Source organism: Hippichthys cyanospilos, chromosome 13 (assembly GCF_059441005.1).
Source record: "Hippichthys cyanospilos isolate Australia breed blue-spotted pipefish chromosome 13, RoL_Hcya_1.0, whole genome shotgun sequence".
In the NCBI taxonomy this organism is placed as follows: Eukaryota; Metazoa; Chordata; class Actinopteri; order Syngnathiformes; family Syngnathidae; genus Hippichthys; species Hippichthys cyanospilos.
The window spans coordinates 2,531,224-2,603,312 of NC_142381.1; the positions used below are offsets into that span (position 1 = coordinate 2,531,224).

Here is a 72,089-nt window from a genome sequence, read left to right on the forward strand (position 1 = left end):
TGTCCAACATCATGTATTTTATTTCAATCGATTTGTTCTTAGTTTGAAAAGGAAACTGTCGTTAGGTTTGCTGATACATACAGAAATTCTGTAGAAAATCTCAGACCCTCAAAAGTGTCTTTGTGTACTCATGACCCCATTTGAGCACCCTAACCTTACGGACAATAAATGGTCCCCGATGTAAAATATTTGAGGCAAATACCTAACTACCTATAGACCTACCCCCCCCCCCCCCCCCCATCCCACCCCACACACACACGTGCACGCACAAAAAACAAAACCTATAGTAAGCTTCAATTCCCAAGCAGCTGGCCTTCCACCATCCAATCTGATTCGAGTAAGCATGTAAATCATTTCTTCACAGGAAGGCCCGATATTTGAAAAGGTTCCTGCGGTGCTGCAATTATGTGGGGCTCCATGTCACGTTTGTCAAGATAATCGCCGTGAAAGCGCCGCGCCATCAAATCTCCGCCTCAAAGAAAATCTCTTGACTTGGGGTGAAAGGAAGCCTCGAAAGTCCCGGCTGGATTCGGCGATCGCGTGTCGCCAACGGTGCGCGGAGGTGCCGGCGGTTCCCCGAGGCACGCATTAAGTCCGAGTCCACATCAGATTGCGATATCGAATCCCCGGTTGACTGCGAAGCGCCCAGAGGAAGCATAAATCAGAAGCCGCACTCAGACTCGGGCCTGGAGCTATGTTTAGAAAATGCGGTGACACCCGCTTTGAAGCCAAAAACCCGTCTCCTTATGAGCTCTGACAGAACCTCCACACACAGGTCCATTTGGCTTGCGTGGACTGAGAGAGAAATAAAAAACATCATTCCGGTGAGCCCCTGGGTCGTGCAGTTTCCGAGTCCGTAAATTTCGAACGGGTTATAAGACGTAACAACAAAAACTTAACATTGCAGAAGATACGCCGCAGTGGACTATAAGCCGCGGGGTTCAAAGCACGAGAAAAAAGTAGCAGGCTTCAGTGTTTTTTGCTGCGATGCTAGGCAGAGAGACTTCCACTCTGGGGGAGAGTAGCTCATGTCTTCGTTGCCAGTCTTTAATCCGACATGGAATCCGCAGGAGACCCTGTGGTGCCGCCGCCTTACATGTTCCACTTTGTTTTCCGGCTTGGTGAGAAAAATCCCCAAGAACACTTAATACGGAATTTTAAGGCCTCGCTATCATCCAAAGAATATATGTTGGAGTTCTTTTGAGCATCCTTCTCTAATCTTTACGAAAAGTAAAAAGAAGTAAGTTATTTTCCGGGCATGTATTATGGCCCCTGTTGGGGACATGGTCTGAGACTTTTTTTCTAAGATTCTAAGACGAGGTGAAATTTTTTGTGGAATCCGATTTTTTCGCGAGGTCGTTAGCATTTCCAAATAAATGTGACCTGAACGTGACGCCAAACTGCGCAAAACTGCGGAAGGGTGAGGGAGAGACACAGAGACAAAATACACCTTGTCTGAGTTGTCTTCACTTCGTCCGCTATTGTTTTGGTTTTTCCAACCTGCTTGCGCCTATTTGAGAGTTGTCGCATGTTTGTTACGTCCGACTCAGGCATGCAAGTCAAAAGATCGGATATGTATCGGATTTAGTACCGCACGGCCAAGCGATCTGGGTCGCGCTTGAAAAATGCGATCTGTGTCGTTCGCAATGAAATCGTCGCATGAGTGCAAAATGATCGGACTCGTATCGGATTTAGATCCGATCCGCGTCGTTCATAAAGCCATCAAAAGATCAGATACAGGTCGGAGAGTGGCAAAAAAAATCGGAATTCCGACTACAGTGTGAACCAGCCTCGGTGAGTCCTGTCTCCTTCTATTGGTCATCGCCTTTGTTTGTTTCTTGGATGGTCCGATCCTGTTAAGTACCTTGTACTTGTTCAGGAAACGGAACCTTGTAACGCTTGTTTGTCAACTGGTCGTGAAAGAGTAAGGGCCCCCAAAGAAGCAACAACCAAAAAAAGCCGTCCTGACGTCCACTTAAGTTACAAAAATCGCGCGCGTTAGCGTAACAACGTGCAGGCCAACCTATTGCATGTATTAACAATGGAAACGCAAATACGGTTTCAAGCGAATGTGCCCGCAGCGCTCATAAGTGGCCATAAATCCACTTTTATCACTCCCGTGTTCCCAGGGATGAATGTCGCCTTCCGCGGAGCCCGATACGGTATTGGGTATCCCTTCTCCATCGCAACGTTGCTCGGACGCTATCTACGCCATCAGGACGGCACGATCGCGTTTCAGCTTTTGTTTTCCAGCCTTTTCTGATTGGCGCGCCGCACTCGGCCGACGCAGGAAGCGCGCCGTCAGCACTTTCACACGCTCGTAATAACCCGGCAACGTGACGTGCATCTCAAGGACATGCTACAGAGATTTTTACAATCAAGGATCAGGTGCGCCGTGGTTGCCGCTTTTGGAATAAATGGTTCTTTGTGTCCTACATCTGTAACAGACAGCCGGAGGCGGAAAAGTCGGTAAAAACTCAATACCGAAGAAGAAAGAGAGCGAGTCGTGCGAAAATTGACTCCAAGCGAAGTAGAAGTACTGATTCAACTCTTCTATTTATGTGTTTGATTGTTTGTCCCACAGTAAAACTAATATATAAAAATGAAGGATGAGACGAGAAACAAATCCCACGAGACGGGATATTTGGAAAATTTTCAACAGTTTGCAAATTTCGTAAAAACCTGCAAATTCCGAGCAAAAATTTTCCGGATTTCAACATGTTTTGTTTTCACTGAACAGACCGGAACTAAATTAGCAATCTAGTATGCAAATGCTAATTTTTCCATCCTATTTTTTCACCTGGAAAACCAAAATATTGTCATAGATGATTTAAAAAAAAGAGTCTTTTGGTATTTATAAAATAACTTTTAGTGAAATATCAACCAACATTTTCACAGAACATAAAATTTGGTCAGCCGGCTCGGTGCAGCAGTGGTTAGCACGACCCGAGTTCGAATCCAGCTGGCTCTGGCTTTCCTGTGCTGAGTTTGCATGTTCTCCCCGAGCCTGCGTGGGTTCTCTCCGGGCACTCCAAAACCACGCATGGCAGAGCATCACCAAGCCTATACACTCCATGGCCAGAAACAGCCCAAAGAAAACAGATATTGTGTTGCGCGGGTACAAGAAATCTTGTGAGGATCCAATATTGCGAGACCTTGTCGTACGAGATCTCGTCCCATTCCCAATAAAAAGTTTTTGACGCTGGATGTCAGAAAAGAACCAACAGTCTTTGACAACTATGAGTCACGCAAGTTTCATCAAATCGAGCCTTTCCACTCCCACTCATCACAAAGAACATATAGCTCAAACTATTCAGCCCCTCTAATAAAATACCGACCTTGGCGGAGTACGAATGCGTGTTCTCGCCCGCCAACGTGATTTCTCTGTCAAGTCCAGTTCAGGGCCGGCGTGGAGGAAAGCCTTTAGGCCGGCAGCCAAAACGGTCGGTGGCCACTCAATGGAATGACTCACGAGAAAGCCGCGCTGTGTTGTCGGCGTGTTTCGGGATAATTAAAGGCAAGGCTTTGAGGGGGAATGTTTAGGCCAGAACATGATCACATAGCTGGGGAACAACGGCCTCCGCGATGAGCCCGCGATTACCGTTTGATCTCCCGGAGGCCTCATCATCATGCGTCAGACGGAGCGCTCGCTAATGCCACCCACCTGCATCGCAACCTGCCGCCTCGGTCCACCGACTGTAACGTCCATCTCGCCACAGGTTTGGCGGCGCCCTTTATGGTCCCTTTGACCGCATATGAAGCTGTGATAGTCGAGGGATGCCCTGGTGGGACCAGACGCAGGAATCCAAAAGCTTTGGACCGCGCGTGTCCCGGTTAAAGATCAACATTTCCAAGTACTTCTTCTTGTGGGAAAGTGAGAATCGGGTTCATTTGCTTTGGCAGCAGCAATCCGAGCTAACAGATGTGGAATCAAACAGTGGGTTCCAAATATTAACTTAACTTTCATGTTTCAAGTCTTTAGGATTCTGGTGTGACACTTAGGCATCAATCAATCACCTTGGATGTAGACTAGACTCCTTTGGTATGAAGTTTATGAGGTAACCCGTGGAATTCAAACGATCGTCGTCTTGATGAGACTCAAGTATTTTAATTTGGGTCACTAATCCCGATGAGCAGACTCAGCTGAAACCCTTGACTAAGTTGATGGACTCACAAGAACGTTCCGTTAAATTGGATGACTAGCTTGAGTTAGTAGAAACTCGTAAAGCCCAGACACGAACGATTTTGTATATTTGAAAGATTGACTCAAAAAAATGGACTCCCCGTAAACTGCTGACTCACATGATTCCTTTAACTTTGGAGACTGACTTGAGTTGGTAGAAACTCGTAAACCTTTAGGACACAAATGATTTTTTGGAAGAACGAGTCAAGAAAGTGGGACTCCCCGCTAACTCTGCGGACTTGAAAGATTCACTTCAACTTGAACAGTTTCACCCCTTGAAATTGGGAGACTCATACGTGTTAGACAGAAACAGACCAGACACAGACTAGAAACACGAAAGACTCTGATAGCAGTTTTGATTGGCTGACTTTGAAACGATGCCTTGTTAGCTGTCACAGCTATTTTCCCAAGCCCGTTGAGCGTCGGAGGCTGCAGGTGGTGGAGGTGTTAAGACCGGGCCTGTACCTGTGACTCACTGACCACAGGTGTCAATCAAATTGCAGGAATGCGATAAACAAGGTCTGTGCGCTCCCACTCTTCTAAGGACTCGCGCGTCACGATTATCTCAAGACACACTGGGCCTTTATGAGCCCTAACGGCACCCCGAGGGCTTCTCGTCCACCTGAGCTTCATCCAAAGCCTTTTTCTTTCGTTCCTTTGAAAATTGGTTTTGGAACCGCAGCGCTACAGGTTTCGTTGTGCTATGAAAAAAGGCAGACGGACCAAAAGCAGAAATAGACTCAAACTAGGACACCATTTTTTAGGAATAACTCTACGGCTGAACAAAACACTGAAAATAATTAAAAGGTAATAAAACCCAGTTTTCAAACGCACATCTAAACATCAAGCCTCCTTACTCAGACTTTAATATTCTTCCGAGTGCGTTTATGCATCTAATTGTGGCCTTGAAAAGAGAACTAAATCATCCGGCTGGCTGTTCCCAGTCGAGGGATGATTGAAACCCGTGTTGAAACGCGACGCCCGTTTCCTCCTTGATCCACATTTGATTTACTCTGTCGGAGTGAGGCTGATCCCGCCGCGTTCAAAACGTTCCGCTTCCTCCCCTGTCTGATAATGAACTGTGACTTTAAGGCACATTAATCCTATTTGTCTTTTTGCCAGGATCCACACCGCCGGCTGTTAAATCTCAACGCCGGCCTCAAAGCTTAGCGGAACTCCATTTGTCTTCACACTTGCACTTCATTTTATAAGCATTGGGGCTCGTACTTGGATTTCTTACTAGATTGCGGCGATGAGCGCTAACTTTCCGTCAAATAATCAAATGTTACTCATAAAGTTTCACTAATTTCATCATCATTTTGTTATCGGTATTATTTGATGTCTGAAGGAGAAGTCATGAAGTATTTGCTGAAATGTTATTTATTAGCTTAGTAGCATAAAGCTCAGTCAAAATTGTAACGTTTTGGGTTTCTATTGACTTTCCATTCGATATTTTATCGTAAACTTCAGTCAGATTTTAATGCTTAGTTGTGCTTTCAGGAAACTAGTTTCAGCACCTCGACTGCAAAAACTATTGACAGTAGCAAGCTAGCCCTACGTTAGCATCAGATAGCTACTTGAATCCACGTCAAAGAGAAAAGTGTAACAAGGAATGAATGTCAAATGTTTAGAGAATCTCTACATAAAAATAACCTTGGCTTATTTTGGTCTAACTTGCGTACTTGTGTTTTGGAACTAAATTAACTTGAATGCTAAAGCTAACTTATGAAGCTTGTTTACTGCCAAAACTGTAAAAATGCTTTGAGGAGAGTGAAAGTTAAAGCTAGAGTTCATTCGAGAATAGAAAACAAAACCAAAACTGCACTTTCTGTGGGAAACAATGAGTTTGCAACTTTGCCCTTTTATTGGGAAAAAATTCGATTTTTTTTTCCACTTGATCTGATTGACATGAAGCAAAAAAAAGGGAAGCGAAAGCACAGATTCGAACTAGTTTGAAGCAAAATAGGAAAAAAGAACTGCTTCCCTAAATATGACGCCCGGAAGTCAATGAACTCCAGTTGCGCGGATCATCGAAAACTGTAAATATAGATGCGTTCACTTGCATCCAATCAGAGCCCACGAACACCTCCTGTCTGCAGTGCTATTAAGGAAAAAATAGATTTACTGCGAAAGCAGAACCACATAAACGTTTTAGGTTTGGGTTAGGTGAGGACGTTTTACGGATTTATCACGGTAAACTGATGTGAATTAGATAAAGGAAAAATCCATAGTTTTGAAACAAGAGAACTTTAATTGACTGAAACTAGCATGGAAAGGAATGTAAGTAAATTTATTAAAAAGTCGCTTTTGGATGGTGATTCATGTCTCTTGTTGAATTGAGTAAAGACTTGTTTTTTTTGTTAAAGCATTTATTAGCATTTATTATGTCTACTGTTTAAGTGTCTTTTCACAAAATCTGGATCATTTTTTACTATCGGCAAGACTACAAAATTTTAAAACTATTACGATTCACGACATTCTTTTTGATTCCCTTTTTAAACCAATATGCAAATGTCCCCTTTCCGACCTGAAAATACAGATAAAAATGGATTCCATGGAACTCGATGATTGTGCCTTTTTAAAAAAGAACTTAACGATGCAAGGGCTCACCACTGGAGGTAATGTACTAACGTAATCGACAAATTAAGGCGGGGTTTACCTGACAGCACTCCCATGCTAATGTATTATTGTGTTTATCAATACACATATTTAGATTTGTCAACTGTGTATGCTTAATGTCTTTATGTATTCATCATTTATTTGAATAGATATTTTGTAATGGATTTGTTTTGGGATTAGAAGTAATAATGGTTGATTTTGTTGTTGTAGTAAAATGACAGTATTTTCCTTCCAATGAATTCAGTGAACTTTCAAGAAAGAAAAAAGTCATCCAGGTGTGTCACTGTGAGTCTTAGTTTGCTGTGTGCCGTCCTACTGGCTGGTAACGTTGGACAATTCATCTACTGTACGTCACGCTCAAAATGAGCAAGCAGGGGTTTTTTTGATTGCCGCCGATTTCAACATTTTGAATGCATTTTTACAGATGAGATATTGCCCGGTTTTTCAATGGAGAACCAGGCGAAAAAACCAGACCACCATGTCCACAACGACATCTTTCCCACGATCAGAGACCACGTAGAAAGAAACCGGTTTGAGGTCATGTTAAATAACCTAACGGTGGAAAGAACGCAGCTTGAGGTCATGTTGAATAACCTAACAAACGACAAAGACCAGTTGCAGACCAACTACGATTCTCTGGTGGCAGAGAGAGATCAACTCCTCGCCGGCAAAATGACTTTAACCGCCGAAAGAGACGAGCTGAGGACCGACATCCAGAGTGTGAAGCAGCAGCGTGATGTTTTGCAGGCCAATTACAGCCTCCTAAATAAGGAGAATGATGTGCTACAAAGCTTGAATAGCGCACTGGGGACAGACAAAGACCAGTTACGGGCTAGTTACGAATCCCTCGTTAAGGAGAAAGACCAGTTACAAAGCAACTACAGTACCCTCGTTAAAGCGCAAGAACGCCTTCAAACCAGTAAAAATACCGCGGCTGCTGAAAGGGATGAGTACAAGACCCTCTTCGTCAAAATGCAAAAGGAGAAAGACCAGTTACAGAGCAATTACTCTTCACTGAGGATCGAGAAAGACCAGTTACAGGCTAGTTACGAATCCCTCATTAAGGAGAAAGACCAGTTACAAAGCAACTACAGTACCCTCGTTAAAGTGCAAGAACGCCTTCAAACCAGTAAAAATACCGTGGCTGCTGAAAGGGATGAGTACAAGACCCTCTTCGTCAAAATGCAAAAGGAGAAAGACCAGTTACAGAGCGATTACTCTTCACTGAGGATGGAGAAAGACCAGTTACGAACGAGTTACGCGTCTCTTGTTGAAGAGAGAGATAAGGTACAGCACAGCTACGCTTCCCTCATTAAAGAGAACGAAGGCCTTCAAACCAGTCAAACCGCTATGATCGCTGAGCTCAAGTCCCGCTTTGACCATCTGAAAGTGGAGAAAGACCAGTTACAGAACAATTACTCCTCACTGAGAAGCGAGAAAGACCAGCTACAGGCGAGTTACCAATCTCTTGCTAAAGACAAAGACAAGCTACAGACCAGGTACGATTCCCTTGCGAAGGTTAAAGAGCTTCTGCAAACCAGTAAAACCGATACAGCTGCAGAAAGAGATGACTTCAAGTCCCGCCTGGACAATGTGATTAAAGAGAAAGACCAGTTGCAACGGCATTACTCCTCACTGAGAAGCGAGAAAGACCAGCTCGAGGCAAGTTACCAATCTCTTGCTAAAGAGAAAGACAAGCTACAGAACAGATACGATTCCCTTGCGAAAGTTAAAGAGCTTCTGCAAACCAGTAAAACCGATACAGCTAGGGAAAGAGATGACTTCAAGTCCCGCTTGGACAATGTGCAAAAAGAGAAAGACCAATTGCAACGCGATTACACTTCGCTGCGGAGGGACAAGGATCTGTTACAGAACGGTTACGACTCCCTGGTTAAAGAGAAGGAAGGCCTTCAGACCTCCCAAACCACCTTGTCTGCCGAAAGAGATGAGCTGAAGTCCCGATTGGACGACGTGAAGAACGAGAAAGATCAGTTGCAACGCGATTTCGCTTCAGCGAGAAGACAGAAAGACCAGTTACGGGCCAGTTACGAATCCCTCGTGAAACAAAAGGAGCAGTTACAGAAGAGTTACAATTCCCTCGGTAAGGAGAAGCAGCTCCTCCTGACGACGAAAACCAATTTGACGGCCGAAAGAGATGAGCTGAAGTCCCGATTGGACGGCGTGAAGAACGAGAAAGATCAGTTGCAACGCGATTTCGCTTCAACGAGAAGACAGAAAGACCAGTTGCGGGCCAGTTACGAATCCCTCGTGAAACAAAAGGAGCAGTTACAGAAGAGTTACAATTCCCTCGGTAAGGAGAAGCAGCTCCTCCTGATGACGAAAACCAATTTGACGACCGAAAGAGATGAGCTGAAGTCCCGCTTCAACAATGTGAAAAATGAGAAAGACCAGTTACAACGCACCTACTCCTCACTGAGACGCGAGAAAGATCAGCTACAGAACCGTTACGCGTCCCTTGTTGAGGAGAAAGAGGTCCTTGTAACCAATAAGAGCAGAGCAGCTGCAGAGAGAGATTTGTATAAGTTCTTATACACCAATTTAGTGAAAAATTACACTTTGCTGGAGATTGAAAAGCGCCACGCAGAAAGAAATAACACATGGGTGGGCAGAAGATATCATTTGTGTCAGTTGAACTACAGTCTGCTGCAAAGACAAAAAACGAACGACGACTGCGAGACGTTGCGCGATGAGCATGAGCAACTCCGCAGAAATCAGAGCCGCTTGGAGACGGAGAACAGCGAGCTGCAGAAGAGCGCGGACAAGATGGCCGCCAAGATGAGCGGTAAGACCGCTTTGGGTAACCGGCCGAGTAACCCGACGCTGACGTAAATCTTTGGGTTTTGTTGACGTTCTTTAGGTATGCTGTGCGGAGTGGGCTGGAAAAAGTTTGGCAGCAGCTGCTACTTCGTGTCGAGTTGGAGTAAAAACTGGGCAGAGAGTAGACGCGATTGCATCAGTAGGGGAGCCGATCTGGTTGTCATCAACAGCAGGCAGGAACAGGTGAGACCCACAGACAACTTCTGTATCACGGACTTTCGTATATTTGCTACATCTGGCACGAGCTGGCGTGAAACTGCGGCGCGAAATGAAACGTCATCACCAAGGAATTCCCGTGGAAAAACATGCTGCTTTTTGGCTTATCGGGGCCGGGCGATGTGGCCCCAATTTAAATCTAGATGTTCTTCAGTAACCGTGGAACGAATATGTCGGGCCGGGCAACAAATCCGTACGATAAAAAAAAAAAAAAATTCGTTTCAAGCATCATTTTCAAAGTCGGAGATTGGAAAATGGGAGCTGGGGGCTGTTCAAACAGGTTTACACTAGGTACCAATTAAATTGAATTGTCTTTAAACTGGAACAAATGGTGTCCAAGCTGTGGCTCGGGGGCCATTTTCGGCCCCGAGCCACAGCTTGGCACCTGATAATAAGGCGCACCATTAGCTTTTTAAAAAAAAAAATTGAAGGCTTTTAGGTGCGCCTTATAGTGCGGAAAATACGGTACGTATGAATTTGGGCAGATTGCAGTTCCATCTGTGAGAATTTTCGTTTTTTACAAACAGACATTCCTCAATGGTTTGTTGGGACAAGGCCAGCACGCCTGGATCGGCGTGAGCGATCATACCGAAGAAGGAAAGTGGATTTGGGTGGATGGGACTCCGCTCACTATGAGGTAAGTCCGTACTTTTTTCAACACCACAACGTTTCCCGACAAAGTGCTCTCTCTCACTTCTGGATTTTACTTCGCTTAGTTTTAAGGGTGGGTGGGGGAAGTAAGAATAATCATTTTTCAAAATCATATCACAGGCAGTTCAATATGATGCAACCTGCGTGTATTTTTTGCTGAGGTGGGAATTTGTTCATGATTTGCACTGTGTAACAGTTTCTGGCAGAACGGGCAGCCCAACAACTTCCGGAATCAGGACTGCGGTGAAATCCAGGGCAAATCCTCTCTTTCCTTCGGAAGTTGGAACGACGACAGCTGCTCCGTTCAACAGCGTTGGATTTGTGAAAATTAATGATCGTGAAGACACACGCAATACCCTTTCCTCAATCTAGGATTATATCGCGGGTGTTGGGAAGAATCCTCCTATCTCCAAAATCCTCATTTTTCCCGAGACCCCCAAAATGTCACGTTTAATCGAACGTTAGCGTAGCATTGCGAAGGTTAGCAAGAGATTATGACATGTTATAACGGTCAATAGTTTGTAAAAATATCGCCCGCATGTATGGACTGAAAAAATATGATCATCTATTTTAGTTGAAGTGGTTTTTTTCTGCGCAGAAAACCGGAGATTGAAATCTTGTTTATTTTCGATGAATTTCTAAAACTCCGTGTCTCCAGGAATCGCCGTTCTGACAAAAATGCAAAACAATCTTTTGCAGCGTGATATTCAGTTCTATTATGTATTTCACGCTTCGAAATTGTGAATTTTGTTGAATATAGCCTAAAATTAAATCGACGCCGCTTCACGGTCTTTGAGATCGCTTCTTGATTCTTAATCGTTTTTTGCGCTACCCTGTTCAATTTGCGTTTCCGCCGAACGGTCCCCTCTATTGGCCCGTACCCAAATAATGATTACCATAAATGTATACACGCTCTATAACTGAAATAAACAGCTGAATATCTATGATTTATGTTTGAGTTTTGATTTATAGTTTACTAACTCTGAGACAACATTTCTATCATTTTAAGCCATGTGCAGGATTTTGATTATTTTGGGTCATTTTCTTCCAAATCATTTTTATGACGTTTTATCCAAAAGATGGCGCACTTCTGGTACTGTGATAGCTAAGTGGTCAGGCCAAGTTGAACGTTGATATGTTGTCACCATCTGGGTGAAATTTCAGCCCCTTGGTGTCTTTTTTTCAACGCTTTCCTTTTGATGTGATATGCCTTTGATGTAAAGGTCAAAATACTGCACAAGGGTTAAAATCGTTGATAATAACAAGGGATTATACATTATATACTGTTGGATTTTTTGTATTTTTGTTTTTTAATGTTGACTAACGAAGAACACAATGGGCTCTTAAGGCAAAAGATCACATGGTTGAGCAATGGCAAGGAGTCGAAACTGTCCAGAATCACAAATATGGTTAGATGGCGGCGGTTGAAAATGTTCTCCCGTGAGGGTCGTTTTGGGTGTGGTGGCTGTCAACCAATAATTGGTCTTAGCCTTTTCATTAAGCGACCAAAGCGTCACACCCCCACTACCACCTTCCAGCTCCAACCTTGAGATGAGAGCCGGTGGGTCCCCGAGGACAAGGCGGAGGAGGGCTCCTTATCTTTTTTTTTTTTGGGCACCGCTTCGTGCAAAGCGTAAAAAGACAGCGCACCTCCTCCATATTCAACAGTGGTGATTATGTGCTGACCTCTTGTCCGCCATCAATCCCAAGCTCCTGGGCAGGCGTGGAGTAGGGAGCGCATACGAATCCGGGATCCCGGTCAAAGAGGTGACGCCGGGGGTGGGAAGTAACAAAATACAAATCATATCACGATTGAGAAGTTGTTTGCCTGCTTGATTGAAATTTTGCGTGTTTCTAGAGTGACCAAAACATGGAGCGGGGAATACCCGCGATCACGTAGCCTCTGTTATCAAATCAATGTCCACGACCACTGTTGACCACAGTATAAAATACATATGTACAAAAATACATTTTTTACATAACCATCAGGACTTTTAGCAAACTGTGAGTACTTTTTGCCACTGTGTGTCACGGAGGTCGAATTTGCACGTAAAAATCCACAACGCAAACGCACAAACAACTATGTGGGCGTCTGATTGCTAATTTTGGAAGCATAGCTGTGTTAGCACCAGGGGGAGGTCTCAATCTGTATTAAATTACACAATCTGGCTGCCTTGTGACGAGATCAATTATGGTGATGTGAAAGGGCGTAATTAGTGGTGTTACTTTAGAAGGTGCCATTTAAAAACGTTGCCAATGTTCAATCAGTCTGTCAGTCAACAGTACAAACCGGTCGTGTTATCGCCGGGGATCGAAAATGAAAAGCAGATGTCAAATATTTGATAATCTGAAGGAAAAAAAAAAATGGCTGTATGAAACCCCGATAAGGCCTGGACTGGAACAAATTAATTCCATTACCATTTATTGCATGGGGAAAGATGATTTGAGATACAAGTGTGGTCTTGTACAAAGAAAAAATTCACTATTGATTCAGAATGTGCAATACAGACATTAGAATACATCAAGACTGCAAGAGCGAAAATTTGCACGGAGCAAAACAGATGCTATGTTGTAAACCAACCACGGGTTACCTTGTTTAAATTCCCGTGTTATCACTACTGTGTCGTTCCCAGACACCTGACTTTCTCTCCAGTCTAGCACTTATGGAAAAAGCCGACCCGCGTCTCCGTGCTGATGCAATCTGACCCTCGTTTAGTCAAAACAAACAAGCAAAACCATCCAGGAGAGAACCAGATGGTAATCAGTAATGCCACCGCTTTTACCTCGGCGATAGCTCGTATCTACTTCTGAAATGTCGAGAACCATTTTTATTGTTTTTATTGTTGAGGTGGAAAACGAGAAAGAAAAACTCGCCTTGTAGAAATAAACTCCAACAAATATGGTAATTATGATTCTAAAATAGATAAAAGGTCCAAAAAGTTGGATAACCATGAAGCAGCTCCTTTAAAATTAGGAAATGAATCGGCAAGAAATTTGTGAGATCCCTTAAAGAGATGACCTTGAAATTGTCCTGCCATGTGTTGGATTGACCACAAAAGTAATAGCACAATCAACACAGAAAAGATGCATGTTTTGCCAGAATTTCAAGTTCCTGCATGTAGCCGTTTGCGAGTAGTAGCGAGACACCATCTGTAACAACGAGCGAATCCAGCGACGACGGGCGTTTGTAATCACGCTTTGTCAGGCAGTCAAATTTTGACAGATTTTCCATCGGAGCTTTTGTCCGTGTCCTTTTGCCAGCGCGTGCGCTCACGTTTCACTTCAAGCTGCAGAAAATCATTCCAAAGCGCTAAGTCTTCCGCAAAGCCAAGGATTTTGAGAGTTATGTTTTTTTTGCCAAACGTCACAATGACTGAAAGGTTCCACTAACAGTTCAAGGTTTCAGGGTTCAAATCATGTTTTTGGTCCTCCTGGTATTATTCAGCAGCTGATTCTCTCTATCGCCGTCATGAAATGGGAGCCGAATGTTCGTACGGTACAATCTCACTTTTGAGGAAGTGAAAACAAGACTTTCTCTTAACACGATAGTCAGAACTGCGGGGCAGACATGGAACCACTTTCGCACCGCGCTTCCATGGTTGGACGTATGAAATGAATCCATCATCGTCTCTTCTACAGCGGTGGTTCTCAACGGGCTGAGGCGGCCTTCAGACATTTGATTTCCAGTCCATTTGTAACTAACGTGATTTAACTCGGGTTTCCCAATAATCCGGTTACGCTTGTACGTTCTGACATAATTGCGATATGTCGTCCAGATCGTCTCCTCTCAGCACGCATTTTCCACTTTCTCTTCCTGACTTCTGTTTGCGGTTACTAAACCGCACACGTCACTTTTAAAGAAATAACAGGTCTCCTAATTGGATCGCGTCAGAAAATATACAGCGCTCGGATCGTTTTCTCCATCTCGGGCGCCGGGACGAAGACTCCGGTTTCGGTTTGATAATCACCGCCGCGAATTAAAGAGGACGGGAATGGCTGCCAGGTCTTTTTTTTTTTCTTCTGTGACGCACATGGCGAGTCACTGGAACCTGGCGTATTTGTTATGTTTCCGTTTTGCCTGGGCCGCCAAGCGGATTAGCGCACGGATGCGGAATTCTTCCTTGGGCAGTGACGTGAAGATGTGCGAAAAGTCTTTGGGAGAGGGACAGAATTTCAAGAATTTCACTTTTAGGATTCTCACACTTTTTGGGTGGAGGCCAGAGGCAATTCTTCATTTTTCTTCTCAATTTTTCAAGTGTTTGGCCGAAAGAAGGTCTAAAAATGCCTGGTACTAAATGAACTAAGCCTTAATGTAATTAATTACCTGGGGTAATTACGGACTAAGGTGATCAATAATCTTAGGTAATTAAATACTAAGGGAATTTGGTTATTTCTAGTTCCTGAAGTACTAAAATAAAGTTTCATATATAGTGTGCACTGCATTATATGGTGCGTAGAATAGAAGCTACAGCAGTTGCTGTGGTTGCGTTATGCATCCACTAGATGGAGCTGTGCGAAAGAGAATGTCAACAAAGCAATCAGATAAGTCTGTCAAACATTTCAATCAGAAATTATTCATAAGGATGATTTGTGGAAAGTACTATCTAAAGAATGAAGAAAAATTATTTCTTGATGACATGAAAAGACTTTGGATCAATGCAAAAATGAATCAAGCATTTAAAAGAATGTAACTATGATTCAATGAATCATTATACTAGATTTTTTTTTTATCAAATTGCAACCAAAAACCTTATTTTTTGTTGATTTTAAAACAGATTCTGGATTATTTTCTAAGATCATGCTTTCTTTCACAAAAAAACGTGTTTTTTTGCGTTTTCTCCTAAAATAAAATGTTTCAAAAGTGGAGCATTTATTGCGTATCAAAATTTCAAACAGGATGTTAAAAATTATTGTAAAAAATACATTTATAACTGTACTGCAGCGGTAAAAATTGAAGAATGTAGATAGCGATTATGTAATTTTAATTTTTCGTCCCCCCTAAAATGCAAAACTCCTGTTAATGCACCGCATAAGGTGTGCCGGATTATAAGGCGCACTGTCAGTTTTTGAGAAAATTCAACACCTTATTATGCAGAAAATAGAGTACCTGTACTCCTAAAATTCTCCTTTTAAATTGTAATGTTGATGGCAGTGTCCTTCTAGCAAATTTGTACCCCAGACAACCTTCTCCAAACAACCGCACGCACTGGGATTGACCATCTCGTGCTAGCGAGTCTTGCTACAACTTGTTCACCGCTGATTTCCGCACGTCAGCCCTTTCCACAAACGTTGACGCCATTTCTTTTTCTTCTCCTCCTGCACAAGCGCGCCGGCAGCGACGTGAAAAAGTTTGCCGGGCGATAGATGATGTTTTGTTCCGCCGCTCGACAGCTAGAAGAACGCGGCGAGGACGAGGCCGGGAAAGGAGCACCGAGACGAATTTGCGCCGCGGACGTGGCCTAGAAACCACTCAATCACACGGCTGGGATGCATCAGTTCCAAATTTTTTTTTTTCCCTCAGCAGCCCGAGTAGACACGTTATATCTGGTGTGCAAAGATGTTTGCAAAAACGCTCTCTCTTCCAGCTGCCCCACTTTAAGTTGGCTAAAGACGCACAAATATACAAACAAACACAAAAAAAAAACAGGCCTGAACTTTGCTTAGCTGTAAAATGAGGCTATGGGTTTTAATTATTCTGAACGTAGACCATCTGTCCCACTTTGCAGAAAAACTTTTTCACCCCACGAATTTAGTCGAATATATATGAAAAATTGGAATAAGTGAATCGGAAGTTGAAATTCGCCTGTTTTCTGCAGACTAAATTCCCGGGAAAAAAGGAACAAGTCATCAAGCTAGCTCCAAAACTAGCAAGGTATGACTCACCAAGTTGAGGCGGTTAATGTGATTGGATCAACATATTTTCAACCGCAATCTCCAAAAATAGCAATGACAAACAATCTGCATTTACACACAAACTAGTGAAGTGGTTCATGCAATCATCGAGTGGACGTTCACCAAAAAAAATATTTCAGGCACTCAGATGAATTGACTTTCCTATAAAGAAAACAGAAAATTAAGATACATCCGTTTACTTTTTATAGCCGCTTCCCTTCACAAGGGTCACAGGCTTGCCGGTGCCTATCCCAGCTGACTTTGGGACACCCTGAATTGGTTGCCAGCCAATCGCAAGGCACACAGAGACCAACAAGGTACCCAATCATACCTAAGGACAATTTCGTACCTTCTATTCGTGTTTTTGGACTATGGAAGGAAGCCGGAGTGCTCGGAGAGCACCCACGCAGGCTTGGGGAGAACATGCAAACTCCACGCAGGGAGAGTGGAGCCCTGAACTCGGATCCCTGAGCAGTGAGGCGGACGTGCTATCCGCGGCGCCGCAGAGCCGCCAATTATGATACATAGTACCCTTAATTTAATGGTTTTAAACTGATTTCCGATATTTGTCAATAATCAATACCGATAATTAATCGAATGCCAATTTGATGTCAGTGGCTTTCTTCCAAAACGAGTGAGATTGGAAAAAAAAGTGGAAAAATCTCACCTTGAGTAGATAGTTTATCAGGAGCAACGGTCTGAGTTCCTTGGCTCGTGTCGGCGTCGCCATTCCTACTGATCACTTTTTTGAAACTTCTCTCTGACATTTCGCATCATATTTTCAACGGCCATTCACTGCCAGTCGTTTGGTTGTAAGGCCGCAGCTGCCCAAAACTTTCAGTCTGGCCAAGCGCGACCATGCTTATCGTTCTCAATAAAACCGCCAAACGCATCGGAACTCGATACCGACCCCAACGGGTATAAAGGGAATTTTGATCGCCTCCGCTACGGCGCGTTCATCCACTATTTGCCGCGTAAGGCTAGGCCACAAACGTGATTACTAGCGTCGGCGGGGAAACGGACAGCCAGCGATTTAAAGGGTCTTTGGCGGCACTGTGAGAAATGCTGCACCTGTCGCAGGAGAACGGACAGCTTGCCGCATCTCGGCGGCAGCAGCAGGCCAATGATACACTTGACTTCCTGTTTACGGGAGCGGGTAGCCAGGGGAAGGCTTTTTACTGGCCGTGATGCTCCCTTTAAAAAGGCTGTTGCGTTGACCTGATTTGTCCTTTCCGCAACAAACTTGTGCAATTCTAGAGCAAACAATTTCCATACATCTACCATCGGCGGATATTTTGGTCAAAGATCCATTTTTACGAGGCCGGATGTCAGGAAGTTATAACTCAATCGTTGCCATTTATGGATGGTGTTTTCTTATTAGTGTAAAAAACACATATTTACTTAAATCTTAAATTATTAACCCTTATATGTATAGTAGTAACTGTACTGTTGTCCCTTCCGGTTCCCATTTCCTTTGACTGTAGTCTAACGGATTGCTGCGGTTATATTAACCGCGTCCGGGAGTCGAATTAAATTGAAGCCTGTAGCTGACCAAACATTATAAAAATTACAGATGACACTTGAAATTATGATTATTTTTGCTTGTCTTTTTTCTGTACTCCCATCCCTACTTCCAATGACAACTGTAGAAGTAAAAAAAAAAAAAAGGTCTTGACAGTGAACAAATAAGGATTTCACATCCAAAAGAAAAAAATAGATGAGCTGAGTGGTTATAGAGCACCGAAAAAGAGGCAAGCGATTCTGCGAAGAAAAGAGAGGCTAATCCAGGACATCGCCGTGGCAACAACGTGCTCCTAAACAAGATGTCAACTAAGTAAGCAAAAAGATGATTTGGAATCTGCATATTAAACACTGCGACCTCCCCCCCATCATGTTCTGTGAGAAGGTTCACAGGCCATATGTCCTGCTTCTGCCTCCTCCTACACACACACACACAAACACACACAAGGGGATTTTTCTATCACAACGGGGACATCCCTTTGACATGCATTTACTAGCCCCTAAACTTGACCACAACAGATTGCCTAACCCTCACCGAGTGCTTCTCAATTATATTTTGCAAAGCCCCCCCCCCCAGGAAGGAAAAAGTAATATAAATGACATTTTCAACAACTGTTAATGACGTTTTTAGAGCATTTCATCAGGTTAAAGTGTTGTCTAAGCAGAAAAAAACCCAAGTGCATCAAAGTCAAAATACCAATCCTTATTTGATCACAATTACACTTCACATGGCAAAAACAAATCTTTTCATCCGCGCCCCCCCCTGGCATCACCTCACGCACCCCCAGGGGGCCCCGCCGCACTATTTGGAAAGCATTGGCCTAACCTAACCCAAAAATCAAGTTTAAATATTTATACCCTAAAACCAAGTCAGGGGGCCGCCAAAAATGTCCTCACAAAGACTGTAAAACCAGTGACATGGTTTCCACCATGCAGCAAAAACCAAGGACACCCACCTACAAACACACGCACACACCAGCAGATGGTGTTGGGAAGTGTCAGCTCTTCCGCGCCTTTTCCAAATCCTCATGTGTCAGTACAGCATAATGTCAGGACAGGGTTAAATGAATAATACATTATTATCACGTTATCAATAAATTGTATGATGAAAGGAGCGGATCCGATATCAGCGGTCACTTTTGAGCCCGATTCCACTTTGTTTGATTGACGGACGCCTCGGAAAAATGATCCGGTCCAATGCCGGTGCGGCGCGTAAAGAGGAACCTTTGTAATCAAAGGACGATTTTGGCAAACTAAACGATGGATCTGGGACGCAGTGTGATGTTGGATCTGTTGCCATGGCAACCGCAATCAAGGGGTTTATTTAACCCTTGTGCCCCCGCTTTGCTAACTGTACGCATTGCAGTTAATTCCGAATTTTGTAAATGCTTTAAAAGGCGTAAAAGTTAAAGTTATTTAGGATATTTATTTTCATAAATATGTAGGTTCAATTTATTAACACCCACAAAAAAAATTGAAAAAATGGGATGGTCTTTCTTTGTATCCCGTGAAGTGACGATGACACCTTAACTGGTCTCTACCGCCACCTATTGTCTTGAGTTGAAACACACATCATAAAAGAATTTTCTGTTTGCTGACATAGTTTGACCGCCGCTCAACGGAATGTCGCAAAAATCGCCGGAAACTCAATGTCATAAATCCTATTAAAACGCATCTCAAAAATTTTTATTATTATGGTTTTGTATGGTCCAAATTTTGGACAATGATTAGTTTTGCACACAAAATCTCGCACGCCCAGCTCTAAAAATGTCAGAACGGTTGCATTTGGAAATTTTACACATTTTAATCATCTTCTGCAAATGTCTGCTCCATCGTGTTTTTTTCCCATTGATTCTTTTATGATAAATAATTTTAAAAAAACAAAGGAATTTCCATAATTTGTAATATAATGCCACAAGGGTTAAATGTAGAAAAAAAAATTGAAAAAAAACTAAAAATCGGGAATGGGCCAGACGCAAACAAGCCTGACATCCAACTTTGTGACGCAACAGATTTCTATTGTTTGGCTTCAATGTGGCGCAAAAAAAGAAGCTTTATGATGCGTTTTTATGGCACCTGCGCGCCCAGTGCTTTTCACCCCCGCGGCGGTCGTTAAGCCACCAAATTGGAGGCAAAAAAAAAAAAAAAAAAAATTAACAAGCACAGCGCAGTGTGCGGTGAACTTTGACCCCTTGCTAGTGCACGCTTGAGTAAGTGTGTGCGAACGTGTGTGTGTGTGTGTGTGTGTGTTTGAGGCAGCATGAGGGGTTAAGCAAAGAATGTGGGCAGCCTGCTGCTATACCTTGCGTAATTGGACCATTTGTTGCAAGGTCACGCAGCCACACCCCCCCCCGAAAAAAAAAAAAAAAAGAAGAGATTGATTGGGGAGGCTTGAAATTAAAAAAAAAAATGATGATGATGATTTCACAATATTACCATAAAGCGACATCTGGAGTAGCTCGAACGGATTAATTGAATTTTTATTCATTTCAATGGGGAAAGTTGAATTAGTGAGTGAAATTCCATAATTCCCCAAATATGAGACCCATAACACCCCGAATTTTCAAATTTTCTCAAATTTTCTACTTCAGCAACAATGTAAATACGATAGCAAAACAGAATAAATCTCATGTTCATATACTCCTGTGTTTATATTTTTGTTGCGCGTTGAGTGTGTGAGATTTCCCACATTTTCAGCGGTCAGTGAACGCCTCACCAGTGTCAAGTTAACCACGCACGAAGCTAGGCTAGTGTTCATTTGACAATAAATACCTGAAGTTGCACAGCACCCGTGTTTCACCGTTAATGATTGTGTGTATATGCTAAAAAATTGCAATTCATAAAAAAAAAATAAAACAATACATTTACGCGTTCTCTAACCGGAACACTCGGCAAGGTACGCATTGCCATTCTTAATTGAATCAGCTGGAGACACAATTTACAAGATCCTCTCGGTTTTAGCAGCATTCCTGCGCGTGAACCGGAACGGACTCGGACGTTGGTTCAGTCTGCTCGCTTATTATATAGAAAACAACTCCTCAGCTATGACAAGCTGCTTTCGATTGTAAGTAAAAATACGGTCAATATAAAAAAAAAAAAACTCGGCTTGCGTGTGTGACGGATCAACCTTCCACGAATGGCGCCGAAAAAAAAAAGTGTGGGCGTGGCCCCGGTTGACTTTACGGCCCGCGCAAAGGCAAAGTGTGTCCTCAGCTGAGTTGTTGTGTTCTTAAGCGAGCTTGTTGGCCGTAAAAGCACAGAAGGGAGCCGGCCGCCAAACGACAGGAAGCAATCTTGCTTGCGGCTACGCAAATGTTACCGACAAATACCGCAATACACATTTGCCTTAACCCTTTCAAAACCAAAGATGTTTTTACACGTTTTTACATACCCTGGTGCTAATTTAGAGTTTTTTATTCCCGACGTGAAAAGAGCTAAGGCTAGATGGTCATTAAGTCCAAAAGACGTATTTATATGACTTTACAGCTATCTCCAGATATTTTTACTCCTTCCTTAAATTTGTACCACTCATTCAAGCCCAAAAACGTATTTTTATGTCTTTTAAAGGAGTCTCAGACTTTATCGAAGGTGCGTTCTTTCCTTCCTTTTTTTCTTTCATTCGAAAATAGCTGCATTTTATGAGTTATCTCCAGTTATTTTTAGACCCCTCTAAAATTAGTACCGGGGCCTCTTGAATGACGTTTAATGATGTCTTTGGCATTGCATGAATGAATGGAAAGAAGTATCTGAAAATAGCTGGGTATTTATTTGCTGTATTTTTTTTTTTAATGTTAGAAGAAAAAAGAATTGGGAATTTGAATGAATGGTTTTGAATTTGCAAAAATATATTTTTAATTGTAATTTTGGAATGAATATTTGCAATTTTCTGCTTTAAACTTGCAGGATTATCTGATATTCCTTTACAATGTAATTTTGTCCTAGTTTTCCGAAAAGAAGTCATTTCATATTTTCCCCCTGAATTCAATTTTATGTGTGCAGAATCATTTGTAAATAAATAATAAACATTTGTGCATAGTAACAATAATAATAACTAAAGTAATGACTGTAAGATTTTCATGTGAATGGAAAAAAAGGAAAGGAAAAAAAAGAAGTAAATGAATGTAAGTACTTTTGTAACCTGTGCACGCGCAAACATTACCTCTTGGGACATAAATATTTCAGAGTTGTTGTTAGTTCCAGTCTGCTGGCTTTCGACAAGCCTGCAGCTGAGCAACAAACGACACCTTCCGGGCTACGATGTCACAAGTTCGCAACTTGTTCAGACTAAATACTTGAAACTGATCTGACTTTGCCGTTCGATCTGCGGATACATGTTTGCGCGCTAACCTTGTTGTTCATCCTCCAAAAATATCTGCGAGAAGCTCCCTGGAGTCGTTACGACTGGAAACGAGCACACATGCACCAAACACGCACATATATATATATATATATATATATATATATATATACACACACACACACACACACACACAGTGGGCGTTTCGACTTTCGTTGTATGCGCATCTAAAGTTTTGGAAATCCAAACAACATCATCAAACAAACAAAAAAAAAAGTTACACGGCTGATGACAAACATGCAGGATGTGAAGACTTTTGATTTGTTTGCAGCCCCGTTTCATTTCATCCGCCGTCAAGCGCTGACAACCATTCGGAAATAATCCATTCATCAATTAGGCGGGCGGGGGAAAAAAAAATCCATCAAGAAAAATAAGAGGGTGTACAAAAGTTTGACGAACGGGAAGACAGTTTCTGCGGCAGTGCCATTTGTCAACAAGTCATAAAAGCGTCCAAAATCCAATGAAAACGTCTCCAATTTCTTCCAAGTCGTTGCCTGGTATCACGTTTGCCGCATTCAAATCCCGCGCAGTACCTCATATTCATATTAATAAATGTTCCCCATTTTGTTATGAGCAGACGAGCGAGTGTGTGCGTGTGTTTTAGGAACATAAAACCTAACATTTCAAACACTCAAATCATTTCAGGTTAAAATGAAGAGCAGTCATGTGAAACTTGGCGATACGGCTCATAAAAGAAAACTTCTTCTTCAATGGCTCTAAAACAGCGGTCCGTGGCCCGGTACCGGACCGTGGATCATCTGCCGCACGTGTCACGACTCAGCAACGTGGACCCAAAATGCAAAGAAGCCACTTCATTTGACGATAACAAAAGGAAAAGGATATCAACGGCCTTTGGAAAACTGCCCGTAATAAAGAGTTTGACATATTTTTAGATATAAGTCCCGCATTTTCCGCACTATAAGGCGCACTGGATTATAAGGCGCACCCTCAATTAAATACATCAAAAAACTTTTTCCATATAAAAGGCGCACCGGATTATAAATCGCACCCTCAATTAACGACATATTTTAAAATGTTTTCCATATATAAGGCGCACCCTCAATTAACGACATTTTAAAACTTTTTCCATATATAAGGCGCACCGGATTATAAATCCCACCCTCAATTAATGACATATTTTAAAATGTTTTCCATATATAAGGCGCGCAGGATTGTAAGGCGCACCCTCAATAAATGACATTTTCAAACCATTTCCAAATATAAGGCGCACAATGAATGACATTTAAACATTTTTTTCAACAACAATATAGTAATTCTCAAAGTAATAACAATAATAACTCAAATATTAACTTTAAACTCTCAATAGCATAATAACTCAATGTCAATATGAGCAACCTTGTTCGACTGTAAACACACAAAAGAAACAGGTCAGGTTTACTTTATCACTTGATTCCCCATCTATGAATCTCAACATCGATCCATACATAAGGCGCACCTGATTATAAGGCGCACCATCAGCTTTTTAAAAAAAATTAAGGCTATTAGGTGCGCCTTATAGTGTGGAAAATACGGTAATTATATTTTCGTTACAATACTGTCCCCGACATGCTGTTATGAAATATGAAAGTAAATATTCCATCTGTTGTCTTCCAAGTCTCCCAAAGAAATCCTTGTCCCATTGTAGAATGACTTCTTCGCAATGACAAAAAAAAAAAATCAATATTCCACCAGCCTCAATGATAATGGAGTAATAATAAACAATGAGGACGCCGGCTGATAAAAGGCGCACCACCCGTCGCACTCCAACGGAGCATGAGCATAATTGGTAATCATGGAACTGCACCGCCACGGGCCGGCGGGCGCTCGTTTTTTTTTTTTGGTAATCACAAGACACCGGCGGTTGCGCCACAAGAATCCGTGAGTGTGCGGAGTTCCTCGCTTGTGAGAATTCCCCTCCGAAAAGTCCCCTTCCAGTGACGATAAGATGGCAGCTCAGTGCGTTATCACTAATTTTAAAACAATAGGTTTCACGTATGGCTGCTGAATCAGCTTCATTCAATCCCAAAGACGTGTTTTTACGTTTTTTTGGGGTTTTTTTTTAAGTCTGCAGATATTCATTTTTTTTCCCAAGTATTTTGCTTGGTAGCATGTAATAGTTTACTTTTTGTAATTAAGTACTGAAGTAATTAGTTATTTGAGTATTGAAGTAATGTAATAATTAGCTTACTTTAGCTTTAGCTTTACTTTAGGTACTATCGTACTGAAGTAATCAATTATTTTAGGTAAAAATAATTACTACAGATTTTAATTAGCTGATTATTATCATCCATTTTTAGACACGACTTTCACCAAATTTGAAAAAAACAAACCATTTTTTTAAGTCACTAGATGTCTACTCTTAAAAATATCTTAAAAAAACATTGGTAAATTGTTCTAAAGCGACTACTGTGTAAAGCACTGTATGCCTTGGTTTTGTTCAATTTTAGATAGATGCGCATTGTCATTAGTGACAATTTTGTGGCAGAACTAAAAAAAAAAAAGATGATAGCTCTGTATTTTTATCTATGTTCTTGTTTTTAGTTTTTTTCATCCTAACACTTATCAAATATATATGTAAAGTCCCAAAATACAATATCATGTGCACCCATCTCAGTGGATCTGAAAGAAAGTTCTAAACGCTGCTCATCGCGCGACTGTGGCTACCACGGCGTTCTTTCGACAAAGACAAATTTGCAGCGAATTGGGCAGATTGTCTACGCACGCGGCGCACAGTGTGAAAAAGTGGGAATAAGCAGCAATATGCGTCTGTGCGGCGTTCCCGTTGGGAGGAACGCGCCCGTAAGTCGGCTAGTGCTGACAGATGAGCGGCGGGGTAGCTGGTGGAGAAGCCGCCATTTGCTGAGCGCGCTACGAATTGGCAAGAGAAAATGTGTTAAAATTCAACCCCCGACCGCTGAAGGATGGGAGAATGTATTTACATGAGCACCGCAGGACAACGCCATTGAATGAAAAAATGAGAATGCATGCATTTTTAAAGCTGCTATGCTGTCCTAGTTTCCCGCGGCAAAAATCATTTGATTATTTTGGGCTCATTTGGGGTTTTTGCAAAACATTTTGTTTTCATAGCTGTGGTACGCTGTTACGATTAAAAAAAAAGGGGGGGGGGTATACTTCAGGCCAACTAGCTAGCTAGCATCAGCGCATCTACTCTAGCTACAAATAATTATTATGAATAATAATAATTATATGAGGTCATTTTAGGCTCATTCGGGGTTTTTGCAAAACATTTTGTTTTCATAGCTGTGGTACGCTGTTCCGATTAAAAAAAGGGGGGGTATACTGTAGAGCTACTAGCTAGCTAGCATCAGCGCATCGACTACAAATAATTATTATAAACAATAATATTTATATGAGGTCATGTTATGACTTTCCGTGCATGTTTAGGTGTTTAGGTGCCCAAAAATCAGAAGTAAAATAAATAAATGAATAAGAATAGTACTATTAATGATAATAATACAGAGAATAATACAAAGGAACTCTCACTAAAAGCTTCAATACTAAAGCACAACTATAATAATAAATTAAAACAGTAATAAAAGTTAGCATTTTCAAGACTACTTTTTGGAGTGTGACAATACGTATGAATATTCGCCTATTTCGCCAATCAAATAACGTAAAATTGAGCGAAGCGGCGCGAGCCCAACTGAAAAGACTCCACCTCCCAGAGTGCACCGCGGCCGGCGTGTGTATTGCATGCGGCGGACCGAAAGCGTTACAAGAGTGTTTGGGAGGCGGAGAGTCACAGTCGTCTCGTGTGTGTGTGTGTGTGAGTCGGCCGGGCAGCAGGAGGAGCTCGCATCGACCCGAGACGCAGACGACAAGAAAAGAGAGCGAGGGGTGGAAACAAAAAAAGAAAGAGAGAGAGAGAGAGACGATCGAAAGAAAGACGCGAAGGCTGAGCGGATGAAGAGATCGGAGCGGCGACGGTGAAGTTTGCGGCTTGCAACATGGACATTGACTAAGGACAAAAAGACGACGCGGAGACACGTCGGCGGGAGGTGAGCGAGCGTTTCTGGCTTCGAGCAGCAGCCGGGCGACGAGGAGGGAGGGACGCGGCTGGAAAACCTCACATCTGGCTTTGTTGAAGTTCGCACGACGGGGATCGAACATCTGCAGCCGATGTGTGCGTTTTTCGGCTATTTGCGTTATTGTGAGAAACGGAGCTTTAATACAACGCTTATGAATGGCCGAGCTTTGGCCATGGTGGCCGTACAAAACCACTTTAGTTTTCTTGAGTCTTCTGCCCATTGAACAAATCATCTTCTGTAGTCGTCTTTTAAAAAGGGGGGGTGGGCAACATAAGGAACGTGGGCCGACTACGGTCCGGAGGAGCGTTTGCGCTGCCGTGCGACTCCAAATCAAAATATCCCTACGCGTTCTCACGAAAAATACTTCTTAGAATGGTTGCTACTAATTTGTTACTCGTGGATATATGTAACTATTTTTAATCCAAATTTCTGTAGTATAAACGTGAGCCGATGGGATCTTAAAAATCTTAATTATTTTCCCTAAACAAACACCATTTATTGTTAAAAGATTTTAAAATGCACCCGATTTGACAAAATAAAGTACAAGATCATTTAGCATGTTAGCATCATAGAACAAGTTAGAACCAAATTAGAGTAGTTTTCAAAACCGTATGTCTACAAATGCACAGAAAAACAGTCCTTCCTTGCTAAACATTTAAAATGACCCCTGAAGGAAAATGTCATTTTTAACACAAGATGGATTTTTCAGTCAAATACAGTGCCCATGAAAATAATAAATCGGAAATTTGATTTCAAGCCCTCAAATTGTTGCAAAAAGAATATTTTGACATTTTAGAAAGTATAGCCTTTTAGCACAACACAAATGGCAGTTATTGTTTCAAGTGTTGTTCCGGTTTTAAAATGAAAAATAGGGGCAAAAAAAGTATATTTGTGTATAATTTAGCTTGTTAGCATTTTAGAACAAGTCAGAACGGGACCGTTCGCGTCGTTTGCTGCTAATAAGTACTGCATATATCCATCGCAAGTCATTCTTTTGACATCCAATTGATCCAAAAATTGAATTGAATTTCTTGTAAAATCAAAACTTAAACCTTACGTCCATTATTCAAAGGCATTGAAATTCGCAAAACAACTTCCACGTTTCCTGTGGCAATCGAACATGTGTTCTAGCGTTTAGCATGTTAGCATAACAACGGAGGTAGCCTAGTCAAAATATTCTCTTACATAAAAACGAAAATGGTTGAGCATGCTGGAACTCTGCTAGAATGAAATGCAACATTTCTTGTTGTTATTCTGAAAAAGCAGCGGGGCAAATTCATCCCTTGAACAAGCACATGTGTGCGGGTTAAGTACACAAACAGGTTTTCCCCATTTTGGACTGTGCAGCCCAGTGCGGATGTGAGCTGTTTGGGATTTAAAGGCGCATAGGAAGGAAGGAAAGGGGGCGGGCGGGCGGGGGTAGGGGAGGGGGGGTCACGGTGGACGTGGACGAGACAAACTGCAAAGGGGCGCTTGCCAAGAACTCAGCTTGTTGCGAACAGGGTGGAGGTGGGCTGCGGCCGCTAAAGACACTAGCAAGCTTCACGCTTAGTCATGTTTCAACTCATGTCTTGTCTTCTGCACAAGCTGGGATCAAAAAGTAGTCTTGAAGATGCTAACTTATACGTCCGACGTATTAGGCTAGCTTGAAAGTGCGGGGCTTAATGCTCAGTTCCGAATTTGTTACCAAACGCCATTTTTTCGTGAGGTGGTTCGCGGTGTAAAAATAAATGTGACCCGTGCGTAAACGGCGTAAAACTGTGCCGCGTACGCGGAGGACACGTGACATCAGAGGCAGCAGGCGGGGCTTAACGTTCGTTTTTACCGAAGAACAACAACGACGAACGGGGCCGCGATATTTTCAATCGTGACGTCACCAAATTTGTCGCTAGTTTGTTAAGTGCGAGTTCAGACTGAAGTCGAATGTTAAAAGATCGGATATGTATCGGATTTAGTACCGAACACTCCCGGCCTGGGTCGCATTCGAAGGAAAAAAAAAAAATCGGATACGTGTCGTTCACGCTGTTATCAAAAGATCGGATATGTATCGGATTTAGTCGCACATATTGTACCTAAGGCGCCCGGGTCGCATTTGACAAATAATCGTATGTGTCGTTCACGCTGAAAAAAAAAAAATCGAAATTGAGCCTAGCCTTGAATGTGTGTGTCCAATTCATCATATTTGTGTTAGCGTCTAGCGCTAGCAAGAAAGAGTATCGAGCAGGTTTTGCAAATGTGACTGAACCTTTGAAAAAAATGGTGAGCCATGATTGGTTGTTACCCAGCTTTGAACGCGTGATGTCATTTTCAGTCGAAATGTCTTTTTAAAGGTATTCATTGTACACGATGAAATATATAGTTAACGAATTAAGTTGTTTGCAAGACATCACTTTTGAACTTATTTGGATCTTCAGTGAGTTTGGCAAATGAATGACCGCTACGTTAGCATCTCACGTTAGCCTGCTAAAGAGTGGCTAGCTGCCCCGCGCTTGTCACTTCTAACCAAAAAGCTAGCTTGAGTTGCGCACCTATTGAAAGAACAAAAACATTGCGCCGAGCTAACGAAGCACGCGTTTGTGTTATTTTTTTTCCCCAGACATCATCGTCGAAAATGCAAGCGCCCGCCCGGCCCACGTCAACGTAACGGAAACGCTCGGCCCGGTGGCCACTGCGGCCAATCCGTGGAAATAACGAGAGCGGCTCGCACGGCTAACGGTGCGGAGCCCGTCGGCCGTCGGCCGCCGCGCTCAGGAGCGCCATGCTAAAGCGCCGCCAGAATTACAACCAGGAGCGCTGTGTTCACGCGGAGGGGAAACGCTGGAAAAAGTTGGTGGAGAACCTTGTTTTTTTTTGATCCCCTTCGTTTGATCGTTCCGACCCAGATCCTTCCGTTTGGGCCCATCTCGCCTAAACGCAACCGGCTTTTCCCCGAACGGCCATGGGCGGGATGGGGCGGGCGGCGCTGTGAGGATGCGAGCGGGCGAAGGATGGGATCCGCATGAAGAGGGGGAGGACTAGCTGCGAGCGGCAGAACGCCATGGCCCACGCCAGTTTGCTGCAGGGGAAGCGCTTTTACTGCCGGGAATGGGTCTTCCACAAGATCCAGCATTGCCTCCAGGAGAAGAGCGCCGACGCCGGCGGGACCCCCGGTAAGCAGGCCCCCGGCGGAGGCGCGGCCAAAAGCGCCAACTCCTGGGGGGTGTTGCTGGCCGGCGGGCCCGGCAGCGGGAAGACGGCGCTGTGCACCGAGCTGCTGTGGCCCACGTCGGCGCAGGGGGCCCAACGGGGCCTGCACCGGCAGGGCCTGGCCTTCCATTTCTGCCGGGCGGACGACTCGGACACGCTGTGCGTCGCCGGCTTCGTCCGCGGCCTGGTGGCGCAGATCTGCCGCGGCGGCCTGCTGCCGGGATACGAGGACAAGGTGCGGGACCCGGCCGTGCGGGGGGCGCTCAGGCCCGGCGAGTGCGAGAGGAACCCCGCCGAGGCCTTCAAAAGGTAACGCCGGACGCGACGCGGGAGCTCCTATGCCGTTGCGATAATCCCATATCGTCGCTGGGGTTTACCGTTTTTTTTCCCGATTGTAAGGCGCTGAAGCGAACAAGTACTGAAAACGAGGAAAACTTTATTCGATCCGTAAAGTGGGAACGTTTGAGAAAACAGTCTCAACTTCCTAAAGGTCTTAATTACTTGCGTTCATTCCCGTAAATTATTACAAGTTGTTGAGCATAAAGTATGTTTCAGATTTCCCACATTGTCAGCAGTCAGTGAACGCCTAGCTTTTTTGGTCATAAGTCACATACGAGTTAATTATTAAGTAAAGATTATTCAGTTTCACTGCAGTTTTTTTATGTGTTCACGGATGTCACAAAACGCTAACGAACAAATACGGCGCAAACTCGAAGCCCGGGAGCCAGATGCGGCCCGCTACACCATTTTATGTAGCCCGAAAATGCATTTGTGCTAACATCCGTGTTTTTTTATTTATTTATTTGACCTGAACCAAGATTTTCTGTTAAAATGAATCAACTGACCTGCGGCAACGCGACTTAAGTGAGTGAATGATAAAAGCGATGGCAACAGTAATGTAAACAAATGCCCACCTTTGTCGCTCAGTTATGTCATTTTACTACATTCTTCCTTGCTATGTGGGAAAAAGAAAAATTTAGCTTTTAGCATTTAGCATTGACCTTTATATAACCCTTGTCCGGTGCTTCCAGGTGAGTCTGGAAATTTGCTTTTGCCTCCAAACATACAATTACAAAGAAAACCCTTCCCCCTGCCACCCCCTGACCCTGACGCGCCCCTCCCCCGTCCCCCCCCCCCCCCCCCTCCACCTCTGCAGGCGCACTGAATGTCATGCCCGGCTAGCTTTTTGTGGGAGCGTTGCGATGTTTGCGCGTCATTCGCTAACAGAGCTACGGGCTAACAGAGCTACGGGCTAACCCGAGCGATAGCTCTGCCGGGCGGATAAGTACACGAGTTAGCGTATAGGTCAGGCGGTTTGTGCGCACTCTGAGCTCTCGCGTTTCCCGTCTAGCCATCTGCCGACGCTTGTTGCGCCAGCTGAACATCTCTCTCGCACACACACGTTGCGGAAAAGTAGGTCATGGCGAGGTAAAGCATTTTTTTTAAACGCTCACCAGAGTCAACACACCTTTTTGTTTTTAATCCCGCCCCCACCTGATACTCTGGTTCCCAGAGAAGCACTCGTCATCTGCTCGTAATCATGAGGCCTCAGTTCACCCGCGACCCCCCCCACCAGGTAAAAAGCGGGTTACTCGAGGGGCTGAAATAGTTTGAAGCCGAGCCGGACGCCGACTGGCTTTTGCCTTGGTGGGGGGCCGTTTTTTTCACGACAGAAGCCTCAAGGACTAAACTAAAACAACACTTTGAAAACGCTGTAATACGCATGCCAGGCCTGTAGTTGGCGACGTCCCGTCAGAATAGAACGCAAGCAATCTTTTGTGGCTGTGTACAAGACCAGTCAAAAGTTTACAAACACTCTTTAGCTCAGTAAACCTGAATTGTAGGCTAATATATAAATGGCATTATGTAAAAATATTGATGGCTTTATTTGGTGATTAAAACATTGTATATAATTCAAATTTTCTTGATTGGCCCTTTATTTGCTTTGCGCATCTTGGAATTTTCTCATTCAACTTTACAATAATTATGAGCTTCGAAATTTATCCCCCCCAAAAAAATCAAGTATGGTTTTAATCAGAGTAATAAATCCAAACAAAAAAATATTTACTTATTAGATAAATTATTTAAATGTAATAAATTATTTATTTATATTTACGCGTCTTGTACTGTAAACTACCACCCAGTATTCTGCCAATGTATAGAACCTCCATTTTACGATTTTACGCTGATTTAGCTAAATTAGCGAAATTTACGATTCTTAAAACGACAAATTAATCAAACTCTACTTTTGAATGTGTTAGATTGCATTTGTATGTGACGACGGTGTTTCCAAACGTTTGACTGGTGCTGTATGCGGCTTACGATTTGACACCCTAACCGGGAAAAATTAATGGTGCTCAAAGTGTACACTTTGCTAAAGTAGCGACGTTGTTTTGGTTGTACACATGTCCTGTTTTAACCGTCTACAATTGTCAGCGTTCATTCGGAACAAAACTTCGCAATCAGTTTCCATTTTTGGGGACCTAAAAATAAATAAATAAATAACTTAATTGCCATGTAAATCATTCAATTTTTACCTCTGCATTTTTCTCATGAATGTATCTCTCTTGGTTTTGGGTTGCAGTTTGATTAAAAAAAGTGAAATAATTAAATCATAATTACATTTTTTTTTTTTTACTTTAAATTCATATAGGCATTTATCTAAACGGCTTTTCATGTAATCAAAAGGTCCGCCCCCCCATTCTTCAGATTATTATTCTTAACATCTGATTGAAAAGTTTGATTGATTTACGCTTGTTTTGTTGACTCATTTTAGCGAAGCTCCATTTAATGGCTGCATAACACAACCCCATCCACTACTGCAGCTTCTATTCTATGCACCGTATAATGTGTTGTGCTCTAAATATGAAAACAGTTTTAAAATCGATCATTCATTGAAAATGTGCCTTTTAATGTGCCTTATCGTGCAGAAAAAACTGTAATGTGCAGATTTGAACAAATTGGCATAATCAAACATGCACAAGTATCTGATATCTAGTATCTTCTCCCCGGTGTCATATTGGCTGTTTCAGAGTGCTACGATTGTGTTTTGACCAAAGGATTAAAAAAAAAAAGAAATAATGGCCGGGGAGTAAAGGTTTATCGTTACTGCAGCGCGGCAGGCCTTGGGATAACGATTCACAAGGGGGTGCGCTTGTTTTGACTGCGCACTTCCAAGGCCACTCGGTAAAACGTTATACAGGTTGCATTTAGTTAAGAGTGTTGTTAAACAGATTTTTTTTTTTCTTCTTCTTCTCGGGAGCCTTTAGCCTCCGCCAACCCCCGTCCAGCTGTGATTTTGGGCCGGCGAGTGCATGCGAGAGGCCCCCGCCAAATTCTTTGGCCCGGTCAAAGGCAAACAAGTCGGTTTGTTGATAGTAATCGCCAGTCGCGTGTTAATGCAACCAAACCGGTTCGGACACGGCTTGACGTCGGCGCGTACAAGCCCGCCGCTGCTTTTTCCCACCGCGCGTCCCGACTTGAGGCATTTGGAGCGCGGATTTGAATGCTTTCCTTGCCCTTTTTGCAAAGCGGCGACACATTTCTCTTGGGAATGTCGTATTCTAGATATGCCTTTAGAGCCGGGCGATACAGGAACGAAAAAAAACAGGCGGTTTGATGGCTCGCCCAACAGGTTTGCGCAATGGGGTACGCGCCACTGACTCACTCGCCGTCAAACGGCGCAGGAAAAAATAGATGTACGAGTTGTCACAATTATGTCATTTCGAGGAATTAAAAAAAAAAAAACATGAGTGGTGAGGATGGAGAAAATGCGGTCGCCATGCGACAAAAATAAAAGAAAATCAGAGGGTCAAATTTCAGCTGGGGCATCCTTAAAAAGTCTTAAATTTGGCTCTCCCGAAGGCCTTCGTTAGCCTCGAAAATGTTACAGAAAGCTAAATCTGACGTTTAAATCAAATAAAACGGCCGTGCGTTTGTATGGAAATCGTTGCGCTGTTTAGAGCAGTAATCGATAAATCGACAAGCGATCGATTGATTTTTTTCAATTTCGAATAAGTTATTGTAAACCAGTAACTCAATCCGTTTCAAAAAAATTTTTTCCCTCTAAATAATACCAATAAAAAGTAATTAGTTGAAAAAATGGTTTTGCGACATACTTTGATGCGATGAAATAATCGATCGAATAATTATTCTGCAGTGACAAGTACAGTGCTTGCTTTTTCAAATTTTGCAATATTGCGCAACAGAGATCAGCCTGAGGTAAAACTCTTACCAACTTCCGTCAATGGTAATAAAAGAGCCCGTAAACCAGGGCTCCAGTTTTGTTCCGGGCAAAAATGTGGTCCAGATCCGGCCCACGTTTTGGAGACCACTCTCCTAAATTGTCTTTAATGTTGCTGCTTTCAAGCCACCCTCTTTTGTGGAGTATTTTTGCAATTTGCTATCAGGGGTCTGACAGGCATTTACACTGTTGTGCAGACGTTTGTTCAGCTGTTGTAGTGTTGCGTTGGCGCAAGACCTTTCCGTTGACGGACGCCTTTTTGAAGTAGTGTACGAACTGATCGCATGTAGGAGCGATGAGAGGGTTGTTCACAAAAACAAACGTTCAAATTAAAACCAAAACAAAAATCGATTTTGGACAAAAAGGCTGTTATGTACATTGTTTGCATGGTGACCCATTTGGAACATCTAAATGACCGGAAAATTTTCAGTTTCTTTTTTTTTTTTTTTTTTTTTTTTTTTACGAGTATGTCACAACCATGATAGTAAACAAGAATGGCGGATCACAGCTACGCGACACCACTATGGCCTGTGGCGTTTCCCATTATTCGGGGACAGGGACCAAGCCTAACTTCAGGTATTTATGGCAAAATCAACTGGCGCCACGTTGCGAAGAAACGAAAAAAAAAACTGCTTTTGAGCGCATTCAACGTTACGCCGGCGCTGCATTCACTGACCGCTGGCAACGTGGAAAATCTGAAACACACTTAATCCGCAACAAATATATAACATACGAACGTGAACACAAGACAAAATGAAGACTTTACAACCATGAGATTCATTCCGTTTTGCTGTAGTTTTTAGTCACCAGATCGTTGGTGCGTTTTATTCGAGGTAACATAAAAAATACCAAAATTTGACTTTAAAATGCGGGTGCGTCCTATATTTGGAGAATTCCGGGTCATGTCGTGATTTTTATACTGTGCTGGTTCCACTAAGGACGTCCGCCTGCATATCTTGGCAGCGCGGCACGTCTCAAACCAAACAATCCGAATCCGCGTTCACCTCGTCACAATAATCAAACATGAGAACATAATTGGCGGGCCGGCTTCGGTGTTTTGACTGCTTTTCGTCGGTCGGGTTTCCAACAGGCGCTCGACCTACAACATGCCTTTTCCTTCAGGACAAAAGAACTGGCTTCAAACGAGAGGGGGGGGCGGGAATTAACGCGGTCATGTGGGCCAAACGAATTCCAGCACTTTTGTTTTTCGCTGATGGCACAAAAGTGTGTAGTTTAGTAGGTGTGACCTTATCCGGCTGGGCCGGGCCGGGATTCAAGCTTCTGCTGCAGTCCCCGTGATGAACTGCCACAAGTTTTAAGTATTGAACCAAATGTTTTATACCTTTTTACCGGGCGAGAAATAGATGGCGCAGTTAGGATTTCTGGCAACTACATAAAACACCGCCAAGCGGATTTGTTCCAAATGAGCCGTTGATATTATGCCAATTGAAACTGGCTCGGTAGTCTGTAAATGACATATAACCCAACAGGGAAATTTTCAACTCCTGGGAGCGAGACTTTCGAGTGGCGAAAAGCCAGAAAGGAGGGAAAAAAAAAACATCTAACGTGTTTCCTCTTGGGCAATTGAGGGGAAATTGGCCATGTCGCATGTTTTATTGCAGATTCTAAACAGAATTCAAAGCCGAGCACGTTTGGGTTTCAAGTACGCTAAAGCGGGGCCGTTTCTTTTCCGTTGGTGCGTTGACTCCCGGACCGGGCGGCGCTACTTTTGGAGCTTTGAGGAACGCTGGCCGTGCCTTTCATGCGGTGCACGGCAGCGGAAGATTTGCTGAAAATTAGGGCCGCGTTTTAGCAAGCGACAACCCCCCCTCCCCCACCCCCACCCCTTGTGACGCATCAACTCCAGTGGAGCAGAAGAGGAGAAACGGCAGCGGCAAGGGTGCAATGATGACTCAGCGCTCTGTGGCTAGCCTCTGTCTCATTACTGGCAGATATTATCTGAGTGTATAATAAATAAAGCTCATAAACGCAGAGTTCGGTCTTACTCGGATTGCATGGACGTAAACGAGAAACTTGGGCGAAAGAAAAAGTTAGCTCGAGTTTTTTCAGTCACGTACGCCAGCTACGATTCCAACGAATCCCCCCGATGACTTCGGTCCTCATCAAGTCATTGACGTGGACTAAAGCTTGAAGGGTAATCCGGACTTGGCTTGACTCGACTTTAACGGCCGCTCCGAAAGAGCGCGCGGGGTTTGCGGAGATTCCCCACACGCCGCGGTGTCGGCGGGGAAACGCGGGGTGAGTTATACGGGGATGAAATTTCAGATTCCGTTGGCGGAATGCGCACCTCACTTGGACTGGGAAGAGCCTCGGGGATTCGCGGTAGTTATCCGAGGCATGCGTGCGGGCTAAAAAAGTAGCATGCGTATACCACTGGAAATTCATTAGCGGCGCGATGAGTCGGACGGATAAATAAACAGAGGGAGTAACGGGACGCAACTTTGGCGTGGTTTGACCTAGTTCGGCAGTTTGGGGGGGGGGAAGCTAATTTGGAGCGGACGCCATCCCAGATGCAGCCCTCGATGTTTTCTCCACCGAAATAAAAGAAAAACAATGCGGTCTTTTCTATGTGGTGGATCCCGTGACTGAGCAATTGAGGGCATCATGAGACTTCAGCTCAGATCACCAGACATTGACGTTAAATTTGGCTTTTTTTTGGTAAAAATTAGGCCCAATTATGGAAAATGAAACCTCCGCGTGTTTATTTTCTAGACCAAGAGGACTTGGAGGATGCTAGGTCCAATTCAAAAAAGCGCAGCAGACATTGGAAAGGAAACAAGCAAACGAGGGTGTTCTCTGCAAAAAATAATGAAAGAATATGAGAAATGATCAAATCCCTCCAGATAAGGTGAAGTATGAGTCAGCGGCTGTTTTACTGCATCTCCCTGACTACATAAAGTCCCTCCGTGCTAAATAAACGCTTGAATCAATTACCCAATCGTCGCTGAACGCTTTGTTCCCAGCTCCCAGATATTATTCTTATAAGATCGTTAAATCGTAGAAAACGGTAGATGTGAGACGTTAGACGTGAGAAGATAAACGGTCCCAGTGGGGTGGCGTTAGCTATATCCATCCGATTCTGAGAGCTGACGGGGGTATTACAAGAACGTCAAGGTTTAAAAATTTAAAAATGTGAGGATAAGTGAGTACAAAAAAAAAAAAAAATCATTGAAACGTCATGATGTACATACCAGACTAGTAGATTTGTTTTTGTCAAGCTGGCTCAACACGCAATCCTCCAAGAACTGAAGAAAAAACTGTGATTGTAGACTGTCCTTGTAATGAAGAATGCGCCTAAGTAAAGACTACGATGCGTTAAGAACCAAAATCAGGTCAAGCCTAGTGGATGTCATAGGACGAATCGCACAAAAGTTTGAAAAATACGACAAGGGCCACACGTCTTCGCGCGCCTTTCCTCACAAGCTCAACTCATCTTGACAACCGTTGTCCAAGCCCAATCTCCAGTGATGGTGGTCCTCAGTTTACGACCTACAACGTGTTAAGACTTAAATCCAAGCGGCACTACTCAGTTCTAAACCAAGGAGGTTCCTCTACTACAAGAACCCGGACAACGACCTTGATTGCATGTGATTTTTTTCCCATCTGGCGCCCGGTCAGGGTCGTCCCCGTACCGTCATCGGAGCATCCCCCTTCCAACGAGTTGCCTTGTTGCTCGACGCCGCCTTAATCTTTCAACCGCATCGGCGTTTCCGCGAGAGTGAGCGAGCGCGACATGACAGATGGCGGATGCGTTCAATGCTTTTCACACCACGTCTTCCGCACGACGCTCGGCATCGGCTCAGACATATGCCGAGGACCCGAGATGGAGGCGCGCGCTCGGGAAAGTGGCTTTTGTTGCGCCCGCTTGGCCCTTGTATCCCGCCGAGTTGCTTTTGTGCGGCGCTCCTGTCTTTTGACTCTTTGACAGGCCGAAAGTAGCTGAATTGCGCCAGGACAATGGCCCATTGTCCGGCCCACTTGCTGTCACTGTGGATTTGATTGTCTCGGGAGGCGACGCAGACAGGGCCATTCACGCCCAGTCATCCCCGAGCGTGGACATTCCTTTTGGCGACGCTCCCAGATGGCAGCGCAGGTTCTCGGCGGGCCGCGGCCATCGGGGGAGATTAGCCGAGGAAGACCGCAACGAAGCGGGGAAAATCGTCTTAAGGGTGTTAGAGGAGATTTGCAAAAAACGTGTCCCGGGGCGGTAGATGTTTCTTTCAGGACTGTTTTTAGGCCCTTGTCTACACGTACGCATCGGACACGCTAAATTGTCCTTTGGTGTGATTGGGCGCTGGATTGGTTTTCACCCCCGTGTGCCCTGCAATTGGCTGGCAACCAGTTCAGGGTGTACCCAAATTCAGCTGGGATAGGCACCTGCAAGCCTTGTGAGGAGAAGGGGCTTGAGAAAATGGATGTATGTATGAATAATTCTCCTCTCTTAGTGTGTAAAAAAATACAAAAAAATCCATCCAGTGCGCTTTCCTTCATTTCCAAGCATGCCAAACCGCTAGTAGTTTCGCCAAATTCTGTCCAATCAGAAAGGACTTCCGTCTCTTAACGTCACCGGCGCCTGCGTTTTTGGCGGGGTGTTCGGTGGAGGGATGATGTAAAACTCCGGTATGCAAATGTGGAGCCGGAAAATTTAGGAAATTTGAGTTTTTGAGACCTAAAAACAAAAACCCAGGCACCTATAGGGCCAAGTGGGGACATTTATATCTAATTTGTAAGAACCCCAGCTACGCGTATACTAGATCAGTCATTCCAAACGATCTGTGTTTGTTTTACGTGAGACTAATTTCATCGTACACCGGCAACAAAAATGTGCCGAAAGCAACCTTGGGAGAGGTGACGGATTTTATCCGGCTTCTATTAAAAGACGGCTTGTTTTCCTATCGATTCATTGATTTGTTCAACTCTATTTTTAAACGCTTAATTAACGCGGGCCCTGATTAAAATGTCAGCTACCTGAACCTCCTTTATCGCCGGCTGTTGAGCTCGAAGTAATTTCAGGAGTCTCGGGAAATGACATTTTGCCCGTCTTACGCCCGCGGCGCTCGCACAGGAACGGAGCAGCTCAAACGAGACTGGGCAGAGCTCGAATGCGTCCGTCGACCGCCGCGGTTCACTTAGCGTTCATGTGCGACATTAGCGACGGAGCTTACAGATTCCATGTCTGGCTAGCGGCTTGCCGTCGCTGGAATGCTTCACGTTTAAACGGCCAGCTTGTAACGTGGCGTCCCCTTTCAAATATCGGACGACGTGTTTGCTTCGATGTGACATTGCCGCGCGGGTCGACTTCAATTCACAGTCTGCTTCCAAAGCGTACGGGATAATATTACATATTAATAATAGCACCTCAAGACATTAGCTCACAGGTCGGTACAAAAAGGCCCGATGAATTATAAATGCCGCTGTGAGACGAAATAATGTGCAGTGGACTGAGCGGATGCATATTTAACGCCCACTCGGGAAGTTCTGTCCTTCACGTCAAAGCCGCGCAGTGCTTTAGTTAGTTGCAGTTGATGGTGAAAGATCGTGAAAGGTAGAGATATTTAGAGGGAAGAAATATTTACAAGGTTTCTCAAGCATAACTTGCGCACGGCTCAACGCCGGTGGAATCGGTCACAGTCATCTTTCCCCTTTCAAAATAAATAATACGGGGCTGCATGATAAACTAAAATAAATAAAGTAAATAATAAAACAAATTCACAAGACATGGCAAAAACTTGGCACATCGGGCAACATGCTTAAATGCTTGCAGAGTGCAAACCAATGAAAATAATGAAGCCTTCTTAGAACCAAGCACATTATTTACTTTTATGCAAATTAATTAAAATCAATTAGCAGTCAAAATGTCATTTTCGGTCATTTCAAACCGAATTTATTCCAATTGTGGGTCTCAATCGACAGCTAGCACTGTATATTTCGGAATCGGGTGAGAAACTCAATGCCATTTCACACTGGTAAATAATAGATTAGGGTGAGAAAAGCAGAGGTTTTTGTCACGCAAATATCCGGGAAACACTTCCCCCTGGTGGTTGAACGACATGTATAGCCGGCTTTTTAAATGTCAATATCGCAGAGGATCAGCTTAATTAATCGTGGGAGGCAATATCGCGATTAAAATGCGATTGATTGTGCAGCAAAAAATGCAATTCTCATTTTTATGTTTGGTTGGTGGCACTGAACAGCTTGAATCCTAGTTTTCTTTTTTCTGCAAATGTTTATCTGCCAAAGCGCTGCATGTTGCAAAGTGAGTTTGAACACCTCTTATCTCGTAAAGCCGCGTTCACCTACCGACACGTTTCCCCTCCGTCCTTTGGCAGATGCGTTCTCTTGCCCCTCCTGAGCGCCAAGCCGCCGCCGCAGGCTCTCTTCCTGCTGGTGGACTCGGTGGACGAGGGCGGCCAGCTGGGCGAGGCGGAGCAGAGGTCTCCGCCGGGTTCCCCGAGGACCATCGCCGAGCTCCTCGCCAGCCACCACGAGTTTCTGCCGCCCTGGCTTCTGCTCATCTGCTCTGCGAGGAGACAGAACAAGGCCATTACTAAACTCTTCACAGGTAAGAAGAAATCTCTTTGCGTCACACTTGTTAGTCTTGCTCATTTCCATCTGAAACTTGATTGGCTGCCAAGCCGGCGGGAAAAGGTATCTCCGGCATCTAGATGGGCCAGAAAGACATGGGAGGGGGCGGCGGTGCGGCGCTTGCCTGATGTCCTGTGACACCGGCTGCCGTTATCTCGTCAGGCCAGCGGCGGCCATCCCGTTAATCAACACGCCATTCTGCCTTCCCAAAAGCTTTCCGACACCCAGCTCGTTTTTTTTTTTTTTACAATGAAACGGAATTACTGCAGTCATAACCCCACATTATGGCACCGTTTTGCATATTTGAGTTTGGTTTACGGCCTGAAGCCGGGCATTGCGAAAATGCGCTTGGCGTCGTACTACGCGCTTCCAAGGTGAGGATTTGCCGTCTATTGTGTCACGCCGAACAATAGGGTGACAAGCGGTACAAAGGAGACATCTTGTCTTTTGTCTTGCTGCAATTTGGACGCCTTTCCGGGCGCTCCGCCATTACAAGCATGTTGTCGGTATGCTGGGGTTCTTGATTTACATCAGATTTTGCAAAGCCCACAGAGGAACGAGAAATCATTTTGCAACCCCTCACTCGCCACGCCCACTATTAATATTATTCTTAATAAAAAAAATTATACCGAAAACAATATATATATTTTTTGTAACACTAAAGCAAAAAAGCAAGATAAATCAAATTTCAACAACTGTTATCTATGTTTTATAGAATTTACACAGCTTACAGATTAGTCTAAACCTGAAAAAAAAAGTCAATCGTTTTTTACATATACATTCCTCCTTGCATGGCAAAAACAAAACATTTTCCTTGAGTTATGGACTGCTATAACGACACATAACTTAGCGTAATTCCCCAAATATAAGACCAATTTGGGAAGATTGACCTGTCGCCCACATAAGTCGAGTTTTGAAGCACAGATGCACATTTTCACATCCGCCGTATTCTTTACCGTATGATTACCGTAACGGGACGAGCAGGAGGTCAGACATCAGCAGCTCGTGTTAGCTGAGGTGGTTAATAAAAGAAGCGAGCAGACTGAACAGCCGTGCAAGTCTATCCTTGTTCACATATAGGAATATTATTAAAAGGCAGAGCATCATGTAAAAGTTTTGACGTCTCCAAGTGATTCAGTTAAGAGTGCTTTTGGAATATACATCGTAACCTTGGTGCAACAGGAATGTTGCACGACGGGTATTTATTGTAAAATGAACTCAAGCTGCATCGAGAGGAAATGCAAAAGCAACTGATTTGAGCGCATTCAACGTTACACTGGCGAGGCGTTCACTGACTGCTCACAAAGTTGTTATCTCCAACACACTTAAGGTGCTACAAATACATAACATACGGATATATTCGGAACACAAGAATAATACCAGACTTTGACCCCAAAACTAAGGGTGCATCCTGTACACGGGCGCGTCTTATATTTGGGGAATAATGGGATATAGGGGTGCAATGTTGATTATTTACGACAAATTTCAGTCTGTTGAATTGGGCCCGTTTATTTGAACACAAAGCTATTCGGTTTTATCGGTAACAGGTGGACCTTGCGCCACAGATCCAAAAGCATTAAGATTTTCCGTCTTCCACTATACTGGCAAAGACGCAATTGGCAAAAGCGGTTTTTCGGGGTCTATCCAAAAAGCATTCCCCTTCCTTCCAAGTAACACAAATAACCCTTACTCTCATTTTCCAATCCTGGCTACACAGATAGTTTGAAGGTTTTGGATTAAAATTTGGCGAATTTGGCATTTTCGGTCACGGTTTCCAGTGTGTTCAAATATCAACATGAAATACTTGAGGAGTTAAGTTGTGCGGTATTTTGTCCAATCTTTACAACTAGGGCATTTCAATCAAAGACGAAGCATTGAAAGAACACACCAGGGAGCTGAAATTTCACCCAGATGGCGACAACATATCAAAGTTGAACATAGTTGACCACCTAATGATCACAGTGGCGGGAGTGTGTCATTCCTTGGCGGAAGCGAACGTTTTCCATTTCTTTTGAGTTTGTGCGTCGGCGCATTTCCGCGTAGCCGACAATAGCCTCGGCCTTCTTTCTTTGCGGATGCTTTTAGCGGCGCTTTTTGTTTTGTCTGGATTCAGTCTTCCGCTTTGAGCGGACTACAATAATAATGACTTTCTTGCGGACGCAAACAAAATACCCTAACCCGGTTTCTGCAGTGGTTTACGACAGGGGTGAAAAGGTCCAATTTTTAAGGGTGTGTTAAGGCAGTGGTTCTCAAATGGGGGTGCTAGCACCCCTAGGGGTAGTTGAAGGAACTTCAAGGGGTACTTGAGATTTGAAATAAACAAACATGCAGAAATCTTTGAAAAATACTTTTTGAATGAATTGTTTCAGGAAAATATATGTTCATAAAACACATTTTATGTTAAGTAGGTTATAAAACGGTTGGATCCAACTTGTCATGTGCCACCTCTCGTTACCTGTCGGGTTAATGATTTATTTTTGTGACCACATCTCTACTATAATCGCAAAAGAGGACTCTTAAGGTTGCATATTTTTCTGTGGAGAAATATTGATTCAAAATTATTTCTTTCTGAAAACATTTTGTGTTGATTATTTTTTGGGGGGGACTAATATTTATAAATAATTGAGTTAATGATTTATTTTTGTGTATTTTTACTGTAATCCCAAAACAGGGCACTTTCTGTTGAATATTTTCTTGCGGATATTTGTTTATAAATATTTCTTTGTGAGAACAGGCCTGCCACTTTATCTTGATTATTTTTTGCGGACAAACATTTATCAATAATAAAGTTAATGATTTATTTTTATGAACAGATCGCTACCGAAAACCAAAACAGGACGCTTTATGTTGAGTACTTTTCTGTGGACAAATATTCATGTTTTTTTGGATTCATTATATTTTTGAAATATTTGTGGACCGATATTAATGCCGTTTGAACGCGTTTAAAGTTGAATAAATCTGGTGGACTTATTCTGGGACGGTGACGGTTTGGGGTTTTGCATAAAACTCTGGACCATAAGAATCCCAGCGAGGAAAAGAAGTGCAAGTTGTCTGTGGGAGTCTGACGCATACTATTAAGCATGAGTCGGAAGTGACTTTTCCTGACAGAGACGACTATTTTTTTTTTGGCTCCCCCTAGGGTAGCGCAACTCCGGATTCTTCTTCCCTTGCTCAACTGTTATTCCTTGTGTCCATCTCACGCTTCGGAATGCGCTCTGGGAACTTTTCGACACCTCGGAGACCAGAGCAGGAAGAGGGGAGCTTTTTTCCGAGTCTCGCGGCGGAATGCCTCGCTCGCATCCGCTCGGCCCGCAAACAAAGACGCGTCTGTTTGTCCCGATTCGGGCACCCGCGCCTCGTTGCGATCGCTCATTTACGACGGCGTTCCAAACGTGCCGAGCTTGGAATTTTTAGGCCGGGGTAAAAAAATGTAGCAAATTCTATGGAGAACATGCTGCTTTTCCGCCCCCCCCCCCCCCCCCCCCCCCCCCCCCCCCCTCAAGTGAACGCAGCGCTACTGTACGGGGCGGCCGAGTGGAAACACTTAGGTGGCAATTTTGGTCTGGAGCTGAGTAGAGTGCACAGCAATTTCGCAGGGCCTCGGGGGCAGAAAGCAGAGCAAAGGAGAGGGCGGGGCCTTGCAAATGAGACGCTTTTTGAAATATAGATCCTTCAAACCCAGTGGGTGTGAGATTTAAAAAAAGTGGCGGTGAGCGCACACAGCCCAATTACTCGGGTTCCTCCCAACTGTTGGGAGTTTTTTTTTTTTTTTTTTTTTTGAGTCTCTAAGTCTTGAAATATCCCCACTTCCAGCCAGGAAATTCAGCAAAAGAAATCGCACACCCCTCCCAATTTTTTCCTCTCTCTATTGATGTTTGACTGGATACAAAGACCCCACAAGTACCGTATTTTCCGCACCGAATTATAAGGCGCACCCCCAATTAATGACATTTTAAAATGTTTTCCATATATAAGGTGCACGGGATTATAAGGCACACCCCAAATCAATGACATATTTGAAAACTTTTCCATATATAAGGCGCACCGGAATATAAGGCGCACCCTCAATTAATGACATTTTAAAATGTTTTCCATATATAAGGCGCACGGGATTATAAGGCGCACCCTCAATTAATGACATTTGAAAACATTTTCCATATATAAGGCGCACCGGATTATAAGGCGCACCCTCAATTTATGACATATTTGAAAACTTTTTCCATATAAAAGGAGCACCGTATTATAAGGCACACCCTCAATGAATGACATATTTGTAAACTTTTTCAATCACAATATAGTAATACTCAAAGTAATAACAATAATAACTCAAATAAAAACTAAAACTCTCAATAGCATAACAATGTCAATATGAGCAACCTTGTTCAACTGTAAACACACAAAAGAAACAGGTAAAGCTTACTTTTATCAATATTGATCCATAAATAAGGCGCACCTGATTATAAGGCGCACCATCAGCTTTTTAAAAAAAATTAAGGCTTTCGGTGCTCCTTATAGTGCGGAAAATACGGTAGAATTTCTGTAAAATGTCGCAGATTTTCCGCCGTGATTAAAAATTGAAGGACGCGAAACCCTTGATGAAAAAATCTTTTCATGTTTTCAGAGCTCTGAAGCTCGGGTGGCTTTCAGGTACTAAAAAGATGAGCGGCTAGAAAATGAAAAGCATCCGCCCGAGTGAGCGGAAGCTATTCATGCGCGTTCTTCCCCGCCGAAACGTTTCTGATCAATGCGTTTGTCTGAAAGTTGTTTTTGTGCGACGTACACTATTTAGCATCCTTCAGACAGTCATCGGGGCTATTAGATAGAAACGGCGTTGCTTTGGAGACCGAGATCGCGATTCTAAAAATAGCTCTGAAAAGTCAACGTTTTTAGCGAGCGTTATTGTAATGCAAATGCTCCTCTGCAGACAAATATTTAAATAGTTTTAAGCACACCGAAAAGCTTAAAATGTTCTGACAATCTGCTGTATAATCCGGCGCACCTTTTACAGTGCGTAAACCGCGAGTTTTTATTTTTGGCTGACAGAAAAATAATTGCGATGTCAATTCTTCAATTTTTACCTGTAAATTTCAGCTATGAATGTATTATTTTTCTAACCCCGTTTGAAATGTTGATATGCTCCGAATGCTCTAATTTTGAAGCAATTTATATGTGGACAGTGTGCAAAAAAAACATGAGTTTTTGTAAAGGAAAGCGCAGTTTTCTTCAAAACTTAAATGAACAAAAATATATTTCAAAGTTTTTGGTTGCAATTCGATTAAAAAAAAAATCAAATTTAAAATGTAATTGAATCAATTATATTCTTTTAAACTCTTAATTCATCATGGCATTGATTTAAACAGACTTTTAATGCAATGAAGGTATTTTTTTTCTCCGTTCTTCACATCGTACTTTCCATAAATCATCTTTGTTCTTAATTTCTGATTGAAAAGTTTGACCGACCTATCTGACTGTGTTGACATTACATTTAGCGCGGCTCCATCTAGTGGATGCATAACGCAACCCCAGCCACTATTTTAGCTTCTATTCTATGTGCCTTATAACGCAGTGCGCCCTATATATGAAAACAGATGTAAAATAGGCCATTTATTGAAGGTGCGCCTTGTTGGGTGAAAAATACGGTATCTCTCATTAAAATATGATCAAACTGTTTCAGACAAGCGAATTTCGAATATTTGTTGACTGCAGTTCTAATCATCAAACAGAAATAAAGTGCGACTGGTGTGTTGGATGAGTCGGCTCCCCGCCGCCCCTTTGCATGCGAGTGTTCCATCTTACAGCGAGTTCAATGAGGTTAATTTCCCCAATCAGGACATCCATCACTTCCTTTGTTACGCCAATTTGATCCTTTCCCAAACTTTGAACTAGCCGCACATTCATATTCGCATTAAATCCCCGCCGCCATCGCTTCCCCCCCCTGCAGTAATGAATCACAGCTGTAATTAACTCTGCGATATTGCAGGCTCGGGCCGGGGAATGTTTCTCAGTACGTGAGTCGCGTCGGCAGGGGAGGTTCTCGCCATGACACCGTTTCCCGCTTTTTGACCCAAAACTAATAAGCTGGTCTTTCACCGCGTCGTTTAGTCATTAGAAATTCCCATCTATTGTACAGTAACAACTACATGTGAGTCAGAGCTGGCTTTTCTTACTTAGCCCACCCGGGGAACAGCGTGAATCGCGCTCGCCGCCGCGAACGGCGAGTTTTTTTAGCCCAAGCTGCCGGGAGACGCAACAGATTTACTGCAAGCGATCACAAAGGAGAAGAGTCTGTTCAAAAATGTCCTCTGTCACCCAGGCCGGCGGCGGAATCTTAAAACGGCGCCGCCTCGGAAAGGTCGAGGTCATTTTGAACATTTCTCCGGATATACATTCTTGTTTAAGATTTTTACGAATTTTATTTTCGTCGGACGCCTCGTTCGGAGGTCGCCGCAAGAGCCGCTGGCACGCTGACAACGTAAATAGTCGTAAAGCGACGCGGTTGCTTTACTTCTTCTCCACTGGAGGAATTCCCTCCCGAGTGAGACAAAGATGCCTCGCTAAATCACTTGTTTAGATTATCGAGATATCCCAATGCAAAAAAAATAAGATTTATCAGGGATTACGGGGACTTGACAAAGACGGAAAAAATCATTTACCGAGACGACAACCTTGTAAGGCAATTTCTTTCCTGCCTTCTAATATTTCCAACCCTAGCTGACATAAACACTCAGCACAAGTTGTCCTTCTCCATTTTTCGTCCGGCAACCGTGCGAGTGTCCTGATTGGCTAGCGTCCGTCTGTTATACGTCAAAATCACAGAATCCACGGACGTTTGATTGCCGGTTTTCAGGTTTAGGGTTTTCTGAGATTAGCAAGGGAAAATCAGTTTTAACAAACCTCACGCCGCATTACAATCACTTATAAAAATTATCAGATTATCTGGACTTTGCTCACAAAACAGTAATAATACTTAATAATACTTCCATATGGCCAGTGTACCTTGTTTTACAGTTTACTGCGAAAAGTTGTTACATTTCCGTAGTCGACCCAAGGGAATTTGTTTGACGATTTAATGAGTCTCCAAACACACCACGCGCGTTCTAAAACGTCATCCGAGCGATAACCTTTGTCCTACGAGCACATTTCCGCCCGGCGCGCACGCACGGGATGTCGGTTTTCGCGCCGCACGTCGACTAAGCGCTCGAGACGATCCGAAGACCGTAATCCTGGCTGAATACAGTAATTTCACCAGCGTGGAGTCTGACGGCTGCTGAAATTACAGGTCTATCTCCTCCAACGCCGCTGCACTGACATGGCAGACGATTGTGTGCGATGCCCTTCGGTATGTGGCATTTCTCCGCTAAGTACTTAGGCAGAGTGTTTTTATGTTTCCAAAGCTCTCGAGCATTTAGGCAGAGGTAGACTTTTCAGATTATGCTTTAATTAAAGGCTGTTGGAATTAAGTCTTAATTAGACTTTAGTATGGATAAACGCAGAGGGGATTCCTGGCACAATGTGCCTGTTCCTGCTCTCTCATTGCTTTTAAGTAGATCTTTTCTGCCTTGTGACCGGCCTGCCAAAGATAACTGCTGATATATATATATTTTTTTCCCCGTAAAGAATCAAAATGCTTCCAGAGCTTCGTGGCATCGGTTTGTCTGGATAGAATGGATAAAACGTGATGTATTTACTGTGCCGGTGATAGGAAACATGTGGAGGAACGCTTTAAACCATGTCGGCGGGAAGACAGAGTGTAATGATGAACGCCAAGCATAAGGCCAAGCGGGGGAAAATCTGATCCTGCGTGGGGTCGAAACTCTCAGCACTTGCAGCTTTTTCACATCTCGGGTGGGATGGTAGCGTTTGCGAGTAAATGCTACATCCACATGTCAGATTCCTCTTGGCTAGCTTGAAACTAGCTGCGTGAGTTGAGCGGGTTTAACACAAACTAGACCGAATCAACGGCACATACCGCAAAATGAGTACAGTGATCCCACCTACTTCACTGTTACGCGAAGTCTGAAACCCGCGAAGTAGGGTATCAGTCCCTAGATTTCTAAGTACGCCCCAATATAGCCGCAGTCACCATAAACGTGAAAGAGTACGCAAGTCATCACGTTGAACTTCACGTTTATTTTGGCTCATGTATGGTGTATCATGCAGTATCTGTTGAATAATAAATCAACAACAACATTAAAGTCAGTCAACTAACATATAAACACTTTAATCTATGAATTGACTGTATTGTTAGCCGACATTAGCGGGTTAGCAAAAACTACTAACTCTAAAGTGCAACCTCTACACAAACGAACACATAAACAGAATAAACACTCATCGCTTACGAAACATAGGCAGCAGCGCGCGTTATCAACATAAATGATAATAAACTATAAATATGAGCTTTCGTTGTCGTTCCCTACGTCACCGTAACGAGCCGAATGACGCACAGGGAACGTAAAACAGGAAACGGAAATGCAACGCTACCCTACAAATTAAAAGCATGAATTTCAAAATAAGATAACAAACGTCACAAACTCTTAACGCTTGAAGAATTCTTAAGTTATTAACTAATATTACTTACATAAAAACCCGCAAAGTACTGAGATCTAGGGTTCCAATGTTTAAATGGACATTTTTTGAGAAATTACAATACATCCATCATCCGGCACCACTCTCATTAATCGTTCGGCCCAAACTGACAGTTGCGTTTTATGAAGCACCCCCTTTCAAGTAGCGTGCGAGTTATTTGAGTACTTGTCAACTCGCTCAGCTGCGCTGTTGAAAGAAAGCGTGTGAGATACGGTCGGCGATAACTGGCAATACGTTGGAGTGACCAGGTGCACCCGCCTCGGAGATCAGTGTCCCGTTGCATCGTAATGAGCTACTGTCACTCAAAAGTCGCAGGTCCGGCCTCTGAACTCCGCGTTGTACTTTGCGTTCGCCCTGCACCCTCCTCAAACTTGTTCGGCTACACCGCAACAGGTTTGACAGGAAACGAGCACACAATTTAGCCCGGGGCCTGTTTGAGCATGAGCGCTGCCTCCGGGGCGACGTAATTAATTAAGTGGAACGCTCGTGGACGCGGCGGTGCGAAAACGATGATTTTCTCCAAGCGTCTCATCGGAGAGATAAAGAGAGTTCTTCGCGAACGAACCATTATGGTTCTGGGTTGAGATGACCGCACTTGTCTAAAGTCCCTCGTGAACTCTGGTCCTCATACTCGTGTGAGAAGTTTGGCGCGCCGGTGTCGGCTTGAGCGGCGCAGCTGTCGAGCAGACGTTGTCGCGCACGGCTTTGCCGGAGCATCTGAGGGCAGCCGGGCTTAGCTTTCTGTTTTCTTTGCTGATCCGCTGACCTAAGATGCCGTCCCGCAAAGGGGGACCCGGATGACTCGGGGCGCTGCGCCTCATCTTTAAACACCGAGCCGCTAGCTCGCGCCGCCACTTTCTGTGACGCGCGCATGCCCGCCGCCTCGTTTGTAAAAAAGATTCGTCCCCGATGCAAACAGTCTCTCTTTTGTACGTGGGACCGTGTCTCCTGTGGCCGGTATCCAGTTCTGTAACAAGCAGCAGCTGGCCGAGAGGCCTTTTTACTCTGGCGCTGCATCGCTCACGCTGATGAATGTGGCATTTGTTGCTTGTTTCCCTGCCACTATTGTTCGGATCTAAAACCCACCACACAGCTACTACAGTCTAGGCTTTGTTAACTGAATAAGATGAAGTTTTTGGAAGGATTCTTAACCGGGTTGTGTGTTGTGTTCCTAGAAACTAGTGTTTCTGTCAAAAATACAATCTGGATTGGCGTAATCTTCTGCAGGGATTCCTGACCAATATTTTCTGCACCGCACACTGCACCGTAATATTAAACGCAGTCTCGATTTCTAAAGCCATACTATTAGGTTTACTTAACCCATACATAGAGCACACAATATTAAAAGGCGCATGCTTAAAAAATACGGGAACGTACGTAATAATTTTATTTGAATGGCTCGCAGCGTGTGTACTGTACGTAATAGCTAATGTTCTTCGACTGGTTTATCGCAGCTGTCATGTTGCTTCTCTTAAGTCCCCGGGTCATTGGGAAATGGCGGGCTTACCAAAGTCCCACAAGAACACTTTTACATATTTTGGGACTCGTGCACACATACACGGTACACCGAATTACCAAACTGAAGATCGCTGGTCCAGATGAAGCCTGTTTAGGTTATAACATCTTAATAGATTCTAAAACCCCCCAAAAAACATTGGTTTGCACTTTTTTTAACTGGCAAACTGTGTACAAGTTTAAAAGTTACATTCTTTAGACGCCAGTACCCCCCCACAGATTATGGCACATGCCATAAAAACGAGTTTAATAGCTTTGAATGGCCTTCATATTCGTAATGGTCATTTACTACTTTCCAAAACCAAATGGGACATCCTGATACCTGTGTGAAAATATCTTTGTAGTTTTGGGTACTAAAGTGAAAAGTTTTCAGAAAACCTGATCTTACATATTGGTTGGAACAACATCTTCAAAGGAGATAAGCATGTAGAACGTCTGCCAACGTTCGCTGCTTAAAAGGAGTGCAAAATATTTGATGGAAATGCAATTTGTTCGACGTCTGCTTTCCAAATATCTTGTTGGCTTCAAACTCCCACTTCCTCCTCATTCCGTTGATGATTCCGTGACTATCCTCACAATCGGTGACCGCGGAATGTTTCCGTTTTTTTTTTCCCTGCGGCAGAAAGCCAATTTTATTTTGTTTCACTAAAGAGATATTACAGGTTGCAGCGTCGCTCCATTGCAGATGGTGCGCTCGCGTGGGATCCCTTGATGAATAAAACCCAATTAAAATCGACTTCAAGGCTAAACATTACCTTTTCATCGCTAGTCTTTAATGGCCTCTTCCCCCTCCGCTTAGCTTGTGTCCCAGCTGGCGTAAAACCAGAAAGTCCGTAGAAGGCATAGAAGTTTCATCCGAGTTCATGAGCGGACGCGTCATTAACACAGCGCGCCGCAAACCCGACCCAACAGAACCTCAAAACCCTGAAACGCACGATCGGAACATGCTAGCGATACTCTCAAGTATTTTTGCTGATAAATCACAAGAAGCTGCAACTGTTTTTTGGTCGCGGATCTTTCCATTGTATTGCGATCCGATCGGTTTTTGGCGTTAGGACAGAAATTCACGCGGCCAGAGAAAAGAAAGGGAGGGGGCGGCGAGAGGAAAAAGGTGTGTGGTGCAGTGCAACGGTGAGCAGAAAGTGGGTTAGGGTCATTGGGTTGTTGTTGTCATGAACACTCACTGTTTAGTACGCGGACGTTTATAGATGTAACAATGGAAAAGTGTCCACTACGTTTTCTCATAAACTCAAGCCTACTACAAGAGCTCAGCCTAAGGTTTTTTTTTTCTTTGTTCCATTCTATTCGTCAGATGAGAAACAAGAACATTTTTGGCCTTTTTTCGCTCAAGTTCACGACATGCTTGGGAAGTGTCGCTTTGCCCCTGGTGTTTGCAATCCATCCTCCAGGTGTGGGTTCACTGTCCTCGTGGGAGGGAAAATTCCACAAGCCTGCTGCTATCCAAACAGTAGTCTCAGTTTTGGCAGCATCTCCGTTTGGATTAAGTGAAAAGCAACACATTACGGATGATTGAAATGTTCCTTCAACTTACGGGGACCTTCGGCGGCGACGTAACGCAAACCGACTCCACCGGACTAGACTTTAGTCTTCTTACGATAAATATTTGGATTCGTAAGATCACAAAGACGATAAACTACCGCACAAGCTTTGTGATTGCCGTGCAGACCCCGAAGCACTCAAACGCACCATGACAGACAAGTGAGCATGCATGCAACCCATAACAATAATTAGCCAGCATTAGAATTAGAAGATGTATCATTTCAACATATTTGGGTTAGGGTTAGGGTTAACCTTCCTGACACCATTCACTACTTTCCCGTTAGTCCAACTGGGGTCCAATCTTGTGGCATTTTAGGAAGTGAGAAGAAGCACAACAATGAGACGAGTGAATTGCAAACTGATGCTACGAGCAGTATGTATATCTCCAATTTAAATGCGGATATTAGCACATGGGAAAAGTGATTTTCCTCAGAGATATATCACAGAATTCCCCTAGTCTGTTCATCCGTTCCCAGCGGCCCTGAAAAGCGTGGGAATTGTACGCACGCAGAAATACTCTCCAGAGTGCACTGATCACAGATGGCTTCAACATGCAAGAAAGTGCATCTTGGAGAAAGCCATCACGGAGCTCTTAACATCTCCAGAAAGTAATTATTCCTAAAGACGTTCATTAAGCCTCATCCCTCTCAGCAGAAGGCCCGCGCGCCATGCGCAATTAGCGAGTCGATGGCATGCTTCCCTCGCCCCCGCGCTCGTACGTCAGCCCCTCATAACCGCAACTCATGTGGCGCTCTTAACCCCTGCACCCGTCGCCACGCCAAATACGAGCGTGTTTAGTCAAAGCGACATGTTTTCTCTCAGCGGGGGATACTTATTTTTTCGCCTCGGTCTGTTCTTCCTTCTCGGGGTTGCGTATCTGTTGGCACGCTCTTTGTTTTGGCCAGACATTTCTCACGTTCGACGGCGTCCTTGCGGTCATTCTTCCACTCGGGTCGACCTTTCCGACCGTAACGTACGCGTGCGCCGCTGTTAAAATAACCTCCGCGGCGAGAGCGTCCCTTGAGTTTCCGCGGCCCGGATTTGTTTTCCCTTCACCGCTTATTGCCCGAGTTCAAAGCTAACTGCCGCTTGATGGTCTCTCCCGCCAGCAGCCGGAGGGATGACGCGCTCATTTCCTCCGAAAGGATGCGTTATAGTCGGTTATTCCCTGCCTGAGGAAATTGAAGATCAGCTGAGGCTAATTATCCCAAAAGTACAAAATCAATGGCTTAGTACAGGGTACGATTTTAAAGTTAGCCTTAAAACACCGAAGCGATCGGTACGTTAAGCGCTAATTAAGAAGCCACGTCTACCCATACATCCAATTTTCTCTCCCAGACTGGTCGTTAGTCATTTGAAGAAATAATCGTTGTCGAAATCAGCAATCAAAGTTAAACTTGATGTTTTCGGTATGTGGGAGGATGTAGTACAAAAGCAAATTAAAATGGTAAGGTAATTAAAATGTTGTACCACCAGAAAGAAGGTAATAATAGAAGAAAACATGCCAGGTACGTAAACAGGACATTTTCCCTTCAAAGGCCGCGGGGGTTCAAGCTGGAGGAAAAAAAGTATTCGCAGTAACATATCGTAGTTGTTTGTTAGGCGAGAGTCTTTATTAATCCAAGTCTACTTTCTTCTTCCGCTCAGGATTCCGGAAAATCAGTCTGGACGATCTCCGCAAGGCCTACATCGTCAAGGATGTGCAACAGTACATCCTCCACCGCCTGGATCAGGAGGAGGCCCTGAGGCAACATCTCACCAAGGAGACGGCAGAGATGCTGAACCAGCTCCACATCAAGAGCAGCGGCTGCTTCCTCTACTTGGAGCGAGTGTTGGACGGCGTAGTGGAGAACTTCATCATGTTGCGCGAGATCCGCGACATCCCCGGCACGCTAAACGGCCTCTACCTGTGGCTCTGTCAGAGACTGTTTGTCAGGAAGCAGTTTGCCAAAGTTCAGCCCATCCTCAACGTCATCCTGGCCACGTGCAGGCCACTGACGGTCAAAGAATTGTTCCATGCAGTCTGGACCAAAAATACCACGCTGACAATGGAAGAGTTCCAGAAGAAGATGGACATTCTCTCCAAGTTATTGGTGGACGGTTTCGGGAGCAGCAAAATCCTTTTCCACTACAGTTTTGCAGAGTGGCTGCTGGATGTGAAGCATTGCACGCAAAAATACCTGTGCAATGCCGCGGAGGGGCACCGGATGCTGGCTATGAGTTACACCTGCCGGGCGAAGCAGCTCAAACCTCGCGAAGTTCAGGAATTCGCCCTTCACCTGGTGAATTCCAATCTGCAGATGGAACCGTTCAATCTGGCTCTTTGGATGGTCTGGAACGGGACGCCGGCCAAGGACTCCCTAACCACCTCCATACCCAAGGAACAGGAGGTTCTGCAGCTTCTAGTCAAAGCCGGCGCCCACGTGAACAACGAGGACGACCACGCTTCGTGTATTGTACAACAGGCCCTGGAGAGAGAGGACTCCATACGGACTTTGTTGGACAACGGAGCCTCCGTCAACCAGTGCGACTCAAGCGCTCGAACTCTGCTCTCCAACGCGGCGTACAGCGGCAACCTCGATGTTGTCACCTTGCTCATCTCCAGAGGGGCCAACATGGAGTTGGAGGACAACCACGGACAAACGGCGCTGACTCTCGCCGCCAGGCAGGGCCACACCAAAGTGGTCAACTGCCTCATCGGATGCGAGGCCAACATCAACCACACCGATCACGACGGCTGGACGGCGCTGCGCTCGGCCGCGTGGGGCGGACACTCGGAGGTGGTCTCCGCTCTGCTCTACGCCGGCGCCAAAGTTGACTGCGCCGATGCCGACGGCAGGACAGCCTTGAGGGCAGCTGCGTGGGGCGGCCATGAGGACATTGTGCTGAACCTCCTCCAGCACGGCGCTGAAGTCAACAAGGCGGATAATGAAGGAAGGACGGCCCTTATTGCCGCTGCCTACATGGGGCATAGGGAGATAGTGGAGCACCTCCTCGACCACGGGGCGGAAGTCAACCACGAGGATGTGGACGGTCGGACCGCCCTTTCGGTGGCAGCTCTCTGCGTCCCCGCCAGTAAAGGCCACGCCTCTGTGGTGAGTCTCCTCATTGACCGAGGGGCGGAGGTAGACCACTGCGACAAAGATTGTATGACTCCCCTCCTCGTGGCTGGCTATGAAGGACACGTAGATGTTGTGGATCTGCTTCTGGAAGGTGGCGCTGACGTGGACCACACGGACAGCAACGGCCGCACCCCTCTCCTCGCGGCTGCGTCCATGGGCCACGCGTCCGTTGTCAACACGCTGCTGTTCTGGGGCGCAGCTGTGGACAGCATCGATAGCGAGGGCAGGACCGTGCTGAGCATCGCGTCGGCTCAGGGCAACGTGGAGGTGGTCCGGACTCTGCTGGACAGAGGTCTGGATGAGAACCACCGGGACGACGCCGGTTGGACGCCGCTGCACATGGCGTCCTTCGAAGGCCACCGGCTAGTGTGCGAAGCCTTGATCGAACAAGGCGCTCGATGCACAGAGGTGGACAATGACGGCAGAATACCGCTGGTACTGGCCGCGCAGGAGGGACACTACGACTGCGTCCAAATCCTCCTGGAAAACAAGTCCTGTGTAGACCAGCGAGGCTACGATGGAAGGAATGCGCTCAGGGTGGCAGCTCTGGAAGGTCACAGAGACGTCGCGGAGCTTCTGTTGAGCCACGGTGCCGACATCGACCACAAGGACGCCGACGGACGCCCGACCCTCTATATACTGGCGCTGGAAAACCAACTGGCGATGTCGGAGTACTTTCTGGAGAACGGCGCGAACGTGGAAGCCTGCGACACAGAGGGCAGGACGGCCCTCCACGTGTCCTGCTGGCAGGGCCACTTGGAAACAGTGCGCTTGCTCATCAACTACCACGCTGATGTCAACGCCTGCGACAACGAGAAACGCTCTGCCCTGCAGTCGGCCGCCTGGCAGGGCCACACCAAAGTTGTGCAGTTCCTAATAGAAAATGGCACGCGGGTGGACCACACATGCAACCAGGGGGCGACGGCCTTGGGCATTGCCGCCCAGGAAGGTCACATTGACGTGGTCCAAATACTTCTTGAAAACGGCGCCGACCCAAACCACGCCGACCAGTTTGGACGCACCGCGATGAAGGTGGCGGCCAAAGGTGGCCACTCCGCCATTATAAAACTCTTGGAAAAGTACGGAGCCACCACTTTGAATGGCAGCAATCAGTCACCGGTGCACACCATGGACGACAAAACGACGGGTAAAATGCAGTCTCTCACTATCAAATCCAGCAGTTCCGGCAGCACCGGCGCAGGAGATTTGCAGTCGGCGGGACGCTGTCTAACCAACGGGCCCGTCCACGCCTTCAGTTCACCGTCGGAATCCCCCGATTCTACGGTGGACAGGCAGAAATCCTCGCTGTCCAATAATTCACTCAAGAGCTCTAAGAACTCATCTCTGAGGACCACGTCGTCCACGGCCACGGCGCAGACGGTTCCCATCGACAGCTTCCACGGCATGACCTTCACCGAACAAATCCAGCAACACTCGCTGCCCCGCAGCCGCAGCAGACAGTCCATCGTTTCGCCGTCCTCCACCACCAAATCCGTCGGTCAGCAGCCGCCGCCGTCGCCCTCCAACGACTTTGACTGGTCACTCCTGAAACCCGGCCTCAAGTCGAAAAAGGGAAGCAAGATCGTGAACGGCACGCCGAACAGCAAAGGGGCGCCGGACAAGAAAAAGTCCAAAAACGCCGGATCCGCGCAGGGCCAGGTACTGGAGTATGAGATGACCCAGATGGACAAGCGGCTGGCTCTGACTAAATCGGCCGCCAAGGACCCCCTTAGCAAAGTGGTGATCGGCGGCTCGGCGCAGCGAGACCATCTCTTCATCCACAAACAAAGCTGCGTCGAGAAGAAACGCAACGGCATCATGACCAATCCCAACTACCACCTGCAGAGTCACCAGGTCTTCCTGGGGCGGGTGTCGGTCCCGTGCGCCCCCCAGACCCGAGGCCACCATCAGGACGTCCTGGACAGCTACCCCGTCGGGGACGCGGAGCTAAGCCTTAAACAAGCTCTCAGACTGCAGCTTGAAGGATCGGACCCCGGCTTCAACTACAAAAAGGAGACCCCTTTATAGTCGCCCCTGTCAGAAACGGACAAACGGACGGCACGTTGGCAAAGACGGACTTCTAAGTCGCTGCTGGATAGCATCCGATCTGACTCGCATGAAGAATGTTTTCCATCTGGACCGTTTCCTCCCTGAGAAAGACGCAAATCTTTCCCGAATGCCGACGGTCGCAAACGTGCCAAAGCAACTGCGTTCGGAAGATCTCCAAAAAGAAGAAAGCTTACGATTTGGGTGAAAGGGGGGCGGGGGGTGGGCGGGCGGGGTGTTGGGTTGCCGCCTCAAGGCTTTCTGTGGACTGATACTCAATGTGCCTACATTCTGTTACAGCCTTTCTCCGTGCGAAACTATCATTATAATTTAATATAATGCTATTTAATGAAAAAAAAAAAGAGAGGTGTATGCACTTTGGAAAGAGTCAAATGACAGACGTGCTTTTCTTTTATTTACTCTGGAAACCCATCCTTATTTTATCCGCGATTATTCTCTTTCCTGGTTTGTGCGGAACGCCGGGACCTCGAATCGATAGGCCGACTTCAGTCAATTATTCTTTCCCGGTCCGTGTTTAAAAAGAGTCCTGGAGATTTGAGAGCATATTTATTATGTTGGAAAAAAAGCCACGTTTTTTGTTGCGTTCCACTACCATGGTGCTGTTGTGTTCCAACCAGTTGCCTGCAGCTATTTTTGGACTCACGTTTTCTTTTTAAGTGTTTAATGACAAAAAAGGATAACAAAGGTCAATTTTTGTCCCCATGGGATTTTTTTTTTCCTTCCTTTTTTGTTGTGTGTTTATATATTTTTTCGCGGGTGCATAAGAATATTTAAGTATATCCGCGGTGTTATCGTCCGCATTGGTTTGGTGCTACAACGAAATGCAGTTCTGTTGCGTGTCATGCTGTCAAATTGCAAGAGACAAAAAAAAAAAGTGGATTGTCTTGAAAGCCAAGGTTGGAAAAAAAAAAAAAACAAGTCAAAACGGGGCTGAAATTAGGAAAGGAAAAAAAAAAAAGAAACATCTGGTCCTCGTTAAGTCTGCAGTTACAGGCCGTGTCATATTTTTGCATCATGTTCAGCCGTTTTCACCGAGGACTACAATCATGGCGACCGATCGCATGTACAAACACTTTGCCCAGGCCTGAACTCCGTCGGTCCGCTGGGAAACGATAACAAAAAGTTTGCAGTCTTATCAATTCAACACCTCAGTGTTTTGTCAGCCATCTTGGCATGGCAGCGACTGTAAATACATCACTATGTTCTTTCAACCTTCATTTACTTCCTGTATCATATGAAGTGGATTTTTTTTCCCCCATGTATATTAAAAAAGCTGAATAAACACATTTGCTTTAATGCTGAAAAAAAAATGTCTTTTTTGGCCAATATGTAGGGCGGAAATAAAAGGGGTATGGATTGGATATTGCATCACATGATACATTGACAGGATTTATTGAATGTACTGTATTTTCCGCACTATAAGGCGCACCGGATTATAAGGCGCACCCTATATTTGAAAACTTTTTCAATCACAATATAGTAATACTCAAAGTAATAACAACAATAACTCAAATAATAACTCAATAGCATAATAAGTCAATGTCAATATGAGTATTGAGTATCTACCAATTACATATCTCAATATTGATCCATATATAAGGCGCACCTGATTATAAGGCGCACCATCAGCTTTAAAAAAAAAAAAAATTAAGGCATTTAGGTGTGCCTTATCGGGCGGAAAATACGGTAGTCATTTTTCAACGCTTTTGGAGACTAAGGTAAGAGGGTAGCGGTGCAAAAAATTTTAACTAGCAAAAAAAATAATCACTTGCCTCAACATCGTCTTTGCAGATTGTAGATATTTGAAACTGATACCCACAAACAGCTAGCTAGCACATTGCTAGTATTTTTGAAATGTATGTAGTCGTTCAAAACGACTATTGTATAGATACTATGTATCTGTATCGGGCCGATACCAGGCTAGTACTGCCATTTTATGTTCTCGAAGTAGAAATAACAGTTTGAAGAATAGAAGACCGCGTAAAATTTTAGACATTTAAAGAAAAATGTCATTCTAAGAATGAAATAAATAGGTTTTTCTTTATGGCTTCTTTTCACTTAATATTGATGTCAATTTTGATTGCTCATAGCGGTATTGGTCTGTAAAAAACAAACAAAAAAGTGGTTATTATTGACTAATGCATTTCAGCTGACGAACGATTACTACTGGAACAAAGTACTCCACGGCATTGTACTGGGGCCCCTTTAGAAGCTCACGAGACTGAAGTCTCATTTACAAGTTATTTTCATGACATAACAATGTTTTTCCCACGACAACAAAGTGTTGAATTTCCACCAAGACCTTGCGGTGTATTTATTTCGAATGCGAATGGTCCAAAGATGTGGATTTCCCCCAAGGAGTTAATGCGTCCTTCACGTGGCACCATTTTCTCCCTGATGTTCCACTTGCTGATTAGAGGGCGAAGTGAATCAGACCCCCGCCATGCAGTCTCACAACACACACACACACACACACACACACACACACACACACACACACACACACACAAGGATGCGTCATGCGGCACTTTTTGTTCCACCTTGGCCACCTGCTAAGAGTGGATTAAGCTCCAACGCTGCAGAACTCTTTTCCTGCAAGGCACTTAGCAACGGAGGTGGCAGAAATACTCACAGGCGATACTCAGGTAGAAGTACAGATTCTTCTTTTTAAAAAAGTAGAAGAGAATTCATCTAAATATAAAAAGCAGTTTGTTTTTCTATACACGGTGCCTAATTTTACCACCATACTCCCAATAAATCCAAAGCGGAGCCTAACAATTACTGTGGTGATGGCGTCCCCATGACTGTAAAAGCAATTTAGTGTGAATTTTAAGCACTGCTTTTTTTTTTCCCCTCTGCATTGTGGGCTATTAGCGAGTAAACCATCTGGAAGTGATGTCATGTCGCTTTTTTTTTAAGGGGGTGCCAGCGGCCACATCTGCTTCTTCTCCTCCCGGTACGCCTTTATTTCTCGGGTTGTTGTTGTGGATACCGACTGAGTTTAACGGCGATTTGTGCGCTATGGTCGCGCCGGTAAAGTAGCGGTCTAGGATACCGATTTGGGCAAATCCCGTCATTGAAATCTTAACATTATCATGTGAGTGTTCAGTGAACGCAGCGGCAGTCGAATGCACTCAAAGAAGTTGTTTTTCCTATTCCTTTTCCTTGCGACGCATTTTTACCATAAATACCCAAATTGAGAAGCATTCGTGCAATTGCTAAACGAGTCAAATGGAGGACACTTTTGTGTTCTTTAACTTTAACTCTTAATTGAATCAGATAGAGACATCATTATTTTAAGTTTCGGTAAAATTCATGCGTGTGAACAAGGTTGGACTCGGATGTTGGTTCAGCCTGCTCGATTCTTTTTTTGGGGGGGGAAATGCTGCCGTAACAACCTCAGCTAGCACGAGACGCTGTTAGCTTCAACAGGCACTAGCCGCTAACAGACAACTGCCCTCTTACCTCATCCCGTTATGGTAATTATTTTATTTAAGAATAAGGTAGATTAAAAAAATACACATTTGTACGTCAAAACTGGGTTTATATGGTTCAATATTCCTCGAATGTTGTCGAAAAAAAAAAAAATTAAGTCACCGTTTTTAAGACGAGTTCAAAGTAGAAAACTTGGAACCCTAGATCCTGGAACGGTAGTCTCAAGCCAAAATGGCCGACTTTCTGTTGACATGTCCACCCAATGTCGCGCCAGTCAAACTTGCGTCAAGGGCAAATTTTGAAAAAAACTTTTCCGAGCAATACTGAGTGACGAATGATTATTTCAAAGCAAAATGGCCGACGCCCAACCAAATTCCCAATTTCCAGGAGGTGTGACAGTGAAATTTGGAGTCCCCTAAAATACATTTTTTTCTCCTGGCCTTGATTTTGATGGATCTCTCCACCGTTCCCGTCCTCCTTTGCATTCCCTCATACATCACGCCTGTCATTTCCTTGTCTTTGGCCCTCGCTCTTCATATTTTCTTTTTTATTTGTGCTCCTTTCCTGACGGTTGTGTTTGTTTGCGTGGACTCATTCTCTTCCTTCCTGTCTCTCAGGCAGACCTCAACTCTGCTGCCGAGTTCATCTTGGGATAAAACCGTACTCTCGCTCTCACAAACACACACACACACACACACACACACACACACACACCGTGTGTTCATTGAATCAAAGTGGTAGGCGTGACGGTGCCCGGGGACAGATGGAGAACAGTGAAAGAAGAAGACGAGGAAACAAAGATCTTCTCTGATGCGAGAGAATTATCGGCGTTAGACGTCACATGACGTTGGATGTGAATTCTTTGGGTTTGACACTTGACTTTCCTTTTGGGACATTGTTAGGTTTGGGCCGGAGTGCTTGACATAGTCCACTTGATGACTTTTGCAGCTGACGTCGCTGAATTTGGACATGTGTTTTCCATCTTCATGTAAACAATGCACGCATACCATGTCGACGAGTAATGATGAGCACCGCCTTGCAGTAAAAATGGAAATAGGGCAACTAAAAATAATCTCAAAAATGAACTCAATGTGAACTCTTAGAGATAGGCACACGTATTTAAGACCAAGTCCAAAAGCAGAATCGCCTTTTTTTTGCCCAAGTCAAGCCAAAGTCTTTCAGTTCCAAGTGACACCAAGTCAAGTCCAAGGCCCCTAACCATGGGTCCAAATAAAGCCCAAGTTTTTAGGTGCCAAGTCCATGACTTTGAGTCCAAGTTAAGGCTAAGTCTTTAGGTTCCAATACCAAGTAAAGTCCAAGTCCATTACTATAAATCCAGGTCAAGCCTAAGTTTTGAGGTTCTAAGTCCAAGTCAAGTCTCAAGTCCCTAAACCAGTCCACGCAAGTCTGTTGCAGCTAACGGCAGCTCGTGTTAGCTGAGGTTGTTACGGCATTAGTGTCAATAAAGAAGCGAGCGGACCGAACAAACACCCGAGTCTGTTCTTGTTCACGCACAGGAATATTACTAAAACGGAGAGAATCATGTAAACGTTTTCTAGTTTATTGTTTCCCATGCGACAACTGAAACTTAAACCAGGCTTTACAGCTCATAGTTATTACTTGGGCGGAACATTCTCCGTCAAATGAGGTAACATTATAAAATGTTACATCTGTAAATATCTAGTCCACTCTAATCTCTAGTCTCCTCTTCAAGTGGACTTGTGTGAGTCAAGTTGCACGTTTGAAAAAGGCTTTATGGCTACGAATGTGCCTAATATAACTAAAGTTTCTCACCAAAACACAAGGAAGGTTTTGCTGTTGTCCCCACAGGGCGCAGTAAACAAGTCCGGCAGCATCAGCGTCTAATTGCATGTTGCGCTCGAAAAGCGCTTCTATTCTTACCATGGCACTCGTGCGGATGCACGTGTGAAGTCGAGAAACTGTTTGGATTCGACTGCTTTGCTCACAAAAACTTTGGACTTTAGGCTGAAAAATTCTATAACCTCGAAGGGCGAACTTTGACCTAAACCTCTGATTGCCCTGCCCGACTTGGGGGCGGAGCTACGTGGCGGTCAAGTCGTGTGTTCGGCCAAAACGGGATGAGTAAATTCAACACCTGAATACGCTTTGGATTAAAAACAATTGTCACTTTCGACCAAGAATATTTCGGGTCACACCAGACGCTGATGTCATCTAATTATCTGACCGCGGGATACGGTGTCTTTCCAGGAGCATCTGGAATGGAAAATGTGCTGTCACGGTTGAGTTTGGACACGTAAAAGACCGGGGCGGGTTTAAACATAGGTCAATAATTTGGGTTCAACTTTAGGTTAGGTGTGTCTTCTGCTTGTTTGTCATTAAACCCGAGACGCAAGAGCAGCCAGAAGCATTTCCTGCCCTTTTGTGGTCTTTGCCACAACTTTATGATATCATCGCTTGAAATCCTCTTTAAGTGCACTTGAGGACTTCTCGTGCGTGTATTGAATTTATGCTACATGGTTTAGATAAGCACTTCTCAAATGGAGGTACAAGTATTCCTGGGGGTACATGAAGTTATAGTGTAGTAGAGGTATTGTGTTTTAGTGAGTCTGTTGCACAACAACGGATGTCTTTATTCTGTTTATTTCGACCTTTGTCGACCTTCGTCCTTTGTCAGCCCGTTAAGAGATTGAAGTAGAAAAATCTATTTGATTTGGCTTCATTACTTCATTACTTACAAAACCTAAAACTGTAAATTCCTGAAAATACCGTGACTTTAAGACGGGGACATTTTGTCCTGAGAGCGTAATTTTGTCTTACCAAAATTAGTAAGAAAAACGAAATAAGTATTTTTGCATTCGTAATAAGGTCAGTTATAGGTATGGTATTTTTTCGGAGTAAAGGCACAGAATCAAAAGGTCGTTTTATAACGAGTGTCCGTCCTACTTGAGTAAAACGGGAGGGCACTTTTGTCACCTTCCTCCATTGTGCCGCCCGGTGCGAGCTAGCCTAGCGGTCACGGTTCTCTGAGAATGTAGGTCAGGCGCCACAAAAAAGGAGGTTACGGCGTGTCCGTGGTCAGACGGGTCGGGGTAACCCCCGCGGTCGACGCCCATTAACCTCTTTTGTGAGCACGGATTTGTTTGCGACCGTAGCTTAAATTAAAGTTAAGAACGTGAACAAGACAAGGTCATGCGCATCAACAATGGAATGGATCGTGGAGCTAAGCTAGGTGGGGGGCACTGGGTAAATTATACGAATGCCTATTTTATTTATGACGACTATTGCAGGATGAACGTTAGCTGCAGAAGGTCCTGTTTGTAGCCACTTTTACGAGCCTTTAGGGTACCTTCAAGATTTGCGCCAACATCTCGTCAAAGGCGCCCAGCCAATGGTGACGAACAATTGAGTCATCGGAAGCGACAGCTTATGAAAATTCAAAACGTTCCATTCGTAGCTAGGTGGCCAGATACTTTATTTATCCCAAAGGAAGTTCTGGGATTTTGTAGAAAAATCGTGAAAATCAGCTATCCTTTTTCTTTTTCAGCTGACAGGCTGAGTGGCTGGGGAAAAGTGATTTGCTACCCAAAAAATATATATAATTATTGATAGATATTTGTCCACAAAAATAATAAAGTGTCTGACGTGTTCTCAAAAATAAATAACTATGAATAAATATTTGTCCACAGTAAAAAATTCAACTTAAAGTGTCCTCTTTTGGGACGATAGTAGAGATGTGTTTACATAAATAAATCATTAACATGACAGGTAACGAGTGGTGGCACTATCCCCAAAAATATATATATTTATTGATAGATATTTGTCCACAAAAATAATAAAGTGTCTGACGTGTTCTCAAAAATAAATAACTATGAATAAATATTTGTCCACAGAAAAAAATTCAACTTAAAGTGTCCTCTTTTGGGATGATAGTAGAGATGTGCTTACATAAATAAATTATTAACATGACAGGTAACGAGTGGTGGCACGTGACAAGTTGGGTCCAACCATTCTAGTATGGGGGGAATTTGTCTTTTTAAAATAATGAAATTGAATAACCTCCTCTGAAACATTTAATTCAATAACTATTTTAAGTAGTTTTTCACATTTGTATTTGTTTCTTTTATGTAAAATCTCGAGTACCCCCTGGAGTTCCTTCAAGGACCCCCAGGGGTTCCCGTACTCCCATTTGAGAACCACTGCGCTAGCTAACCTCGTGGCGCGGACAGAACAACCACTCAAAACTTGTGTTTGCGCCTATGGACAATTTAGAGACTTTACGAAGCTGAGAAGCATGTTTTTGGAACGTGGGAAGAAGCAGGGAAGAAGACGCAAAACCAAGATTGCGACCTCAGAATAATTGAGGCAGACATGCTAATGACTAGTCCATTACGTAACCTCCATCTATTTATTCTTTAAAAAGAAATACGCATCATCTTTCCACATTTCTCACAGACCGATTGGTTGCTCCCGAAACCGATGACCCATCAAGATGAAGTATCTAACCTTTGGCAAGTTCTGTATATCAACGATAAGCACAGTGGGAATAGGCCAATTAAATGATTTTAAAAATGGATTTTACTGACTTGCAGCAACACGCAGGAGCTGCCAGTTTAATCATTCCTCAACCAATCAATAAGCTCTTGGTAGCTGTCCAAATGTGTTTCCTCAGAGACCGCCCCCCACTACACCACATGCACAAAGACTCACTAGATTGGACAAAATGGAGGATAATTCACCCTTTGTGTCCCCTGCGGACCAAACTGAGAACTTTTCATGCTCCCGTTTGGGATTGGTAACAAAGAGGCTTCGGACTCCCTCGCGGGCAAATTTATCGGAAAGGTCTGGAAACACTTAAGTGATACTTTTTGGAAAGAGATTTTAAAGCGTCTTGTCGACAGTGTACAAAATTGTGGCTCATTGATTTCCAGTTTTCCTTGTCATTTCACCGGGACACAAAGAAACTGGAGCGGGGGTTGACCTCCGCCAAGGCCAAAAAGCGTCACGTGGATGGCTAACCGGTTGTTCACCTTCGCGGAACGCCGCTTCCTGAAAACGCTTGAATTGCGTCATGCATATTCCTGCATAGTCAATGAAAATTTGACTGCAATTAACAGTGAGGTCGTCGAGACGAAAACACACATCTACACGCAATTCATCTCAAGTACTGATATTTTTTTTTAATTGTTCAAGTGTTTGGTTAAGTACCAAATATCAAATCATTATATTACATAAGTAACCTAAACAGTACAGAAAGTAGTCGGGCAAACGTTTTGACTCGAGGGCCGCAAAAGCTTCTAAAATTTGACAAAAGCGTCGGACCAGATGGATGGAGTATCTTGATAATAAGAGAAATGTGGTAAATTTTCGTAGAAAATAAACAAAAGCGTTCCAACAGTCCCCAGGTATTTAACTATTTACTCAAATGTCTGAAAATGAAATAAACAAAATACAGCTTTTTGTTTTTAGTGCTGGCAATTCATATTTTAAATCACTTATAGTTACGCTAGCGGTTAGCGTAACGGTTAGCAGCTAACATTAAGAATATTAACATCATCACTCTCCGCCTGAATGATATTTTTTTTTTACCGTAGAAGGTTCCAACGCGCGCTGTGGCCTCCATTTTTGGTAAACGGAAGAGAGGACACTACCGACCATCTAAACTCAGCCACGGGGATAAAAGTGCGAGAACTTCATGGTCACTAGTTCAGGGTTCATTGATTCCTTGCGTTTTTCTGTATGTGGAACAACAGCGCGGATGCCGCAAAGAAAATGAATGATGGAAGGCTTTTTCAGCGAGTGAGCTTCTGGGCGTGGCTCTTTCATTCATCTCCCTCATTATGAACAATGCTGGGGGGGTTGCAGTTGGTTCCCAGGTGCAGCCATCAGGGCCTGGGCTAATGGCGTCCTCTGATCAATTAGCGCTCAGCCGGGGTGCGGCATCCATACATATTTCATGGCGAGCGGCGGCGGATGCTGCCGGAAAATCTCACCTTCTGACGCCGTGGCCGACCCCCACCTATTCAAGCGGCCGCACCCAAGGCCACCCCGCCCCCGGAGTCAACCCCACCCCCACTTTTCTACCTCGGGGGCGCGGATGAAAGCGAGGCTCGTTAATATGCCGGGCGCGTGAAGTTGGGCTGCACCGTGCGGCTTTGAACGTGCGCTGGCCGGGGATATAAAATTACGTTCGTTATTTTTAAGAGTGGTTCTCGAATTCTTTTAAATGATGAACCCCATGTTAAATACTGTACTTAAAGGAGAATTATTTCAAGAGTTTGTCGTTTACCGGCGTTACGTGAACGCAGCACGTGCGCTACGACGTCACAGAGAGACCGTACTTTGGAAGCGAGCGATGGAGCGAGCCAATACGAATATAATTCACCCAAAAATAAATAAATAAATAAAAAGTAATCATAAACAGGCATTACTGTATCGGATGCGGATCTCTGTTCTCGGAGGGAGGTCAGCATTGTCACATCACAAGATGTTTCCAGTCAGTTTGATCATTAATGATCACATTGCGTGCTAAACGACCGATTGTGTGTGTGTGTGTGTGTGTGTGTGTTTTAAAGATCAGAATTGACGGCGGCAACAAATAACACGTTGAATGCATCAAACAGCAAATGTGAGTCTCATCAGCGCAACAATAAAAGCTAAGAGGGGACATGCGCGGACAAATGTCCAGCTGATGACATCGTGTGTGTGCGCAAAAGCCAGAAAAGAGATCGGTGGGAAAATGTTGTGTTTACCCGCCAACCAGACGCAAAATGTCAGCAGTTGTCCTGCTCAGCATTCGCTACGGACTTCACACACCTACACAGCTGTACTGTGCAGCTGTTTGAGAAATGCACGAGTACTCGATACCCTTCCGCACAAAAAGCTTGGAATGCGAGCTGAAATCTACAAATCTTCTTAGTCTGTAATGTCAGAAAAGCGGCAAACGAGGTGATTGTTGTTTTCCAAGCTAAAAGCGGATGACTGCAAATGTTTTGTTGTTGTTTTTTTAATTCAACGCAATGATTATCAGTCTGATTTCATTGGGTACATTTCTCCTCAAATTTTGCTTATTTGGACAATAAAAGGACCTCAAACGATTAATTAGTTTAAAGAAATCTGAGACTATTTCCTGTCGAAAGGCTAAAATTATGAATTTTTGGACCATTTTAGGTCTCCAAATAAATAATCCATTAATTTAGGTCATCAAAGAATCCATTATTGGCTATTTGATTGATCATTGCACACCTGCTTCGAATCGATTGTCTTTGCCACAAGATGGTGACATAATAGCACAAGAAGCTCCTTAACTCATTTCAACATAGTTCCTTGGCAAGAAGATGACACAAGATGGCAGCAAAGTACTGCAAGAAGTTCCTTAACTCAGTTCAACATAATTCACTGGCAGCAATATGACACATGATGGCGCCAAAGCACAACCTAAAGTTTTTGAAATAGTTTAATATAGTTCCTTGGCGCGTGATGGTACCGAAACACTACAAGAAGCTTCCCAACTTACTCCAACAAAGTTCCTTGCCGACATGAGAAACAGTGGATGGCGCGAAAGCATACAAGAAGTTCCTTAACAATCTTCAACATAGTTCCTTGGCACAGAGAAGCCACATGATGGCGCTAGAGAACTACACAAAGATTCGTAGGTAGACCCTGGTCAACAAGACGACAGCGAAGCCGTATATGAAGCTGTCAAAATCACGTCGACAGTTTGCAGCGCCAAAGCACTCATTGAAGCTCCTCAACTAACTCCAATTTCCATCATTTGTCTGCTTTGAAAGAAGCTACCAGGAACTTGTAAGCGGGCGGTATGACTCAGGCTTGTAGCATCTGCCGTCAGGTGGGCGCCAAAACGCGAGCGGCTGCGGCGGATAACGAGGCACGGCGGAGGGGCATCGCTCTTCCATTTACCGGCAAATTAACTCCTCGACCCTCACCTGATGTCAGGAGCTTTCGAGGCGGTGACTCGGCAGCAAATGTGGCATCTCGCCGCGCCTGACTGGATGCCTCATTAGTTACACCTGCGAAATCTAATGAGCGCTTCCCATAAGCAAAATATCTCACAAATCTTCAGCATTAGATTCGACGCTGTTCAATACAGCAGCGCGCTAACGATATGCTCAAATAAGTGTCTGATTTATTCAACTAGAACCTTTAAAGCATCATTTGTATTGGTCCACAAAAAATGATCAATGAAAAGTGCCCTCTTTACGCATTTATGAATTATTCATAAATATTTGTCCACAAAAATAATCAACCAAGTGTCAGACCTGTTCTCAAAAAGAAAGAATTCTGAATACATATTTGTGCAGAGAAAAATATTCAACTTAAACTGTCATTAGGGGATCATAGTAGAGATGTGTTCACAATGATAAATCTTTAACATGACAGGTAACGAGCGGTGGCACGTGACAAGTCGAATCCAATCATTTTATAATCTACTAAATGTTGTGGGTTTGTAAAGAACGGAACGGAAAAAAAAAACTCGCCAGACAGTATTGAACAGTTGAGTACTGTTTGCCGCTAATGCTGCTAGCATCTAATGCTACTCGCTGCTGCTAGCTTTTAATCCCTGGCTAAATGCGCCGAATGAAGTCTTTTTAAATTAATAAGCTTCATTAGCATAATTAGCAAATTTACTTGATCTCAGGACATTTCTCAGCACTTTGGCGGTATTGCTACGTTTAGCTTGACTTCTTCTTGACAGCGCACACTCAATAAAACGGGTAGCCAGGGCGGGAAAGAAAATCTGATACAAAATCATTTCAGTATCAAACACAATGCCGAAGCAGAGAATTAGTCTCTGAAGCAGATAACAAAAAGTGTTGCGTCAAGTGTTGATTTGAGAAGTAAAAGGTTCCATTTGCATAAGGTCTCGGGCAACAAAGGGGGACGGGCCGGGTCAAACCGGCGCTGAAGTCGCCTCATCCATCACGTAAGCGCTCGTGTCACTTCCTCATTACGGCGACAAGCCGCTTTAGCCGTACAGCGCAATTACGCCGCGTACACAAAAGGTTAGCCGCATCGACCGCTAACAAAGTCGCTTTTGTAGAATGCCTTCCTCCCTCTTGACCTGCAATTAATATCTCGTCTGCCAAATGATATGCTAAAGAGGCTACGGAGAGCGCGACTGAAGCGCCAGATGTTAGTCCGAATTAACGAGGGGGGGGCGGGGCATTAATTGTGGTCTCAAGAGTCCTGTTATAAGGGGACTTAGCAAATTTTGCAGGGGGGTCAAAGACTGAAGAAGTTATGGTTGAATTTTCAAAAGGACAAATGTAAAAATTGGGGGAAATGCATGATAAAACATCGGGTTTTCAAAATGTTCAAAATAGACAATATTTCCAATTTTGAATGGCAGTAAATGAGCCTGACATGGGCTAAATTTGACCCATTTGCAAGCATTTAGAAGGGACGGCAGCGTGACATATTGAAAGTCGTCAGGTTTTGACAATCGTCGCCATAATTTTTGTACGCGTTTCCTCGATATCACACATCGAAAACATTAAAAAGTTTGCCCCGGGGTTTAAAGGTGAAATGGTCACCTGTGAGGGTTAAGTGTACTTTCGGTTCATTGTGAAACTTCACCTAAAAGCTGATGTCCTTCTTTAATGCTCTGCCGGGAAAGAAGTTGATTCCAAGTGTCCCAATTTATGCAACAACAACATGACTAAGTAACAGCAGTGAACTCCCACAATTAGTATGCGAGAAAAGCATGACTCAACTGGCTCGGAGGCTAACTGCACCCTTGCCAGTTTTTTTTTTTTTTTATTATTTTTTGGGTCATGATTTTACGGCAAAGGGAGGCAAGGCGGGAGCTTTTTCTTGGCTTATTTGCTCAAGCTGCTTCTAATTATCCGGCGCAAAAGACACCCGCCGCGTCCGAGTGCGAGGGGAAATTTTGGCAAGCTCTGGCCGCCATGAAAAGCATTCCGTTACTATCAGTGTGCGGAGCCAACATGGAGGAGGGAACCGGTTCCATGCCCTGGTGTGCGCCATTTCAAAATGTGGCCTCTCAAAGGCTGCTGTGACCTTTTAAAAAAGGTAATAAAAACGGACACGCACCAAATCCGGCGCTGAGGTTTCCCACCCACCGCGTGATGTCTACATCGAAAACTAAAGAAATGATTTTGAAGACGCGGCAGCTTTGATGGAACTTCCCGAGCGATCTTAAATCTCAGTAGAAGGTGAGTGGGAGATAAATCAATTTCGATAATGCAAAATCGGCGATGGCGTCAAATTCCCCTTTCACGCGACGTTAACCCGTCAAAGATTATCCGCGGGATGGAGCGCACGTCTGGCGTCAATCCCCGCCGTCTTAATAGACCGCTCGACGGCCTGCGTCCCGAGCCCGCCGCGCCAAAATCTTCCCGCCGCCGCCCGAGCGCCGTAAAACATTTACAATCCCCCGTAGAAGTCGGCGGCGCGTCGGCTCATAATGCGACGTGATGGATGGCGCTCCTTTTGTCTTTGAAGCAAATCAAGCAAAAGCGAGTCTGCATACTAATGGCCACGTCCCATTTGCATTTCTACGTTTTGCCATCGCATCGTGTTTTAAAACGCCACGGACTGGCGCCCTCATATCATGCAGAAACTCGGCTTTCAATATCCGTCTAGTAACTCATTAAATACTACTTTCGTTTGAATTTACAAGACAATTAAATGAAAAGAACAATATCATTTGAAAAGCTGGAGACTGAGTGGCCCTTAAAGTCGACATTAAAAAAAAAAAAAACGATTTGTTGTCCTTGCTGTGCAACATTAACTCGTTCACTCCTGTTGGGAAATGAATCCCATAGTTTTTCCCAAAAATAATTAAAAAAAATAAATAAATCACAGTGGGTATAGAAATCGTAGCAATGACAAAAAATGGCATCCCAGCGATTCATTACACAGCGATCTAGAGATTCTGGTGCCAGCTAAACGCCCACTAACTCACGCAAAGCATTTTTGAATGAATAATACATACTTCAAGTGCAGTGGTATCTCTAGGTGTCGTTAACGCCAGAACATACATTCTCAAACCATGTTTTATTCCTCTCTCATCTGCCACAAAATTCTGTCACAAATGAAAATGCGTATAAAACTTGATACTATTTTGCGCAGGAATGTATACAGTTAAACACAACTGTGAAAAATGATGCTTCATGTTCCAATTTCTTTGCTCTTAATTTGAAAAGAAACCCATATTTTTCCTTTCGTGGCTTGGGAAAGCAATAAATTCATCATAATAGAGTCTTAAAAGGGCTTCACAAGTAAAAGAATCACAGACAACATCGCAATTTCTCAACAGTTCTCCCCTGAACTAAGCCGATACTGAAAACAGGTGCTGATACGGATAACAGGTCTGTTAAAAAATCGGAATCGATTGAAAGGCCTTCTTCAAATGGAAAACAGTCCCAGAAAACCTCTGATTGGTCATTACCTATTGCAAGCGACTGATATGAAATTTTCA

The 72,089-nt window shown here is 44.1% G+C and overlaps 2 protein-coding genes across 2 annotated transcripts; both read left to right on the plus strand.

Annotated features, from left to right (window-relative positions):
- Window positions 1-3,777: 3,777 nt before the first annotated feature.
- LOC148413428 (uncharacterized) lies at window positions 3,778-11,414 on the plus strand. Its single transcript, XM_088432037.1, has 5 exons — window positions 3,778-3,874; window positions 7,227-9,605; window positions 9,681-9,823; window positions 10,384-10,493; window positions 10,704-11,414. Exons 1-5 carry the CDS (start codon window positions 3,778-3,780, stop codon window positions 10,837-10,839), a joined length of 2,865 nt encoding a protein of 954 aa, XP_088288163.1. The 3' UTR covers window positions 10,840-11,414.
- A 14,622-nt stretch (window positions 11,415-26,036) lies between these two features.
- ankrd50 (ankyrin repeat domain 50) lies at window positions 26,037-57,389 on the plus strand. The gene is made up of 4 exons (XM_088431886.1): window positions 26,037-26,296; window positions 28,923-29,821; window positions 40,106-40,338; window positions 53,670-57,389. The coding sequence occupies exons 2-4, from the start codon at window positions 29,325-29,327 to the stop codon at window positions 57,170-57,172; spliced, it is 4,233 nt and encodes a 1,410-aa protein (XP_088288012.1). The 5' UTR covers window positions 26,037-26,296; window positions 28,923-29,324; the 3' UTR covers window positions 57,173-57,389.
- Window positions 57,390-72,089: the final 14,700 nt, after the last annotated feature.

Coding starts and splice junctions, on each gene's coding strand:
- LOC148413428 (XM_088432037.1), top strand. CDS start 3,778: ATGCCCTGGTGGGACCAGACGCAGGAATCCAAAAGCTTTGGACCGCGC. Junction 9,606..9,680: donor GATGGCCGCCAAGATGAGCG/GTAAGACCGCTT, acceptor GACGTTCTTTAG/GTATGCTGTGCGGAGTGGGC. Junction 9,824..10,383: donor TCAACAGCAGGCAGGAACAG/GTGAGACCCACA, acceptor TTTTACAAACAG/ACATTCCTCAATGGTTTGTT.
- ankrd50 (XM_088431886.1), top strand. CDS start 29,325: ATGAAGAGGGGGAGGACTAGCTGCGAGCGGCAGAACGCCATGGCCCAC. Junction 29,822..40,105: donor CCCGCCGAGGCCTTCAAAAG/GTAACGCCGGAC, acceptor GTCCTTTGGCAG/ATGCGTTCTCTTGCCCCTCC. Junction 40,339..53,669: donor CATTACTAAACTCTTCACAG/GTAAGAAGAAAT, acceptor TCTTCCGCTCAG/GATTCCGGAAAATCAGTCTG.